The sequence below is a fragment of the Pogoniulus pusillus genome, chromosome 31, assembly GCF_015220805.1.
Source record: "Pogoniulus pusillus isolate bPogPus1 chromosome 31, bPogPus1.pri, whole genome shotgun sequence".
NCBI lineage: Eukaryota > Metazoa > Chordata > Aves > Piciformes > Lybiidae > Pogoniulus > Pogoniulus pusillus.
Window position 1 is genome coordinate 14,930,995 of NC_087294.1, and position 70,103 is coordinate 15,001,097.

General features: G+C 49.4%; 1 protein-coding gene across 1 annotated transcript; it reads left to right on the forward strand.

Annotated features, from left to right (window-relative positions):
* Positions 1-7,122: 7,122 nt before the first annotated feature.
* On the forward strand, positions 7,123-33,239 carry TBX18 (T-box transcription factor 18). Its single transcript, XM_064169192.1, has 8 exons — positions 7,123-7,411; positions 8,279-8,462; positions 10,076-10,177; positions 13,053-13,224; positions 22,032-22,199; positions 23,223-23,287; positions 28,870-28,964; positions 32,099-33,239. The coding sequence occupies exons 1-8, from the start codon at positions 7,123-7,125 to the stop codon at positions 32,821-32,823; spliced, it is 1,800 nt and encodes a 599-aa protein (XP_064025262.1). The 3' UTR covers positions 32,824-33,239.
* The last annotated feature ends 36,864 nt before the right edge of the window (positions 33,240-70,103 follow it).

Here is a 70,103-nt window from a genome sequence, read left to right on the forward strand (position 1 = left end):
TTCCCGCCGCTGGGAACGGGCTCTGTTTGCGAGCCTCGGCGGCGGCCGGTCGGGACCGGGGGCGGCGCGGTGAACCTCCCGCCCCGGCCAGCCCCGCCGCTCCTCTGGGCCCCTCGCCACAGCCTTTCCAGCAAAGCCTTGCACCGCCTCGAACACTATCGGGGTCGCGTTTCGGGGGGAATCTGCGAGGCGTGGAACAGGAGGCCCGATCCTGCAATTAGACTCGATTAAAGTCCGGAGGAAGTCTTAACTAAGCAGAGAGCGTAAGGTCAGCTTCTAAAGCAGGCTCCTGGGTTGTTTTGTGGCCATAAAGTCCTTAAGTAACCTTGCCTTCAAGAGTGTGTGCGGGGGAGGGGGGGGTGTGAAATAGAAAAGGGGGGGGGGAAAGGCCTTCTTTGACATGGTTCAGTAATAAAACAATCGAAAAAATTAAACCTCTCCCACTCGGTCGCTCCAAGAAGAGAGTCTGCAATTAGCGTGCAAAATCCCCCAGTGAATTGATGACCTAATTTGTGAGGTATAAATTCACTGTCGTTGCTTTCTTCTCTCTCTCTTTTTTTTTTTTTTCCTTTTTATGTTTTTCTGGTTTTGCTTTTGTTTGTTTGTTTTTTTTTGTTTTCATTCTTTTTTGCCACGGCCCTCCACGGAAATGTCTTCGTCCCTTTGTTCCTAATCATGGCATAAAGCAGGACTGCGACACTTTGCTGCGCAGTATTGGGAGAACGGAAAATATTTGCCTGGGTACCCTGGGCTTTGTAAATAACTGCTTTGCCAATAGATGGCACAGTGTCCTTTCCATCGTGAGGAAGCTTCGCTTCCCCGTGTTGTTTACCTTACTTGTTTGTTTTGCTCAAGTTTGGTTTTGTTTTTACTTTCTTTCTTTCTTTTTTTTTTCTTTCTTGTTTCTTTTTTTTTATTTTTTTTTTCTTTCTTTCTTTTTTTTTTTTTTCCCTCTTCACATAAATGTCTCTTCGCATTTCCTTCCCCGGAGTACAGAAAACATAGGTATCTTTAAAAAAAGGTATATTGCAAAAATTAAAATTACAGATGTAATACATACTGTGAAACCTATAAAAACGCGTTTACAATGGTTACTTAAAAAAGAAATTTATAACTTTCATATGAACCTTACTCGTGCAATATGCGACTGCCATATGTTTCCTAGTTCCATAATTCAGTTTTTCCTGGACAGCTGGAGCAGGTAGTACTTCTTAAAGTGCATTTCATGTAATATGAGAACTAGTCCTGAGTGAAGACCGAGGGTTACCATAAAAAGGCACAAGGCTGGCTTTAAAAAATGAGGATTTTTAACTACACATCATTCCTTACAATGATACGCTACGGATAATCCCGCGTTGTGACAAAACGGAGGCTACACCGCACCTTTTTTTTACTGCTGAAACCCCAGCCCCGCAAACAGAAATCGTTTAAATTAGCGACTCCATCCTAAACTACAATGATTTAAGGCTACCTCATTTCATTTCATTTCATTTCATGCGTGTTTTCAGATTCTTTTTTTCCTTCCCCTCAGACAATAGTGGAAATATTTATAGCAAAGCAATAAAAAAACATAAAGGCAAAGCCAGAAGTTTCTTCGACCCTCATTTAGCGTTTGCAAACGCTTATTTCGTGACCGGAGCAATGAAAAGGCCGTTTTAAGAAATAATTTGTCTGAAACGAACAGTACCGAGTAAGTGGGAATGTCGTATTAAAGACTGGAGATTTCCTTCGAAATTCCTCATACTCGTGGCTACGCAATTCCAAATTTAAGGTAGTAAGTTAAACGCTTGTAAAATGCCATCACCAGCATATATATACTTTTTAACACGAGCGCCTTTTAACTGTGTTTTCGGACCTCTAATGCGACTCTCAGGGCTTTCATCCTCCTGGAAAATCTCTCTGCTGGCCGCGCGTTTATTTCCGTGCGCTGATCTTATTTATACTCCGCAGCAGGGGAGGAAATGTTCTGGGGAGTTTTGGGGGGATTTTTTGTTTTCTCTCTCGCAGTTTCCAAACGAGAGCTGAGGCTGCGAGGGGGACGCCGGCTGGTAAAAGCGGCCGGTCCGAGGGATCCGGTGGGGTGTACCGGGGAAGGCCGGCAGCCGCCGCGCCGGGAGTTAACGCGAGGCTGCCAGCCGAGAGGGTGCCTCGGCGACGGGCATAGCGGGCCGGCCCGGACCCGTTCCCGCACTCCTTGCGCAAAGCGCCGCGGTGCTGAAGCGGGAACAAATCGTGCCTCGCCACACCGATAAGCCCTGATGGAATTCCACTCGCGGCGGCTGTCTGAGGGCCACCGTCGCGCCTCTGTGGCCGCTCTCCTGAAAGATCTGGCTTGGTTTCGGGGAGACCGGAGGAGGCTCTCTGAGGTTCAGGTTAATTCTGAGTCACCGTAGGCGGCAAATGCCTGTGAGCTGTGAGGCCGCGGGAGAGCCCTTGGCCGGTCCGGCCACATTCCCATTGCTCGGCACCCGAGCTAAGACCACCAAGGGGATGATGCACGCACCCTGGGCTTGGAGGTTGGGGCAGGATCAGTTTCGCCGTCCCCTTGCTTTGGGAGCCGCCACTGGACTTGGAGCCTGAGGAGTTCCAAGCGCTGGGGGGAAGCTGACCGCGCTCAGCCCGGCCGCGGAGCTAAGTCCGTCGGGAGGGCGCACGGTGTGCCCGGGACAGGCCCGGGGTGAATACCGGCGGCTGAGTCCAGAGTCGCCGGGGCTCCGCGGGCCTGAGCCCGTTGTGGGGTGAGCTGAGGCCACCCGCGCACATCTGTGAGTCGTGTCAGTTACTTGTCCGCGAAGGCGACGCACATAAGCGGGGGACAAAGCCCGGGCTGCTATCATCGGGAACCGAAGCAGCGCCCCGCTGCCGCCCGGGACTTTGGTCCCGCCGGCTTCTGGTGCAACCTTCTCCGCAAGGCGGTAGCCCCGTGGGAAGTGGCGAGAGTAGGCTGGCCGGAGGGTCCCCGGCACAGCGGGATGGGCAGACTGTAATACACCGTCGCGGCCAGGGGGGCTGAGGTGGCTTTCCTGCCTCTTTTAGATTTAAGCCACGCTTAACCTTCTCTCAAGCATGTTTTGAAGGTGACCTGTATCTCGGGAAGAGTCGCTGCAAGCTTGCCGTGCACCCTGTCAGAGGAAAGCTGGAAGTGCTAACTCGGCACCGACACTCGCAGTCCTCCCTCTCAGCCGCAACCGCGGAGAGCAAGGAAGAGAGAGAGAGAGAGGCGAAGGTGCACTTAGAATGCACAACCCCCGGAGTTCATATGCGATTTCTTCACCGGCGTCTGAAGTTTTTCTCCAGTTGATAACGTTTGACTGACTACTCCCCCGTCAGCTGCCTGTTTTAAACGCGTCTCCTTAGCGATCAAGCTCACGGAGGGGGGAAAGTGGATAACGGTATAAATACGTTTTTCTTAATGTCCGTTCCTCTGGTGCCCTGCTGGGAAGTTAGAAGAAAATAGTAGCTTTGAAGAGAAGGGGACACTGAGGCTGTTTTACTCTGTAATGGTATCCCGGCTTTAATATTCGAAAAGACTTGAAGTAATCAGAGGGTGAATAGTAAAGCAAGACCATAACCACCCCTGAAACGTCACTCCAGATTTTAAAAGGTAGCGTAGGAAATTATCTTTCTGGCAGAAAGCAGTGTGGGATTTGGTTTTGGTTTGGTTTGGGTGTTTTTGTTTGGTTGTTTGGTTTTGGTTTTCTTTCCTTTATTTTTTTCCCCCCTCCCCTCTTTTTAATTCCAGGAAGTCTTTTCTACGTCAAATAAGCAGCACTTCACCCAACTGCCTAAAGCCCTGGATTGCATTTTAAAGTCTGGAAATAAAAGTAACTCTAAAATGAAGTGGTTTGAATACATATATTATTCCATTAGCGCATATATATTTTTTTTTCTCTTTCATTGTCCCATTAGAAAGAAAGAAAGAAAGAAAGAAAGAAAGAAAGAAAGAAAGAAAGAAAGAAAGAAAGAAAGAAAGAAAGAAAGGAAGAAAGAAAGGAAGAAGAAAAGAAATAAAGGAAAAATGAGAATAATAAATAATAACACACATACATGATTCGCAGGTTGCTCAGTAAATTTAAAGCCATCCTGTTATTTTTAAAGGTCGAGAAATGAAACTATCAACCTACGGTAATTTGGCAAGGAAAAAAAAAAACAACCAACAACCAACCAAAAAAAGCCCCAACACCAATAACAACAACAACAAAAGCCCTCCCCGAATCCCCACAAAACCCAACTAAAAAACAAGGAGAAGCGCCCGCCCTCCACGAGGAAAAAAAAAAAAAGAGATAAATTAATCCAGACGATTTGTAGGACGGGGAGGTTGTGCGCACCCCACGCAGCGGTGCGGAGAAGGGGTCAGTTTCCTTCACGGTCAAGCGCGGCGCTTGGCTCTAGGGCAAGGGAAAAGAACAAGGACTTCGCAGGACCAGCAACCCACTGCCCAGAGGTTTCTTCGGGTCCACCACGGCACCCTCGCCGCCTCGGCCCCGACCCGGCCTGTGCAGAGAGGGACTCCCCTCAGCCGCCGAGCGGCAGCGAGCCCGGCGGAGGCCAATTTGCTCCCCCTCTGCAGGTCTCGGCGGCCGTTTGGGGCCGACCTCGCTCTCCCCTTCCGCGCTGAGTCCCGCCAGAAGCGCAGCCTCGGCCTAAAGCCTCCCGCGCCCCGCGCCGCCCTCACGGCGGCCCCGCCGCCACCGAGCGCACCCGCCTCCTCCCGCGCTCCTCCACGCCCCACCCTGGGCCGCTGCGGCGGGGGTCGATACCTGCTCCCGCGGGCCTCGCCGGGGCCGTCGCACCGGCAGCGGTGGCGAGGGTGGCCGGGCGGACGCGGGCGGCGGGAGCGCGGAGCGGGACCTAGAAAGGTGCCGTCGGAGATGGGCGGGCGAGGAGGATGCCGGATAGCCCTCGGACAGAGAGCATCAATTTCCTTCCTTCTTTCCTCTCCCAATCGATCTCATCCTCACAGCGATGGCGTTTAAACTCTTGCAAGATCCTTTAGCTTAGCACGTTTCGATCACTCCCGCACATCTGATTTCCTTCAGATTCAATCACGGCTGGAACAGGCAGAGCAGACAGACTTTAGACCATGGAACACTTAATATGTCCCAGATTTAATGTAAAGATAAACTAACTCCACAGCACTGTTCGCTGGTGACAGGCATGAAGCATTTTCTGCTCTCCTATCGATTCAGAACGACAGCCACTGCCGAGGATTTTTTTTTTCTTAGTGATGATTTTTTTTTAACTCTCAGACAAGTTTTCGTCTCTTCCAACGTGGAGATGATCAGCGACCCTGCTGCGGGTTTGCTTATTTAATTTTCACATTTTTACTTCATTCAATAGTCTCCCTGTCACATACCTGTATTTCTCCTTCTGAAAAGCACTTCTGCGATTTTAATAACCTTAGATAATTTATCTCTAGAGTATCTTTGTTGATCATCCTCTTTCTCGGACTAAGTAGCAATTGAAATTAGGGATAAATAATCATTTTAAGGGTAGGTAAATTGCAGTAGTCTAAACGGCTACGTCTCCTAAATGGCAGCTATTTCCTCTTTAGATTGCCACCAGAAATCTCAGCTGTGCCACTCGACGTCCCGAACAGGACCTCCAGGGCGTACGAACCACGCCACGAATTCCTCTCTGTCCACTGCTAAACAGCGAAGCGAAGCTGAGATCCTATTCCCCGAAAGCGTGAAATTTCATAGACTCATTTAGGCTGGAAAAGCCTTTCCTCGTGATTTGTTTTTACAGAAACAAAAGGATTTCAGAGCATGTCACGTCATTTAGTTCGCCGGAGGGGGGGGGGGGAAAGAAAGGATATAAAATCTTCGAAACTTTGAACAAAAGGGGAAAAAAAAGGGGGGGGGGGGGGGGGAATAACAAAAATCTCAAATGCTTAGACATGCAAAAAAAAAAAAATCTGGCTCCAAATCTCCAAATCTTTAATAGTTTTACTTACTGGAAAGATACGAAAGGGTTTTTTCTCCTAACTATTCTATGCACCTGAATATGATTATTATTAAAGTCTCTGCGGCTGGACGCATCGATGTTCGTACACGGCTCCTTTTAATTCTCTTTTATTGCAGCTTCAGCGCCTAATGGGTTGGGTTCAAAGGGGGCTTCGGCTGCTGAGCTGAAACCCCTCAGCAGCCAGCGTTTCAATAACAACGCGATCAATCTCAGAGTCAAGCAGCTGAATAATACTAATAATTACTAAGCCCTAACAGCAAGAAAGGGCACAACGTCTTTTTGTTTTTAATGTCCGAACGGTTTTCCCGAGAGAAACCCAGTGACCCGGGAGGCCCCCCTCCTTCCTTTCCCTTTGCTTTTCGGAGGGAGTTGGGGCTCCCGTCCAGACCGGTTCCCGCCGAGGGCGATGTGAAGGGGGGTGTAGGATCTCATTAACGTTTATAGCGGGGTGCATCTGCCGCAGGCTGGGGTGCACGGGGCTGTTTCGGCCTGGGCGCGGCGGGGTTGGGGGCGGGACGGCAGGCTGTCCCCACCTCCCCTTCTCTCCCGTCCAGGGCGGCGGGGGCCCCTTGGTTAGGGCAGCGGGGCCGGGACTGCGGGGCCGGGGCCGGGGCGACGCTGATTGGGCTGCGGGCGGCCAGGCTGTGGCAGCCCCCGCCCCGCAGCTCCGCCCTGCCCCCGTCGTCGCAGTGACACTAATGAGCGAGTTCTTCCCACCGGTCTCCTGCCTGGAAGTGCTGACAGATCAAGGCAACAAATTTCAATTACAAGCCCTAATTTGTGTCCGCAGAGCGTTTGTTACCCATGTCAGTCCTGCCTGGCCCATCAGACGGGGCAGAACGTGGAGGAGGAAGAGGAGGAGGGAGAGAGGAGAGCCTCTGCAGAAAGGAACAGATTTTTTTTTTCCTCTTCTAAAAAAATCAACTCCCCCCCCAAAAAAAAAATCCAAACCAAACCCAAACAACAACAGCAACAACAACAAAAAAAAAACCCTTGGCTGATAATTCGGATTTAAAAAGAAAGGCGAGGAAAAGCCCCAACCCCTTGCCTGCGCGGTTGGGAGGACGGGAGGGCAGCCGGCGCGGCTGGCCGGACGCGAGTGCCGGTGCCGGCGGCCTCGGCGCGTCTGGATGCGCGGGCTGTAGGGGGGCGGGCATGGCCGACAAACGGCGGTCGTCGCCCGGTACCACCATGAGCCTGAAGGCTCACGCCTTCTCCGTGGAGGCACTTATCGGAGCCGAGAAGCAGCAGCAACAGCAACAGCAGCAGCAGCCGCCGCCGCTGCCACGGCAGCCCAAACGGCGGAAGCTGGGCGGCGAGGACGAGGCGGCGGAGGACGAAGGGGGCAGCGGCTGCTGTGCCAAGAGCTCCGCTACTGCCGCCGCTGCCGCCGGCCGGACCTGCGGCGATATGGAGCTGGGCTGCGCCGCCCGCGGCCCCGCCGGTGAGTGCCGCCCCGCGACCTGCCGCTGCCCGCAGCCGTCGTTCGTCGGGACTGCCGGGCAGAAGGCCCGCTCCTCCGGCCGGGCTCTGGCTTCCACCTCCTGCAGCCCGCACTCGTTTCCTCGTTATTCCTTCTGCCTTTCTATACTGCATGGATAATCTTCCCCAACGTCTCCTCCGGTGCTGCCGTTCTAAAACTTGGCGGCGCTTGCTTGGCCCCGGTCGGCGGCGCGGAGCAGAGCGACGGCCGGCCAGGGTTGTCCGTGCTGCAGGGGCGGTGGAGCAACAGCTGGAGGCTTGTTTCCGAGGAGGCGGGAAGAGCGCCTGGAACGATAGATACGTCTGTGTGCGCTGCTAGCAATGTATATGCAACAGCGTGTGTGTATATACGAACCACACACATATACACACATGGCTGTGTGCGCGTCCCTAACTTACTGGGGATGGACGGGACTGCGCTCAGACGCTGCGGGGGCAGAAGGCCGCGGCCGGCGCCGATCGCGCTAAACGCCACGAACGAAACGCGCCACCGGCCTCGCACCACGGACCCGCAAGCCCTACGCTTGGGCAGGGTCCGAGTGCGCCGCAGGCTTGCTCTGGCCCGGGCCAGCTCGGCGCAGCGCTGGCGGCGGCCGGTCCCCGCGATCCACGTCGGGGAGGCCCTCTCGCCGCTTGGCACTCGGCTCTCCCCAAGGCCCGGCGCGCAAGGCCGCGGCCGGGCCCGCGTTCGCGTCCGCGGCAGCCCGTCACTTTTGCCGGGCTGAAGCGATGTGCAGTCGGCGGAGCCTGGCTCGGGCAGTGGGAGGCCCCCCGGCTTGGAGGGTCCCGCGTTCCCTCTTGCTTCCTCAGCTCTCTGCTCTCTCCGCAGGCGGCTGCGAGGAAGGCTTCCTGGCGGGCTCCCCGCCCGCCTCCCCCGGCGGCTCCCCTAAGGGTTCCAGGCCCGGCTCACCGCTGCCCACGCCGCAGGCGCCGCGAGTGGACCTGCAGGGAGCCGAGCTCTGGAAGCGCTTCCACGAGATCGGCACCGAGATGATCATCACTAAGGCGGGAAGGTAACGGGCACCCGGCGGGTTGTCCCGGGGCGATGGGGCACATCAAAGCGGGTAAAGCCGGGGGGTGTGGAGGGGGGAGCCCCCCAGATTTACGAGGCAGGTAGATGGCGATAATGTTAGCTGGGCACAGGGGCGTGCGGCGTTTCGGCTTTCCTGTTCATTAGGCTGGGAGCGCCGCGTCCTTCGGAGGGGGAAAACTTTTTTCCTCCTCGCCAGTGGATACACATGGTGAAAACCTGGCTAGTATAAAAGTATCCGAGCTTATTAGAAATTACAAAAACATATTTTATTGAATCCATATGCTCCCCCTCGGCGTTTTCAGAGAGGCGCTATTAATGATTGAAACGCAGTCTTCAGCCGGCACAAAGCAACATTTGTCTTTAAAAGAGAGTCCAGTCGGGGAATTTTGTTTTATCTTACAGGTGCACCGAAATAACAGTGAAAAGTAGTTAACCGCAGGCAGCTTCGCCCTCCTGCTTGTTCAGAAATAGCAGAGATAGGGGGTTTATTGCCAATAACGACTTTTAATTGATTTTCTTAACTACATATACACATAACAGCGGCAAACGCTGAATAAACTGGAGTGGCTTTCAGGTTTATAAACCGCAGGAAAGTACCATGCATCACCTTGCAGTTAGCTCCTCGCTAGGACGTTTGTCTTTTCGGCTTCAAGGATGGACTTTCTGGACAGAAAAGCATGCCAGGCATGAGCTAAGAAGCGCAATTTTGATGTTAATCCGCCCCAAACTGGTTAATTACACCCATTTTTCTCTGCAGAACCCTCTAAATCGTGAACTTTTTTTTTTGGGGGGGGGGAGGTGTTGTTCTTTTTGTTTCTTTGTTGGATTTTGTTTTGGGTTTGGGTTTTGTTTTGCGTTTGGTTCTTTCTTTCTTTCTTTTTTTCTTTCTTTCTTTCTCTTTTTTTTTTTTTTTTTTGTTCTTTTTAGAAATTACCTCCTAAATTTGTTTCTGCTTTCAATAAGGAGGTTTTACTATACCTTTCAAAGGCAGAGTAGCTCTTGCACTTCACCTTGAGTAAGTTGCAGACAGGAAGTCCTGTCTCAATAAATACCATATTGTTGGGTTGCAGCATGGCACTTGGGCTTTTATAGCGGCATCCTTGCCGCGTTAGAACTGTATCACTGCGCTTTCCAGTTTGCTGCTACAAAAACGATACACCACTCGCCTGCTGTCAGCTGAAACTTCGGCGGTGATTTGCATTTCTGGAAGGCTTGGGCTCGGAGCTGGTGTTTTCAGCTATAATATTTCCAGTTAATATCTCAAACGGGCTTTAAATGCTGTGTACTGCTAAAGTCAAGTCCCCAGACCAAATGATTTACTGTCTAACAATAAAGTTGAAATGATGTGGTAATGGCTGCGCTCCCAAAGCGTATCTCAAAACATACGAAGCATTGTTCAAGTAAATGCACTTTAGAAATCTGTTTTGACATATCGAATGGGCCATTTCGTGTCTGTGTAACTGTAATCGTCCGAAAGGACTCTGCAGGCTAAAAGGAAGAAGCAGGAAAATCCCACGAACCAGTTACTTTTCCTAAACAACCCTTCCCGAGTCTGTTTCATATTAAACATGACCTCTCTCTTTCCATGTTCAGGCGGATGTTTCCCGCAATGAGAGTGAAGATCTCAGGTTTAGACCCACATCAGCAGTATTATATTGCTATGGATATTGTGCCAGTGGATAACAAAAGATACAGGTATGGTGACTTCTAAAGGCAAAAAAAAACCCCATAGGATGGGAGCCATAGGGAGCTTGGTTATTACAGCAAGAAAGCATTAACACTACATAAATTAGCAGAAGGTTGTGTTTAACTCTCCTTCAGATTCATATTTTCATCTCAGTGCATTAAAAAAATCAGGAATTGTGCCGAGTGCACAATTTCTGTTGCAGCTCTTCACATGTTTGCCTCCTTTTGTAAGTATGCTGGGGGCAGACGCTCAGGTTTTGGCTTTCAGAGAGCGCGGTCAGGAAACGCTACCCTCGTTGTGCCAGTGGGAATTATTTCCTATTAACAACTAAGAAAATGCACTTCTTTCTGGTGCTAAATGGCATTAATGGTAATTAGCAACATCAATAGACTTTAATGGCACATCAGCTTTCTTGGTGATGCTTCAGACTGGTGCCATAATTTAATTTAAGAGCTGATTATCTCTCACCTATTTGGTTGCTTAGATTCACAAAGGGTAACGTTTCTGATTGTTGTTTTGAAAAGAACTTATGGCATTACTGTCTGGAGAAGGAGGAACAAAAGCAGTTGTTCTCTGAACGTTTAAGAGTAGGAATTAGATGCTGCGACTCAAGGCTGTTTTGAGGGCAGTCCTGCTTTGGTGGAGTCAGTTGAAGCCACTGGTCCTGCAGAAATGTTTGCAGGATTGGGCCCACAGCAATTAGTGCTTTCAGTTGTAGGTGGTTGTTGGTCTCGCTTTACAGATGCGATCTCGTGGTCTGTGGTAGCCAGGAGCCTAGCCAAGAAGTTCAGTGGAGGCAGGATCAGGTCCTTCCCAATTGCTGGTTTGCTTGTTTCAACCCTGTGCTTAGTATGATGTAGGGAAAACCACTGCAGACCTGATTGTAGAACCAGGAATATTCCAGGCTGAGGCTAAAAACTGGTTTGTAGGAATGCTGCCTTGTTTCCATGCTGCTTTGTTTCCTAAGCAAGCACTGCCCTGTGTTTATGATGTGTCCTTACCTCACTGACTGCAGTTTTATCCTTTTCTCATACGATTTCTAAGACATTTCTTAGGACCATTTTAGATTTTGTGGTGTTCAGTAAGGTGCAGGTACCAGTGCTGAGGATGTCCAGTGAGTTAGGGGAGGCTCTCCTGACTGCACCACTGAGAAAAAAAAAAAAGCTTTGTTTTTGTCTTTGGCCCAGAGCAGCACAGCTCAAGCGAAAGCCCTTTTCATGCTCTGTGTGTGTGCGTTTGCTTTGCAATCATTCTTAGAAGGTCTGAGCAATTCCTTATTTGACAGAAAAAGCCAGATGTGTATTCCAAGCTGAATACAAATAATAACCTTGAAAATTAAAACCCAGTGATGTTGAATACGAGTTGTTTAAACTTTAATTCCAATTAAAATAAATAGGGACATTACTGAGCAGCACTGCCTGCCCAGTGTGGTGTGTGGTGCCCAGATAGCTGAAGTAACTTAACCAAAGTTCTATGAAGGGCATTATTTCCTTAGCTGGCTTAGTTGTACTGTGTACCTAGCACCATGCCTTTACCTTCCCACTAAATACTACTGTTTCCCATATTTTCTTTGATTCCTCTTTTATTCTTTGCTGGGCAATCTGTGACTTCATTTGATTTTATTGGTGGAAGTCATTTTGCCTTTGGTCGTTTGTGTGGCTTTACAAACTGTCTTGCAGACCTCTAGGTTTGAAAGCAGTTCGGATATGGAGTTTGGTCTTCAGCTGTCACAACAGATAGCAAAACTAAATGGAAGTGAGGAAAATACTGGCTCGGTCTAGATCCCTAAGCAAAAAAAAAAAAAGAGACCTTTCTGTGAATATTTGAAAACTCAAGCTGTTGCTCAGAGTATTTCATCTCTTTGTGATTGCATTTACTTTTGTGTGAAAAAGACTCACTTAGTCCAAACCAGCAAACACAAAATAGGTGAAAAATGTTACAACACTTGGCTGTATGATCTGGAGTTGAGAATTTGATCTCAAGGAGACAATTTGCATCCCCTTTCTAGATCTTAGTTTTACAGCTTGATTATGGATTGTATGGAGCAATGCAGCCATTGGATCGTTCTGTTTTCATTTTCAGTTTGCCTATTTCTAATAAGGGACTGAATTGTGCAAACAAATGATGTGATAAAGCCTTTCCTCTTTAAATTGTAAAATAGAGCTCACTTACTGGGATTTTACTGGAGTTGGAGGGGGGGAAAATCTTTAATGTTTCAATTAATGCTTTTTCTAAACTGCCCTGTGAAGTGTCTGCCTTCAAAATAAGTTTTCTACCAAAGTGGGCACTGTTTTTATTAGAAACCTACTTTATCAGCATTGGCCTACTCAATTAAGTAGGGTCTGTGTTTTTTCATTTTCAAGCCTTTCTGCAGTGCTGCTCAAGAGAATGAATATGGTCTTGCAGCAAGAGCAAGGGCATGGTTTGATGTAGCTTTATTATTTTCCCCAATCATAATGTTCTTTCTCTTCAGCAACTTTATTAGACTTAAGTCTAAGTCTTAAGGCTTCCAAATATGGAGTTCCTACTCAGTTTGATAAATGAAGATCTAAGTTCTTCCCTCTTTGCTGAGCAGAGCTGTGGCCATCAATGAACTGACACCAGCTTAAAGCTCAGTGTGGAGCCTGGTGTGAGGGCTGTCACTGATAGGAAGACCAAGGTCAGGGCAGAGAGTGGTTTTTAACTTTACTTTCGCAGATACCACAACCGTGAAACAACCTCCCCTCAACCCCCCCCCCCCCCCGACTTCAATTTATTGTCCTTTCATGTTTTGTTAATTGTCGAGGTCTTGCCGTGTGTCTGGTCCTTGATCTATCAATACTGAATGGGTCTGATATAAATTGAGGGGCTGTGGTTGTTAAGTACTTGTTTGCTTTTTTGTAGGTATGTTTATCACAGCTCCAAGTGGATGGTGGCTGGAAATGCCGACTCCCCCGTGCCGCCTCGCGTTTATATTCACCCCGACTCACCTGCCTCCGGGGAGACGTGGATGAGACAAGTGATCAGCTTTGACAAGCTGAAGCTTACCAATAACGAGCTGGACGACCAAGGGCATGTGAGTACTTTGCTCTTCTGCAGTATTATACATAGGCACATTGCTCAGCCCTGAAAGACTCCTGATGTACAGTTTCGGGGCGCCAGAAATAGGCTTGACTTTTCAAAGCTGTTTTGGAACTTTTACCGTCCACATCCAGAAATCTGCTTACTTTCTACTCTGATAATTAACTGCTTATTAGAGCCTGCTGTTTTACTCCTGCCTGAAGAACAGAGCTCCATCTGCAAAGCAAGACTTTACAAGGCTAAATTGCCTAATACGAAGGGGCAGAATTGCTCTGCTGTTTTCCCACCGAGTGTGTTACTCCCAACTTCTGCTCCCATCAAAAAGGAGGCTGAAATTCACAAGCGGCCAGGAGAAACATTAATAGTGTGTAATAACTTCATGTGAATAAAAATACACTTAACTATTTTCTTAACCTAAACATTTGTGTGAAATCCCAGGAGGTGTTAATAATTGCAGTCAAAAGCGAACAACATGGGAGCTGGGTTCGCTCTGATAATGATTTATTGCATACCTTATGAAGCAAGACCCTTTCACAGCTGAGGCTCATTACTCCTGCAAAAGCTGGCGAAGACGTATGCAGTATGAGTGCTCTGTTTGCAAGTTCTAAATTGTTTAGTTATGACATTATCTAATGTGACAAAATGTGTTATGTTAATATTTCCTTTTCTCTTCAAAACTGTTGAAACGTGACAGATGGAAGCCAGTGTCTTTCCAGTGGTCCCTAAAAGAGTTTTTGCTCGACACCTTAGTAAATAATTAAAAGGGGGGAGTATGGGGGGGTGGGGTGTGGAATTTGGTTTAGGCAGGGCTGAAGCCTTTTCATTTTGCAGAACCCTTGTAATGAATGGCAAATGTTGGCTTCCTTTCAGAAGGAACATGGAGTTCCAAAGGGTAGAGTTTTAGACTGTTGGAGGCAGGTTTTGAGACAGGATATGGATTCCATTGTCCTTAATGTAGCCTCATTCAATAATCAAGATGATTTCTCCTCCGTGGAAGGGGGTTAAAGAAAATGTACCTGGCACAGGGTGCAAAAATACTTCTTTGCATTGTTTCAGTGTTGTTGATGCTCTGTGATAATAAGTTAGGTATTGTGTCAATATGTAGTCCAATTCTTAGCATGAGATATTCCCCCCACCCCGCTACCGTTTATGTTTGCGAAGGAGATTAAGGTGAGACTGTGGTCAAATTGTGCAGGAGCTACAGATTTTATGCTGCAGAGGCAGGAATACAGGAGGTTGGCTGGACTGTGCTAGGGGATGTGGTAACAAGGGTGAAAAGCCTCCCCTTGGTGTCACCCTGTTTATAATTCTACTTCACTCTTTCCTGAAAGGAAGATGGAGGTAGTCACATCTCTTAAGTTAGCGCTGCCTTCCTTTAGGCTTGTAAGAAATGTGTTGTGTGTGGCTTCTTTCCAGAGTCAGAGTTGTGGGGTCTCTTTTGACAGGGTCTGTAGGCATTAAGGTTAGCACAAGCAGTTAGCTCCTTTAGTTCCCCCAGCATTTGTGTATTTGCAGCTCTCCTGGAGTGGGAGCTGTTTTCTGAGTTCTGTGTCTGTTGTAAAGGCTTTACAAAGCAATGTGCATGCGAATGGCAAATGCTCACTTTTCCAGCAGGGAAGAGGTTGGCTGCTTTTTGTACTGGCTCATTGCAAAGGAGGGATGACAGTGGTGCCGTGTTCCACCCCGTGCGCTCGCAGCCATCGACTGCCCCTCTGATCCAATCCCGGCCACGCAGAGAATTGTGCTGCTGCTGCGTTTTTCCATCCCAGCTCTTAGCTTTGCTTTCATTCTGAAGCAAAACCTGTGCAGTGTACACAGCAGGCCATTATTCAGAATGTGAGGGGATATAAATTTTCTGCTCTTTTAGTTAAAGTTGTTTTGATTTGGAAGCTTAGCGAAGCGAAGCCCAAGCGGAGTGATTTGAGACACATTGAACTGATTCAGACCTACGGCGGTGCCCCTCCTCCCGCCCTCTCCTTCCTTCCCCCCCCCCCAAAATGGAAATTGAAGTATTAAAATAAAAGGACAAAAGAAGGAGGACTGTAAAATAATTTCACATTTCTCAAATCTGGGAAATTGCAAACATGTCACTCATAATTACCAGCAAAGGCAGAAGCAGAAAGCAGAAAAGTGTCTCTTCCAAGGGGTACATATTTTCTTTTAAAGCTATGGTAGTGTGGAATGCTGTATTGAAGAGGAAAAAAAAAAGCCATGTAGCCTCTGAATGCCTCCAGCAATAATGGAAAACGAATAATCATATTTTGTGATGAATATAAACCCCAATTGTTCCTCCTAAGCAGGAAGGAACCGTTTTTCTCCAGAGCCTACCGAGGGAGGGATGGGGAATTACAACAACTAGGGGTCAAGGCTGTACTGTCCCTCAAATATTTGATTTTATATCAAGTGTTGTGACTCTCCCACCTCCATATGGGAGTATAATTTAGATTATTAGAGAGTTAGTGGTTTTATTTCCTCCTCCTTAAGCAGAACGACTCAGAGAAGTTTCAGTGAGGTCTCTAAACTCCACTATGGTTCCTGCCAGTAGTTCAAGCGATGTCAGGCTTTAGCTGTTGTTCCTTGGGTCTGTTTTCCATGCTGTCTGGTCACAGGGCTCTAATCCTCGTTGAGATTCTTTCCTTGTTCTTCCCATACTCCACAGCAGCATCAGGTTTTGCAGAGGTTTTGTGCTTAAAATCCCAAGGCAGAGTTTTGATCTTGCAGGTGTTGAGGTAGGAAGCTCGTGTGAGATCAGTCCAGAGCCCTTGGTAGGATCCTTGCATGAGATCAGTCCAGAGCCCTTTTACCTATTGACTTTCAGAGTCAGTGAGAGAAGTGACCCACGGGACTGGGGACAGTATCTGCAAACAGCTGCTAAGGTAGTATTCCTCTGCAGTATTTATGTTGTGGTGGTAGCCAGCTGCTCTTGCATTGCCTTGGCATGAGATTAGCTTCTCGTGAAAGGAGATCAGCCATCTCTAGGACAACTTGCTTTGCTGCTTGAACACTTTCTGGGCTCCACGCTGTCTGCTGCTATTTTCATCAGTATTTTGAGTGGGAGTCTGTGACAACATAGTCTTACAGTGCTGTTCTGCAGAGACTTTTGAAGTCCATCTGCACGTAGGGCGCTCTTGATGCGTGGGTTCCGTTTGCAGGCTATAGCAGAACCTACGAGGCTGTGATTTCCTTGTGTGTTTTTCATCTCAAAAAAATGAGTCCCAGGGTGAATTCCCAGCTTTGGAAAGATTGCCTGCTTACAGTGGCACCTGTAAGATAACAAACACGCTGTGGCATTTATCTTTTCCATCTGAGACATGAAGGCAAGGAAAAGTAAACCTGCGTTTTGCAGCTGACACTGAGAAGTGTGTGGTCTGGGCACTCGTTAATGCTTCTCATCCCTCTCTCATCTGTGGAGTGAGTGCTGCATTGTCAAAGTAGTCTTTTCCCTCTGGCAAGCCAGAGCTGGCTGATTTTTCTGTTTTGATGCATTTTTTCAATCTGACTTTTCAGTAGAGGGGAAAAGTCAATATTTTTTAATGCTGTTTTCCATCCTTTTCAGCTGAGCAGTTTTTGATGCAGAGGAACATCTTTTAACTTGCAGTGAAAATGAGGCTGTTAGCCTGTTAATTGCTCCTTGGTGGTTGATGTGTTGGGTTTGGTTTTTTGGTTTGGTTTTTTCTCTTGGGTTTGGCTTGGGTTGTTTTTTTTTTCCCCCATTTGAAAATGGGGTGAGGCTGGAAGCACAGACAGATTGCTACTCTGCCCAGAGCTGGCTCCAAGTAGCAGGATCTGCTTACAGGCAGTGGGCAGTCACAATGAGGAGCTGGGAAACATCAGCATTTGCACTTATAGGGGTTTTTTTGTCTTTGTGAAGAGGGAATCTGTGCTCACTTCCCTGTCTGCAGAAATGCCAGGCTTTGGAGGAAGGATAAAGGAGGATTTGTGGTGGAAACAGCATCAAGGTGAGGATTGTGCCATTGATGGGGATGTGACTGGGCTGACTCTGTGCTGCCGAGCTGACAGAGGATTGGCATCTCCCCTGGGAAAGAGCCAGGCTCTTGCTTGTGCTGCCTGTCACATTTGTGTCATGGTGATACCCAGGCTCAGGATTAGTGCTGAGGTCTCATCACTGCAGCATCCCTAAAAAAGGTAGGGCCAGGAAGGTACTCAGAGGGCTGCAGCAGCTCTGCTATGAAGACAGGCTACAAGAGTAGCCTGGAAAAGAGAAGGCTTCCAGGAGACCTTGGAGTGGCCTTCCAGGATCTGAAGTGGGCTACAGGAGGGCTGAGGTGGGACTATTGACAAGGTCTTGTCATGCCAAGATGAGGAGGAATGGGTTTGAAGTGGCAGAGGGGAGATTGAAAGTGGATGTTAGGAAGAAGTTGTTTGCAGTGAGGGAGGTGAGACATTGGCACAGGTTGCCCAGAGAGGTTGTGGAGCACAAAAGCTTCTGCAGATAGCCTGTTAGATCCTATTTGTGCTGTTAAATGTGCAAGCACTGTGAAAAGTAAAGCTGGAAAACCTCCTTTTCCTTAGCTTTTGCTTCACAGCAGCTTTAAGTGACGCTTGGTGGAGCTAAAAGGTTTTCAGTGGTTGTGGCGTGTCCCTCTTATGCCCTGTCTTTGTTGTGTTGCTCTTTGGTTCACCAGGGCTCTGCAGTTATGTATGACTTACTTAGGTTCAGAGTTGTGATCATTAGGAAAGAGCATGCTACAAAATAAAGAAGAAAACATTTATGGTTATGGCTGAGCAGGTCTACAGCTACCTGAAGGGACATTGTGCAGAGGCTGCTGCTGGGCTATTCTCTCAGGGAATTTGAGACAGAACAAGAGGAAATAATCCCAAGATGAGACTGGGGAGGTTTAGATTGGACATTAGGAAAACGTTTTTCAGTGAAAGAGTGGTCAGGGACTGGAATGAGCTGCCCAGGGAGTTGGTGGAATCACCCAGTCTGGGTGTGTTTAAAGGGTGGTTAAGATGTGGTGCTTGGGACTATGGTTTAAGGTGAATCTTGTAGAGCAGGGTTCTAAGTTGGGCTTGGTGATCCTGAGGGGCTCTGCCAACCTACATGTGTCTGTGATTCTGTGATTTCAGTGGTGTCTCAGTGCAGGGAATTTCAGCAGAGCACAGAGTCAAGCCAGGCTGCGCTTAAGAGCTGACAAAAGAGCCAGTTTAGCTGTAATAGCTATGGTTTAGGTTGGAAGGGATCTCAAAGCTCAGCCACTTCCAATCCCCTGCATAGGCAAGGACACCTCCCGCTAGAACAGGTTGCTCAAGGCCTCTTCCATCCTGGTCCTGAACATCTCCAGGGGGGTTGTGGAGCAATGAAGCATGGGATGGGTGCTCCACAACCTCCCTGGGCAACCTGTGCCAGTGTCTCACCACCCTCACTGCAAAGAACTTCTTCTGAACATCCACTTTCAAATCTCTTCTCTGCCCATTTAAACCCATTCCTCCTCATCCTGTCATGACAAGACCTTGTCAGTAGTCCCTCCCCAGCCTTCCTGTAGCCCCCTTCTGACACTGGAAGGCCGTTTCAAGGTCTCCTGGAAGCCTTCTCTTCTCCAGGCTGCAGGACCCCAGCTCACACAGCTCAGAGGGCTGCAGTAGCTCTGCTATAAGTCGAGAGAGGCAAATGAAGGCTTTGCGCCTTTAAGCATCACAATATACTGTGGCAAATATCGCATCCTTGCATTCAGCAGAGGTCAGAGCTGTTAACATTAAGGAATGAAGTGATCCTTGTGTCCAGCTCTGGACCCCTCGATCTAAGAAGGATGTCCAGGTGCTTAAACATGTCCAGAGAAGGGCACCAAGGCTGGTATGGGGGCTGGAGCGAGCTCGGTGCTCAGTGCTCGATGACACTAAAGCAAATGGCAAGGCACAGAATATAAGCGGGTTTGGACAGTGGAGCAGAGCTTTCCTCGAGGGTTTTTGTTTTCTGTTGCACCAGTCCTTCCCCTGGTGTCACTGGGTGTTCACAGAAAAACAGGGTCAGGAATGTGCTGTCCTGCCTGCCTTCTCGGCACGCGCGTCTTTGCCAAGGGAGAGCTGCAAGGAGTGTTGGAAAAGAGAATACACATTTGCAAGATAAAAATCTTGCTCTCTGCAAGCTTTCAGAAACTGGGAAAAGGCTTCATATGAGAACATCACAGAGCACTCCCAGAGCAAATTAATTGGAGCCTGTGATGTCACTGTCAAAACCCTTAGTTCCATGCTAATAAAACCCCTGATTAGCCAGAAAACTTGGCTGATCCATAGCAAAGGTCGTGTCAGCTGGCCAGGACCAAGTGCTCTAAGCTAGCCAAGCCCTGCTTTAGCCAAATGAATGTCATGTCCTCTGTGTCACTTGGATGAATGAACTTCCATGGTGTCTGGCATGGGGGCTTCGTCGAGTGCCTGAGCACATTGCACATTCTGAGGCTACTCAAGGAGCAGGAAATTAAAAAGCTTCCCCTGAACGTTGATTAGAGGTTCCAGAGGCCAATAGCCATAGGACTATTTATTTCTCCACTTACTAATTTCTTAGCCCTTCCAACAATAATAGTTGAGCTTCCAATTGGTCTTTTTTCTTTTACCTCCTTGAAATCTCCTATTTTAGTAGTGGTTAGCTGGAGTGGAGTAAAAGAGAGGAGGGGGGGGGAAATATCCATGCTTTAAATATCCTCTACAATTTCCAAGCAGTAGCAAGAGATATTTTGGTGTTTAATTTATGCACTGTGAGTTCATCTACTCATTATTTGTAGTTGAGTCCTAACTGAGGTTTTCTATGCTGGGAGAGGTTTGTGCATTGGTAGTTGTTGTCTGCGTTACATATCTAAGGTCATGAATGATGGATATTATTTTTCTCTTTATTTGTAATTTATTTCTCATTATTTGTTATTTATTCCTTATTATTTGTTATTTATTCCTAATTGAGGTTTTTAACCCTGGGAGAAGTTTGTTACTTATTCCTAACAGAGGTTTTCTATGCAGGGAGAGGTTTGTGTGTTGATAGTCATTGTCTGCGTTACACATCTAAGGTTATTAATGGTGATAGAATTTGGGAATTTTGGTATTATTTTACTCTTTATTTGTTATTTATTCCTCATCATTTGTTATCTATTCCTAATTGAGGTTTTTAATGCTGGGAAAAGTTTGTTATTTACTCCTAACTGAGCTTTTCTGTGCGGGGAGAGGTTTGTGTATTGGTAATCGTTGTCTGCGCTACACATCTAAGGTTATGAATGCTGATAGAATTTGGGATTTTTGGTATTATTTTACTCTTTATTCGTTATTTATTCCTCATTATTTGTTATTTATTCCTAATCGAGGGTTTTAATCCTGGGAAAAGTTTGTTATTTATTCCTAACTGAGGTTTTCTATGCAGGGAGTGGTTTGTGTATTGATAGTCGTTTCTGCGCTACACATCTAAGGTTATTAATGCTGATAGAATTTGGGATTTTTGGTATTATTTTGCTCTTTATTTGTAATTTATTCCTAATTATTTGTTATTTATTCCTAATTCATGTTTTCAATCCTGGAAGAAGTTCAGTATTTATTCCTTACTGAGGTTTTCTGCGCGGGGAGAGGTTCATGTATTGATATTTGTCGTCTGTGTTACACATCTAAGATTATGAATGCTGATAGAATTTGGGATTTTCAGTATTATTTTACTCTTTATTTGCATTTTATTCTTCATTATTTGTAATTAATTCCTAACTGAGATTTTCAGTGCTGGGAGAGGTTTGGTATTTATTCCTTTCTGAGGTTTTCTGTGCAGGGAGGTTCGTGTACTGATATTTGTTGTCTGCGCTACAGATCTAAGGTTATTAACTCTTGCAGGATTTGGGATTTTCAGAATTATTTTACTCTTTATTTGTGTTTTATTCTTCATTATTTGTAATTAATTCTTAACTGAGATTTTCAGTGCTGGGAGAGGTTTGTTACTTACCCCTAACAGAGGTTTTCTATGCAGGGAGAGGTCCATGTATTGATAGTCGTTGTCTGCGCCACACATGTAAGGTTATGAATGCTGATAGAATTTGGGATTTTTGGTATTATTTTACTCTTTCTTTGTAATTTATTCTTCATTATTTGTAATTAATTCCTAACTGAGGTTTTCAGTGCTGGGAGAGGTTTGGTATTTATTCCTAACTGAGGTTTTCTGTGCTGGGAGAGGTTCATGTATTGATATTCGTGGTCTGCATTACAAATATAAGTTTATTAACGCCTATAGAATTGGGGATTTTTGGTATCGTTTTACTCTTTCACTTTAGGCCTCTTTGGCATGTGAGAGTCTCTGCTTGTGTTCAAAACAAGATATGTTTCCAGTCTTCAGGAGAAAAAAAAACCTAATTTCCCCAAGCATATCCTGAAGGTTCCAAAAACAAAAGGCAAAATGCTGCTGCTATTAATCCTCTTAGATCAAATCCAGGCTCCAGTGGAAAGAAAATATCAAAACTTTCTCATTCCAGTGGGACCAGGACTTCACTCCTGATTTCTTTTCTTTTTTTCTTTTCTTTTAATTTTGGGGTTTGGTTGTTTTGTTGGGTTTTTTTTTCTGAGCTGGTCTGAATTGAGCAAGTCTCTGAATTTGGAGCTCCTGAGTCGTAACATTTTAAACGCTTCGAATTGGCACTAACATAAAATGCGGAGGGATTAACCTACTGTAATAAGAACCTTCAGAGGTTAAAGAAAACATTGGGTTTCCAGTAAGTGGCATGGTAAACACATACCATGATCTGTTCCAAAAAGCTATTAGGCCTGAACCAGCAGGGTGTCCTTTCTAATAAATGTTATCTTCTTTCTCCTTTCTTCCCTGTGTAGATTATCCTGCACTCTATGCATAAGTATCAGCCTCGCGTCCACGTCATCCGCAAGGACTGTGGAGAAGATCTGTCTCCTGTCAAGCCTATCCCTGCAGGAGAAGGGGTGAAAGCTTTCTCCTTTCCAGAGACAGTTTTCACTACTGTCACAGCATATCAAAATCAACAGGTAACTTGGGTTTTCTGCTTGGCATGTGAAAGGCTTTTCTGAGTAGACCAGGGAAGTAAGAGGTAGAAAAACAGAGACATTTGGTTTATAGAATCATAGAATGGTTTAGGTTGGAAGAGACCTCAAAGGTCATCTAGTTCCATAGGCAGGGACACCTCTCACTAGAACAGGTTGCTCAAGGCCTCATCCAGCCTGGTCTTGAACACCTCCAGGGAGATTGTGGAGCTGTCTCTTGGCTCCTGCTTTTGCTTTTGGCTTGAGAAGGTCCTAGAGAATAAATCTGCTGAGGAGAGAGTGAGGGAGCTGGGGATGGGTAGTGTGAAACAAAGGAGGCTGAGGGCAGAGCTCATTGCTGGCTGCAGCTACCTGAAGGGACACTGTGCAGAGGCTGCTGCTGGGCTCTGCTCACAAGAAATTGGAGACAGAACAAGAGGGAATGGCCTCAAGCTGAGGCTGGGGAGGGTTAGGTTGGACATTAGGAGTTGGGCTCTTCTCCCAGGCAAGCAGCAACAGAACAAGGGGACGCAGTCTCAAGCTGTGCCAGGGCAGGTTCAAGATGGATGTTAGGAGGAAATTTTTGGCAGAGAGAGTGATTGGCATTGGAATGGGCTGCCCAGGGAGGTTGTGGAGTGGCCGTGCCTGGAGGTGTTGAAGCCAAGCCTGGCTGGGGCACTTAGTGCTATGGTCTGGTTGATTGGGCAGGGCTGGTTGCTAGGTTGGGCTGGGTGATCTTGGAGATCTCTTCCAACCTGCTTGATTCTATGATTCTATTCTATGTGTTCTCTGGAGCCTTTCCAGGCCTGTCTGAATGTGTTCCTGTGTGACCTGAGCTAGACTGGATTGTCCTGCTCTGGCAGGGGGGTTGGACTCAATGATCTCTTTGGGTCCCGTCCAGCCCATAATATCCTGCGATCCTGTGATCCATTCTATGGTACAGTGAACCCTTAAGCTACACCAGGTGTTAACTTTGTGCACTGCTGAGGTGAATGTGCTGGTAATTAACATCTTGACTCACTTTCACAGATAACTCGTCTGAAGATCGATAGGAATCCATTTGCCAAAGGGTTTAGAGATTCGGGACGTAACAGGTAGGTGTTGAGGAAGACTCTGGGCTGGTGACTGCTGGGTCATGAGGGCTGGCCAAGGGGGGAGTACCTGTTGGATAGCTTATTGGAAAATGTCAGTAAGAGAAATTGGGACTTTCCCAAAAGTTCAGGGCAGAATGTAGATAAATCCACAGAATCACAGAATTAAGCAGGTTGGAAAAGACCTCTGAGATCATCCAGTCCAACCTATCACCTAACACCTTCTCATTAACTAACCCATGGCACTAAGTGCCTCATGGCAGCCTTCTCTTAAACACCTCCAGGGATAGGGACTCCACTCCCATTCCAATGCCAATCACTCTCTCTGCCAACAACTTCCTCCTAACATCCAGCCTGAACCTGCCCCAGCACAGCTTGAGGCTGTGTCTTCTTGTTTTGTCCCTGGGTGCCTGGCAGAAGAGCCCAACCCAGGGACTCCTGCCAGGGCAGGAGTTCTATGTCCACTTCTGGCTGTGTCTTTAGCCTAAGAAGTTCCATGTCCACTTCCTAAGTGAATTCCTTTCATACTGGGCTATAGATGACCTCCATATGAGCCCAGTTTCCACCTATTCTGTTATAGTTATTAATTTCCTCTCCTCTTAATCCACAAAACTTTCATAATAGCAATGAGGAATCTGAGCAGGGCAAAGTGGAGACTTGAGTCTAGTCCTTGCTGCCAGTACTGCTGAGGCATTTTGTCCAAAACCTGTTTAGTACAAAATACTTAAGACTGTTACAAATTGTATATGAAATGAAACCATTTCAGCTAAAAGAAAACCCACCCAGCATTTAATTGTGGTGCCTATTATACATTAGTTCCAGTGACTGCATTGAATTTGGTGCCTACAGCTGTTCTATTTACGACCTAGCCTTGCAGAGGAGGAAGCAGATGGTGTGCTGGTAGGAATGCTCAGAGAGCATCTTTTGGTAACTGCTTTGTTGAGCTTCTCCCTTAGTAGTGGCTACAGCATTAAAGCCTACTTTGTGCTGTCACCAGAGTTACACAGATGTTGAGGCTGGACAGCAAATGAGAATAGTTTCTAGATGAACATTTATAGAAGGGGTGGGGTAGTTGTAAAGTTTGATTGGAATTCACTCTTAAGCACTCCACATTTGCTGCTCTCTTTAAGGTTTTTGTCTTCTAGCAAGAATCAGTTACACAGCATCACAGAGTTGGCAGGGCTGGAAGGGACCACAAGGATCATCCAGTTTCAACCCCCCTGCCATGGGCAGGGACAACCTCACACTACATCAGATTGCCCACAGCCACATCCAGCCTGGCCTTAAAAATATCAAGGGATGAGGCTTCCACCACCTCCCTGGGCAACCTGTGCCAGTGCCTCACCACCCTCATGTTGAAGAATTTCTTCCTAATGTCTCATCTAAATATGCCTTCCTCTAGCTTGGATCCATTCTCCCCAGTCCTGTCACTACCCAACACCCTAAAAAGTCCCTCCCCAGCTTTCTTGTAGCCCCTTTCAGATACTGGAAGGCCACAAGAAGGTCTCCTGGGAGCCTTCTCTTCTCCAAAATGAATGATCCCAACTCTCTTAGCCTGTCCTGATAGCAGGGAAGCTCCAGCCCTCTGATCATCCTTGTGGCCCTTCTCTGGACCTTGTTCTGTCCTGGGGCCTGGAAGGGATCCTCCAAACCACTGTTGTAAGTTAGAGTTTTGCCCTCCTTTGTAACCTTGTTTTAAATTAAGTGAACGCTCCCTCCCTGGAGGTGTTCAGGGCCAGGTTGGATGAGGCCTTGAGTGACCTGTTCTAGTGAGAGGTGTCCCTGCCTATGGCAGGGCGTTGGAAGTGGCTGAGCTCTGAGCTCCCTTCCAACATAAACCATTCTATGATTCCAGATAGATTCAGTGACAGGAGAAGCAAAATCTGCTGTGTGTACTCGAGGAAGAAGAGAGTTGCCTTACGTCCTCTGCTTGCCAGCTCTGCATAGGTGTTTGATGCTATAGCATCAAATTCATCTTATAGCACAGCCATAAGATGAAGCACTGAGAAGCCTCCTAAGCAGTGTGAAGCTCTGCCTCCTGAAATTTCTCAGCTGAGGTGGAGTTAGAATTTCTTCCACAATGTTATATGAAACAAGAGAAGATGCCCTTGAAAACAGAGAGGGTCAAGTCACGTTTGAACTGGATTTAACCTGGTGAAGCAGTCCAAGTACTACCCAAGCACAACATAGTTGAAATGAGAGTATTGCATGTGCAGCTGTGCAGATCCACATGCAGGACTGAGGATATCCAGGGAGGGGTTTTTATTTTGTGGGGGTGGGTGTTCAACTACCAAGAACAAATTTGGTTCAGGCTTCAGTGTTGCTGCGTTCTTTGTCATGCTGAGTAAGTGACATTTCTTCTCACACTGCCAAAATGTTGGGGACCTTTGGCTGGAGCCATGTGCCAAGTTCAAGAAGTTCAAAGTGAGGCTTTAAGGAATCTTGAGTGCTATCAAGGAGGAGAGTTGCCTGTTCATGAAGTTCAGAGTGAGGCTTTGAGGAGTCTTGAGTACTCTTCTGAGTCTTGAGTACTCTTCTGAGTCTTGAGTACTCTTCTGAGTCTTGAGAGTGTTTTGGAAGGGTCTCAGGGACATCACAAATCAGAGTGATTGCCACTGGAATGGGCTATCCAGGAAGGTGGTGGAGTTGCCATCCCTGGAGGTGGTCAAGACAATTCCTCATGACTTTGAGAAGTTCTGAAACTTGTATAGCAAGGCAAAATCTAACAGGGTGACAGAATCATACAAGGGGACAGTTTGGGAGAGACCACCATGGCGATAGGGAGGATGGAATAGATCAACATCCCTGGAGGTGTTGAAGCCAAGCCTGGCTGGAGCACTTAGTGCCATGGTCTGGTTGATTGGCCAGGGCTGGGTGCTAGGTTGGACTGGATGAGCTTGGAGGTCTCTTCCAACCTGCTGGATTCTGTGAATCTCTGACAATACTCAGAATCTCTATTGCCAGAAGGCAGAGGCTTCATTTGGTTTCTGCCATAATGCACCTCAGAGGCATCCTTTTGCTGTTAATTTTGGTTGCTGGGCCCCCAAGGGTCTGTTAAGTGTCAGGCACACACCAAGCACGAGGCTTGAAGCAGCAGCTCAAGATTTGGAATTGTTGAGGAACATTTTCTTCTAAATTGCTGCTTCCCTCAGTTGCTTATTGACTTACTCTGTTGCTAAATAATGAGATCCAGTGCTAAGACACTGTAATCTTTGTTGTTCCAGCCAGTGCATTTAGCACTCAGGCATTTCAGCCTGCAACAAAAATAAACCCCCACCCCTCTGCTACTCTTCTGTGCAGCTTTCCAATACTGTTCTAATTATTGCAGCTATTTTATTCTGCACTGCTGCATGTAAGAATTCTGTTTAATTAAAAGGAGTCTCTTTCAGGTCATTCCTGTTCAGTCTCCACCCCCCCTCAGGCTACTTTGCAGAAATCAGAAGCTTCACCTTTTTTAAAAGCATTCCCTCTGCATTTGCAGAAGTGCAACAGAATTTATGTGCTGAGAATAGTTTCATTCTTTGGTCAGGCCTTCAGTTTGACCCTATAAACTTTTACTCAGGAGAGGAACAGAATTTCTCCCTTTAAATACTCCAGGAAAGGAAAAAAAAAACAACACCCCCCAACCTAACTGGTTCTGTTAAATAAACTTGGCCATTTGATAGGGTAAATGAGGGTGGTGATAAAATGTGGAAATGGCTGGAAGGCATCTTGTGTAAATTATCACCTTGGCTGCACTCCTCCAGGAGGTGGCTTTTATCTCCACTTTTAACTATAACTGAGAATTCACCATTCCTGCAGAAAATGAAGGGCTGTCTTTTTCAGACCAGCCTCAGCTAATGAATGCTTTCTAAACGTTTCCTGATCCTGCTGGCAGTGCAAGAGGGAAGAAACAGTGGCACAGGAACGTGCTGGTAGCTTCAAATTGGCCTCTTTGCATAATTTGAGTTTATAGAACGCTGCTGCTTAAAGCCTTGTGTTTGGTTGTGTGCCTGATGTTGACACTTAACAGACCTTTGGGGCCCAGCTGCCAAAATTAAACAGCAAAATGGTACCTCTGAGGTGCATTATGAACCCTTGACTTCAGGAAATGGAGATTCTGAGTATTGTCATAGAATCAGAGAATCAAGCAGGTTGGAAGATACCCTTAAGCTCATCCAGTCCAACCTAGCACCCAGCCCTATCATAGCATCAATCAGGTAGGAAGAGTCCTCCAAGCTCATCCAGCCCAACCTAGCACCCAGCCCTGTCATAGAATCACATTATCAAGCAGGTTGGAAGAGAGATCCAAGCTCATCCAGCCCAACCTAGCACCCAGCCTTGTCCAGTCAACCAGACCATGGTACTAAGTGCCTCATCCAGGCTTTTCTTGCCACTGTTATCTGTTTTGTTGCAATAACAGAAGACTTTTGAGTTGCTCAACACATTATGGGCGAGGCATAAAATCGCTTTACACCTTTTGGTAGCAGCAGAGCTGCACAGCTAAGCCTTGGCTCGTGCTGTGAGGGTGATTGGCAATGCTTGAGTGTCCTGTGTTGATGGAGGTAGGCAGTAGATCAACTTTATTCTAGGCAAAAATAGAGGATCATCCCTCTGGCAGTTGGAGAATTTGCTCTTTAGGAAGAAGTTCTTTACAGTGAGGGTGGTGAGACACTGGCACAGGTTGCCCAGGGAGGTTGGGGAGCACAGAAGCACAGAATGGGATCTGTGATCCCATTCTGTGCTTCTGTGCTCCCCAACCTCCCTGGAGATGTTCAAGGCTGCTCTAGTGGGAGGTGTCCTTGCCTATGGCAGGGGGCTGGAGCTGGCTGATCCTTGAGGTCCCTTCCAACCTAAACCATTCTATGATTAAATGTCCTATCAGGAGATCATTTAATGTCATTTTAGCCACATCTCTCATATTACCTTCCTCAAAAGAATTGAAAAAGAAACCCATGGCCACCAAAATGCTCAGAGAGCTGCAGCATCTCTATGAGGACAGGCTACAAGAGTTGGGGCTCTTCAGCCTGGAGAAGAGAAGGCTTTGAGGAGACCTTAGAGTGTCCTTCCAGGATCTGAAGGGGCCCTAAAGGAAGGCAGAAGAGGGACTATTGACAACGTCTTGTCATGACAGGACAAGGGGCAATGGGTTCAAAATTGAAGAGGGGAGATTTAAGCTGGATATTAGGAAGAAGTTCTGTACAGTGAGGGTGATGAAGCACTGGAATAGGTTGTCCAGGGAGGTTGTGGCTGCTGCCTCCCTGGAGGTGTTCAAGGCCAGGTTGGATGAGGCCTTGAGCAACCTTTTCTAGTGGGAGGTGTCCCTGCCTATGGCAGGGGGGTTGGAACTGGCTGAGCTTTGAGGTCCCTTCCAACCTAAACCATTCTGTAACTTAGAGAGTTGGAGATTTCTTTGTGAACTGACTGTGCAGTGACTACAGATCACAGTGGTCTCCTGGGTAAGGATGTAAGACCCTTTTCTAAGAGGCAAAATGAACTCCAAAACAACAAACACCAACATTATGGTTTCAGAGGTGAAGCCATCCAGGGACATGTAACAAAACCCAGCTTTCTTTCATGGCACAATGATCCTTTTGTTCCAATAGAATGGGTCTGGAAGCTCTGGTAGAGTCTTATGCCTTCTGGAGACCTTCCCTGAGGACACTTACCTTTGAAGATATACCTGGGATACCCAAACAAGGTAATGCTCCTCTTTCTGTTCCTTCACAACAAAAAAATGCATGAAGATAGAGCCTGGTCCCTCATGCTGCACAAAACTCTAGGGGTGTCACTTGTAGTTGATCTGCACAAGAGTAAGGAGGCTCTGCAGAGGGACTTGGATAGATTGGATCCATTGGCCAATGTTAATGGGATGAGCTTCAACGAGGCCAAGTGCCAGGTCCTGCATTTAGAGCACTACAACTCAAAGCAGCATCACAGGCTTGGGCAGTGTGGCTGGAAAGCTGCCTGGCAGACAGGGAGCTGGGGCCTGTAATGGACAAGCAGCTGAATAGCAGCCAGCAGCGTGCCCAGGTGGCCAAGAAAGCAAATGGCATCCTGGCTGGGATCAGAAATGCTGTGGCCAGCAGCAGGGAGGGGATTGTCCCCTTGGACTCCACGCTGCTGAGGCCACACCTTGAGTACTTTGTTCAGCTTTGAGCACCTAAATGCAAGAGAGCTGTGGAGGTGCTGGAGCCAGTGCAGAGGAGGGCAAGGAAGCTGTGAAGGGCCTGGAGAGTAAATACAATGAGGAGAGACTGAAGGAGCTGGAGGTGGTTAGTGTGAAACAGAGGAGGCTGAGGCCTATCTACAGCTGCCTGAAAGGAGGTTGTGGAGAGGCTGCTGCTGGGCTCTGCCCACAGGGAATTGGAGACAGAACAAGGGGGAATGGCCTCAAGCTGAGGCTGAGCAGGTGTAGACTGGACATGAGGAAACATTTTTTCAGAGAAAGAGTGGTCAGGGACTGGAATGAGCTGCTCAGAGAGGTGGTGGAGTCACCAACCTTGGAGGTGCTTAAAGTTGGTTTGGATGTGGTGCTTAGAGTTATGGTTTAAGGTGAACTTTGTAGAGTAGGGTTCTGGGTTGGATTTGGTGATCCTGAGAGGCTTCCTGTAGTGGAAAGTCAACCAACCCCAGTGCAGGCCAGTACCTCCCAGTTAAAAAGCTCATGGTACCTTACCCATTGTGGCAACAAAAAAGTTGTAAAGATAATCAGGCCACATATGGAGAAGAATGGCAGTTTTTAAGGTTGGAAAAACCTATTCCTCAGCATTATGCTCTGGCTAAATACACAGTGTGGAGATCACTCATGGATAAGTGTGGCCAGCAGGGCCAGGGAGGTGATTCTCTTCCTCTACTCTGCTCTGCTCAGACCCCACCTGGAGTCCTGCATCCAGTTCTGGAGCCCCTGGGACAAGAGGGCTGTGGGGATGCTGGAGAGTGTCCAGAGCAGGGCCAGGAGGATGCTCAGAGGCTGTTGAGCATGAGAGTGGTGAGAGGCTGGAATGGGTTGCTCAGGGAGGTGGTTGAGGCCCCATGGCTGGAGGTGTTTAGGCCAGGCTGGCTGAGGCTGTGTGCAGCCTGCTCTAGGGTAGGGTGTCCCTGGGCATGGCAGGGGGCTTGGAACTGGCTGCTCCTTGTGGGGGACCTTCCAACCCTGCCTGATTCTATGATAACTTCCATTGTACACAGCTAAGTTCCAGTGTAGGAATTCGGGGGGGAAAAAAGGAATGAAAGGAGAAAAATCCTCTTAAGTAATGAATAAATAATAGAAAGTTTAATTGTTTTTCTTCCTTAGAAAACCTTCCTGATCCTTAAAGACCTAAAAATAGAGCATTCAGCACTGGTAGTGGTTAAGGAAACTCTTCTGATCTCAGTCTGCAAACAGTTTGCTGCAAACCTAACCCTCCACCTGCCCACTAAAAAACACCAGCCAGCAGCCATGCACAGTCCTCACTTTCCACTCCTCTGAGCTTTTGTTCTCAGGTTTGTTTTTGAGCTGAAGCTGGAAATGTTTTGTCCCCAGATCGTGAATCTTCCTGAAGCTGGAAATGTTTTGTTCCAAAATTGTGAACCTTCCTGAAGCTGTTAGGCTGTGAGAGCCTCTCTGATTTGAGCTAAGGAGCTGCTGGCTCCTCAGCTGGTGCTCTAACAGTGTCAGTCGGTGCTTGGAGCTCACTCGTGGCAAAAGCAGAGAACACAAAATTTGTCACTTTGAAGAGGGTTTCCAGTGAGGTGGTGCTTAGTTTGCTGTGTCTTAGCTGCCATGCAATTTCCTCCCAGTATCAAATAAAGAGTAGTTAGCCTTTGGGGCAGGAGCTCTGTAGTGAGTGATGGTTGCAAATGTACATGTTAGATTTGGGTCACTTCATTAAAAGCATGCATGTGCCATAGACATCTCCTCCTCCACCCTCTCCCAGGAGTTCTTTATTTAGAATCATAGAATAAAATGGTTTAGGTTGGAAGGGTGACAAGGCTGGGGAGGGGCCTGGGGCACAGCCCTGTGAGGAGAGGCTGAGGGAGCTGGGGGGGTGCAGCCTGTAGCAGAGGAGGCTCAGGGCAGAGCTCATTGCTGTCTACAACTACTTGAAGGGAGGGTTTGGCCAGGTGAGGTTGGGCTCTTCTCCCAGGCAAGCAGCAACAGAAGAAGGGGACACAGCCTCAAGCTGTGCCAGGGGAGGTCTAGGCTGGATGTTAGGAGGAAGTTGTTGGCAGAGAGAGTGATTTGCATTGGAATGGGCTGCCCAGGGAGGTGGTGGAGTGGCTGTGCCTGGAGGTGTTGCAGCCAAGCCTGGCTGAGGCCATGGTCTGGTTGATTGTGCAGGGCTGGGTGCTAGGTTGGGCTGGATGAGCTTGGAGCTCTCTTCCAATCTGGTTGATTCTATGATTCTGTGACCTCAAAGATCATCTACTTCCAACATCCTGCCACAGGCAGGGACACCTCACACTAGAGCAGGCTTCCCACAGCCTCATCCAGCCTGGCCTTAAACCCCTCAGAGATGAGGCTTCCACCACCTCCCTGGGCAACCCCTGCCAGGCTCTCACCACCCTCATGCTGAACAGCTTCTTCCTAACCTCCAGGCTGAATCTATCCATTTTCAGCTTTGTTCCATTCCCCCCAAGTCCTGTCACTACCTGACACCCTCAAAAGTCCCTTCCCAGCTTTCTTGTAGGCCCCCTTAAGATGCTGAAAGGCCACAATAAAGTCACCTTGGGGTCATCTTCTATTTAGGGTCCCATTTACCGTCCCAGGTTACTAGGAAAGGCAGAGGCCTGGATCTGTCACTAAGGGAACCTTTCCCAGCCTCCTTCTCACACTGTGCTATTCTTTTCCAGGAAATGCAGGCTCCTCTACTTTACTGCAGGGCTCTGGCAGTGGAGTGCCATCTACCCACCCTCACCTTTTGCCGGGTTCCCCCTGCTCCTCTCCAGCCTTCCACCTCAGTCCCAACCCCAGCCAGCTCTGTAGCCTCGCTCCGGCTGACTACACAGCTTGTGCCCGCTCAGGCTTGACCCTGAACAGATACAGCACTTCTTTGGCTGAAACCTACAACAGGCTGACAAACCAGAGCAGCGAGACCTTTGCCCCTCCCAGGACTCCCTCCTACGTTGGTGTGTCGAGTGGCACAGCCGTGAACGTGCCCATGAGTGGCAGTGAGGGGGATGCCTTCAGCTGCCCGCAGACTGGCCTGTCCATGCAGCTCTCCGGCATGTCCCCGCAGCTCCAGTACATCATGCAGTCCCCGTCCAGCAACGCCTTCACCACCAACCAACCCCACCAAGGCTCCTACAACACCTTCAGACTGCACAGTCCCTGTGCTCTCTATGGATATAACTTTTCCACCTCCCCCAAACTGGCTGCCAGCCCTGAGAAAATCGTTTCTTCCCAAGGAAGTTTCTTGGGGTCCTCGCCCAGCGGAACCATGACGGATCGGCAGATGTTGCCCCCCGTGGAAGGAGTGCACTTACTTAGCAGTGGGGGGCAGCAGAATTTCTTTGACTCCAGGACCCTAGGAAGCTTAACACTCTCCTCTTCTCAAGTGTCTGCACATATGGTTTGATGAAGCCTTGAAGTAAAAGTACAGTGTGTTTGGTGTCTCCCATGTATTTCTTTGGGAATCCGAGAGGACACTGGATGTAGCTTGTAAAGCCTCTGTGTGTGTGTGTGTGTATATAATATGAGAGGAAGTTCCACTGCCTTTTTGCCTTGCTTGTGGCCAGATTGTTCTCCTATTTTTGAGTTACACAGCCTGCTTTCCTTTGCTGGTATAATACACTTAGTTGTATAACACGTCGAGACATATGCAACAAATTAAGTAAGACTTCCTCCCCTTTCCCCCCCCCCCTCTCCCCTCCTCTGTTCTAACCCCTTGAAAGAATGAAATGACACTTGGAGTATTAAACAACACAAACAAGCCCCCTTTACATTTCCTATAGGACTGGGAGTTACTTTAAAATGTTCATACAGTGATAAACTGAGGCACCAAAGGCATTTTGGAGGTTGGGTTTTCTTTGGGGGTTATTTTCTTTCTGCTCTAAAAGGACTTTCGAGTATTAAGCATCCAGCCTGGGAGAGAAGTTTAGCTAATGGCTTATTTACAAAGCCAGCTCAAAGCTTAGCTTGCCTTCTCCTGGAGATGTGCTGCTTTTGGCTTTTATCAAGGGCACAAAACTCTCCCTAGGACTCTTATTGTAGTGTGAGTGGAGATTTATGGTTAGGCATGGAAAGGAAAACCCAGTGAAAATGATGGTGCTAGGAGTAAGTGAAATCAGCAGCAGGAGCAGCAGAGTTCCTTGGGGCAGGAGGAACTTTGGGCTGCTTCCTTTCATTTCATTCTTTTTTCTGTTAAAAGAAAGGGCTTGAAGCATTGTTTTTGTTTTACTTCATAAATATTGCCTATAAGACATTTACTGGACAGTAGGATATTATAATGTATCTTTGGTTTTGGTTTTGTTGGTTTGGGTTTGGTTTTTTTTAGTGATTCCTCTTTTTTTTATTATTATTATTTAAAGGAAAATGCAGGTTTGATTGAGGGGAGGAAAAAAAAAGTAAAGTCAAGCAGGATGAGGAAAATCCAGGACTGATTTTGAACCATTTTACTCTGTTAGGTTTTGAGGTTGGTTGGGGTTTTTTTGTTGTTTTGGTTTTAGGTTTTTGCTGTTGTTGTTCTTTCTTTTAATAAGGGCAAGAAGTTCTCCATCCTGCTGGTGAGGGGCCTGGAGCAGAGCCCTGTGAGGAGAGGCTGAGGGAGCTGGGGGGGTGCAGCCTGCAGCAGAGGAGGCTCAGGGCAGAGCTCAGTGCTGTCTGCAGCTCCCTGCAGGGAGGCTGTAGCCAGGTGAGGTTGGGCTCTGCTGCCAGGCACCCAGCAATAGAGCAAGGGGACACAGCCTCAAGCTGTGCCAGGGCAGGTCTAGGCTGGATGTGAGGAGGAAGTTCCTGGCAGAGAGAGTGATTGGCATTGGAATGGGCTGCCCTGGGAGGTGGTGGAGTTGCTGTGGCAGGAGGTGTTGAAGCCAAGCCTGGCTGGGGCACTTAGTGCCATGGTCTGGTTGGTTGGGCAGGGCTGGGTGCTAGGTTGGGCTGAGTGAGCTTGGAGCTCTCAGCAGCTCCTTTCTTCAGTGGGATGGAGATAAGTGCATGCAGAAATGCACATCTTGCTGTCTCCTCCTGTTGTTTGGGAACAGAAAGGAAAGCACAGGAGGCTTTAATGGAGCAGGCTTTATTTCTGTGAGATGTGTATTTGTTTCTGTCCAAGAAGACAAGTAGGAAATTCTCATTCAAAGCTGGGAAAGCCAAGAGGATGCAATTGAGTATCTACAGGTTTGCTTCTTTGCTGTCTGAAGCTTTCCAGGTGGTCTTAGAATCATGGAATAGTCTTGGGCAGTTCACTACTCAGCCCTCTCTATATCTGAGGCTTGTTCTTCTGTACAATGTGATCACTTCTCTGCCTCGCAGCAGGCTGAGGGTGGAGATTGTCTTTACACCTATTGGGCTGTGGACTGGACATTACAGAGGGTAGCAAAGAGCATTTGTCTGCCAGCAGCTTTGGCATTGCAGTGACCTCTTAGCAACGACTAAAAAACACTACTCAAAACACTCCCCCAAACCCTCACACTTAAGAGGTGAGCTGGTTCTGAGAGCTGTAGAAAGTGGGCAGATTTTCAGTTCCATCAGTTCACAGGCTCACAGCATGTCAGGGGGTGGAAGGGACCCAAGGAGCTCATCCAGTCCAACCCCCCTGCCAGAGCAGGACAATACTATCTAACAGATCACAGAAGAACACATCCAGACAGGCCTTGAAAGTCTCCAAGAAGGAGACCCCAGAACCATTCTGGGGAGCCTATTCCAGTGCTCTGTGAAGCACTGTTGTCAGAGTCCATGGGTTTGAATTAACAAGGAGCCTGATGTGTAGCAATCCCTGCTTGAGCCCCAACTCGGGAATGATGCGGATGGGTAAATCTTTAGGTGGGAGGAAAGGTACAGGTTGTCTGAGCTTGAGCAATGATAATGATCCATGGCATCTTAGCTGCAAATGAGGAAGAGCTAAATCATGCTTGGCCTTACAAGGGGAGGAAGAAGAAGACCCCCAACCCCAGGGGTGTTGCAGAAATCTGTTTGGCTTGCCGTGGGAAACGTGGTCAAGGCCTCACAGATCAGTGTGATCAAGGCAGTGCCACATGGACTCCAGATGATTCAGTGTGAATTATGCCAGAGACCTTTACTGATCATTTTGGCTCTCAATATATTCCCTCAGGGCATAAAGGACAGCCCACTCCATCAGCATAAACCACACCTTGCTTTCCTCATTAACGAGGACTCCGTTATCTGTCCCTTCTGGGACAAGTTAGCCAGCAGCTGGTGGGAACCAAGGTCAGCATCCACCTGTTATCCTTCCTCACTCTGCATTCCCACACAAGGGTTGTGCCATGGATTTTCAGGGAGGTGCCTCTGGCAAGGGCATGTGCCTATCACCTGGGAATTCTTTAGAACTGGTCTCTTCTGTTTCCTCAGCCTTTTCTTGTCATATAACCACACAATATTGCTTGAGACATTGGTTCCTTATAAACTATGAGTAACCTTGTAAATACTGAACTGGTGTGGCACTGTGGGAGAAAAAAAAGGCTTGTGTTTTTGTGTATCACTGCAGTGAATGCTGTTAGCTGCATTATCCTCTTATCATTAGATATATGCCTGTATCTTACAAAAATGCCACAGGAAAACAAAAGTCATCTATTAAAGTGTGTATTCAAACACTTTTTGCTACATTTGGACTCTCAAGAGGCTTGGGCCTTTTTTTTTTTTCTTTCTTCATTCATAGAATCATCACTGAATGGTTTAGGTTGCCCTAACCTCCACAGCCTCCCTGGGCTGGTGCCTAAATAGCACTTGTAAGAATGCAGCTCACAATCTGCTCCTGACCAGGCTTCTCCAGAGCCACAAACAGAGAGACACTTGGCATGGCAACATTTCTGGACACCTCCCACTAGAACAGGTCACTCAAGACCTCATCCAACCTGGTCCTGAACATCTCCAGGGAGGCTAAGGGGCCTGGGGCTGTTTGGTCTGGTGAAGAGAAGACTTAGAGGGGATCTGAGCAATGTTTACTGATATCTGAGGGCTGGGGGTCAAGAGGGAGGGGAAAAAATCTTCCTAGTTGTGCCCTGGCGTAGAACAAGGGGCAAGGGATGGAAACTGCAGCACAGGAAGTTCCAGCTCAACATGAGCAAGAACTTCTTGAGTGTAAGGGTCCCAGAGCCCTGGCACAGGCTGCCCAGAGAGGCTGTGGAGTCTCCTTCTGTGGAGCCTTTCCAGCCCTGTCTGGATGTGTTCCTGTGTGACCTGTGCTGGATTCTCTGCTCCTGCTCTGGCAGAGGGCTTGGACTCAGTGATCTCTTCGAGTCCTTTCCAACCCCTAACATCCTGTCATCTTCTGAACCCTGTGGCTTCCTGCAGGGCTATCACAGGTAGCTGTGTGGAAGGAGAGAGGGCTGCTCTAGTTGCAAATGGGATGGAAGCTGGGGCTGGAGGTACCCTCTGAGGGCTTATCTATGATGAGTTGTTGCTGAGAAATAAACTAAAAGATGACTTTACAGCACCTCAGCTCCACAGGTGGGCACTCTTAACATGCAGTTAAAAGGGGAAGGTGCTCCATGTGGAGAGAGTGCAGAGGAGGGCAGAGGAGCTGGGGAAAGGCCTGGAGAGTAAATCTGATGAGGAGAGAATGAGGGAGCTGGGGCTGGGCAGTGTGGAACAGAGGAGGCTGAGGGCAGAGCTCATTGCTGGCTGCAGCTACCTGAAGGGACACTGTGCAGAGGCTGCTGCTGGGCTCTGCTCACAGGGAACTGGAGCCAGAACAAGGGGGAATGGCCTCAAGCTGAGCCTGGGGAGGGTTAGATTGGACATTAGGAAGAAGTTTTTCCTGGAGAGAGTGGCCAGGACCTGGAATGAGCTGCCCAGGGAGGTGGTGGAGTCCCCCAGCCTGGATGTGTTTCAGGGTGGTTTGGATGTGGTGCTTGGGGCTATGGTTTAGGGTGAACCTTCGAGAGTAAGGTTCTGGGTTGGCAAGTGGGGTCTTGGAACTAGATGATTTCTGAGGTCCTTTCTAACCTAAACCATTCTGTGATTCTGTGGTTCTATGATTCTATATTCTATGATTCTGTGATTCTCTGATTCTCCGATTCTATGGTTCTGTGGTTCTCTGATCCTGTGGTTCTCTGATTCTGTGATTCTCTGACTCTGTGATTCTATATTCCCTGATTCTCTGATTCTATGACTTGGTGCTCCTGAGGAGCTTTTCCAACTAGATCTATGACTGTGAAAACAAAGGAGCAAACATCCCTGCAGGGGCAACACTCCCCTGTGGACAGGATGAGGCTGTGAGGCTGAGAGCCTGCAGTTTGCCTCTCTGGTTTGCTCTGCAGGCAGACCTTAAGCCTTCAGCCAGGCTGCTAGAAGAGAAAACAACAACCCACAAAAGCCTGCGAGGCCACCACTGGTTGTCACCATGGCCCAGGCAGCCTCACCAACTGCAGCCACAGAGCCACCCACGGTAAGGGCTGGGCAGTTCCTCTGACCTGCTAATAGTTGGCAGCCTGCTCGATGACAGTTGTGAGGATCTGATGCACAGCAGTGTCCTTTGCAGCAGCTTCATCTTTGTCATCGAATCCCCCCAGCAGCCGTGATTAATAGCCAGCCTCCAGCCTGCTCTGGCAACTCGTGTGTTTGGCAGCTAGGAACTTTGATCTATGGTTTGGCTTTAAAGGAGCCTTCATGGCACAAAACCTGCCCTGTGATCCTTCCATCTGACGCAGCCACACACACAAAGGCTGCGTGGGGAAATGCGATGCTGCTGGTACAAGCTGGGTGCTTGCTGCGCTGTTTCAGGGGCTTCAGTAACGCAGGATAGTAGCTAAGCTCCCCCCAGGCAGTCACATCGCCCAGAAAGAACAGGGAAGAGATTTCCTAAGGTCAAATGCCCTTAGAAACTTTCTTTGTGGGTTATTTCTGTGCCCTTGAACCTGCTCAGGGCTCAGATGGTTTAACCTGAGCTAAAGTTACAGAATTATAGAACCATAGAATCAAGCAGGCTGGAAGAGAGCTCCAAGCTCAGCCAGCCCAACCTAGCACCCAGCCCTGGCCAACCAACCACACCATGGCACTAAGTGCCCCAGCCAGGCTTGGCTTCAACATCTCCAGGCACAGCCACTCCACCACCTCCCTGGGCAGCCCATTCCAATGCCAATCACTCTCTCTGCCAGGAACTTCCTAACAACATCCAGCCTAGATCTCCCCTGGCACAGCTTGAGGCTGTGTCCTCTTGTTCTGTTGCTGGTTGCCTGGCAGCAGACCCCAACCCCACCTGGCTACAGCCTCCCTTCAGGCAGCTGCAGGCAGCAATGAGCTCTGCCCTGAGCCTCCTCTGCTGCAGGCTGCACACCCCCAGCTCCCTCAGCCTCTCCTCACAGGGCTGTGCTCCAGGCCCCTCCCCAGCCTTGCTGCCCTTCTCCAACACCTTCCAGCACCTCAACATCTCTCTTCAATTCAGGAGCCCAGAACTGGACACAGCACTCAAGGTGTGGCCTGAGCAGTGCTGAGCACAGGGGCAGAAGAACCTACCTTGTCCTGCTGCCCACACTGCTCCTGAGCCAGCCCAGGATGCCATTGGCTCTGCTGCCCACCTGGGCACACTGCTGCCTCATGAAGCTTCCTGCAATCCCTGGATTTTCTCCTAGCTGGGCCAAAGTGTTGTCTGAGTGCCACAGAGCAGTGGTGTAAACCACCATCTCGATGTTCCTGCTGCTGCCAGCCCCACCAGCAGTTATCCTTGCCCATGGGCATCTCTGCCCTGTTTTCTGTGCAGCTTTCAGCCAGCTGCCTACTGCCTACTGCAGGACTGCTGTCGCTGGCAGGTTAAGCCCCACTGCCCATGGTTTCTGAGGCAGTTGGAAAGCAGACAGAAGTGCCAAGCATAATAATTCTCCCAAGTTGTCTCCCAGATTCCCAGAGTCTTCACATAAAAGTTGAGCAGCTGAAGCAACATGAGCTGATCCCTGGGAGAATCCACAGCTGAGCGCCCTGAAGCACAGGGAATCGCTGCCCATCACCACCCTCTGGACTTGATCAGCAAGGAGGGAAACAGAGCTGCTAAATGCCATTCCAGCTCCTCATGCCAGGTTCTCCAGTCTTGGTATTAGGCCCCTTGTGATGAGCTGTGTCCAAGGAGACCACAAGGCAGGGCAGAATTAGCAGGGACATTTGTCATGTGTCCATCGTCAGCACAGAGCCTGGGGTTGGAGTCCAGAAATGGCCTTGACCTTAGCTGCTCCTGACTCAGCTGGGAACAAAGTTACTTGAGCTGCCAGCTTCTCTTTAGTGGCTCTCCTGTGAGAAGCAAAACTTGCTCAGGTATCCTGGGATCCTTCTTGGCTGGGATCAGAAATGTTGTGGCCAGCAGCAGCAGGGAGGGGATTGTGCCCTTGGACTCAGCTCTGCTGAGGTCACACCTTGAGTGTTGTGCTCAGCTTTGGGCACCTCAATGCAAGAGAGCTGTGGAGGTGCTGGAGCCAGTGCAGAGGAGGGCAAGGAAGCTGTGAAGGGCCTGGAGAGTAAATCTGCTGAGGAGAGAATGAGGGAGCTGGGGCTGGGCAGTGTGGAACAGAGGAGGCTGAGGGCAGAGCTCATTGCTGGCTGCAGCTACCTGAAGGGACACTGTGCAGAGGCTGCTGCTGGGCTCTGCTCACAGGGAACTGGAGGCAGAACAAGGGGGAATGGCCTCAAGCTGAGCCTGGGGAGGGTTAGATTGGACATTAGGAAGAATTCTTTTGATGGAGAGAGTGGTCAGGGAGTGGAATGAGCTGCCCAGGGAGGTGGTGGAGTCCCCCAGCCTGGCTGTGTTTCAGGGTGGTTTGGATGTGGTGCTTGGGGCTATGGTTGAAGGTGAATCTTGTAGAGCAGGGTTCTGGGTTGGACTTGGTGATCCTTAGGGGCTTTGCCAACCTGCATGGTGCTGTGATTCTCTGATCTGCACAAGCAGGGCTTTGAGTGACAGTCCCTGGCTGGGGCAAGTGGAGGTGTCCCATTGGCCTCAACTGGCCACAGAGGCTGGTGGGTGGATACAGGCTCAGGGTGCATTTGTACACAGCCAGAATGCACATACCCAGAGTCAGAATGCATTTATACAGGGTCAGAATGCAGTTATACAGGGTTGGAATGCATTTGTAGGCTCACAATGCATTTATACCGGGCCAGGAGGCATTTATGCACGGTCAGGGTGCATTTATAGTCTGAAAATGCATTTATACAGGGTCAGGATGCATTTTTGCAGGGCTAGAATGCATTTATAGGCTCAAAATGCATTTATACAGGGTCAAGATGCATTTATACAGGGCCAGGATGCATTTATGCACAATCAGGGTGCATTTATAGGCTCAAAATGCATTTATACAGGGTCAGAATGCATTTATAGACTCAAAATGCATTTATAGAGAATCAAGATGCATTTATACAGAGTCAAAATGGATTTATACAGGATCAGACTGCATTTATACAGGGTCAGAATGGATTTACACAGGCTCAGAATGCATCTGTACAGGGTCAGAATTCATTTATGCAGTCAAAATGCATTTGCACAGAGACAGAGTGCATTTATCCAGAGCCAGAATGCACTTAAGCAGGGTCAGAATGCACTCATGCAGGGTCAGAAGGCATTTCATACACAACTAGAACCAACTCATGCCAAGAGAGCTTACAAAACCTCATAAGAACTTCATAGCAGATCAAGGGCTGCCTCTTGTCCTGGTGGAAATCAGTGGGAATTTCACTCCTGACTTCAAAGGAAGTTGAAAGGAGCCATGAGGGGCTGATTTTCACTGTTACAGCTGTGCTTCTGCACACCAAATTTGCATCTGGAGGGGCTGTGCTTTAGTTGCTTTTTGTTGCTGTGGTCGTTTGCTGCTGATCTCTAGGCACAAGAGCTGCTAGCCTGTGGGTGTAGGCTTGCAGGAGCAAACTGCTTCATTCTGTTGTGCAGAGTTATCTGTACTCTACACAGACACTGAGTCACTGAATCACAGAATTAACCAGGTTGGAAAAGACCTCTAGGATCATAGAGTCCAACCTATCACCTAACCCTTCTAATTAATTAAACCTCATCCTGTGGAAGAAGAAAAAGGATGAACTCAGCTACCTCAGCTGAGTGGCACCATTCTACCAGCAGATCAAAATCAGGTTGCACAGGGAGGTGGTTGAGGCCACACAGGAATGCAGCCAGGAGGGGTTGGAAAGTCTGCAGAGAAGGAGACTCCACAACCTCTCTGGGCAGCCTGCTCCAGGCCTCTGCCACCCTCACTCCAAACAAGTTTCTCCTCCTCTTGAGCTGAAACCTTCTCTGCTCCACTTTGCATCCATTGCTCCTTGGCTTCTTGCTGTGCAGCACCCAACAGAGCTTGGCCCCCTCCCCTCAGCTGTTTGCACACATTGCTCAGATCCCCTCTCAGCCTTCTCTGCTCCAGACCCAACAGCCCCAGGGCTCTCAGGCTCTCTGCACAGGGGAGATGCTCAAGTCCCTCAGTCAGGCTCTGCTGGGTGATGCCCAGGGAGGTGGTGGAGTGGCTGTGGCTGGAGGTGTTGAAGCCAAGCCTGGCTGGGGCACTTAGTGCCATTGGTCTGGTTGACTGGACAGGGCTGTGTGCTAGGTTGGGCTGGATGAGCTTGGAGGTCTCTTCCAACCTGCTTGATTCTATGACTCTATGGTTCTGTGTTTGGGCAGTCCCATGAAGCAACAGCAGCTGGTTGCTGATGTGAACAGCTTCTGATTTCTGAGCCCACTGACCTTTCTTTGCTCTCCATCAAAAGTCTATCTTCAAGATCTCACACTCTGAAGCTAACCTGGTCAACCTTCCAGAACAGGTTTACTGTATTTCTTGAGGTCAAAAAAGCTTTGCTGCAGCTGCAGCTCAGCCAAATCATCAGGACCTGTTGCAAGAGTTACTAGGCAGAGCTCTGAGTTGTGTCAGGTGTAGGTTCAAACCAGATGTGACAGGGATCCTGTCTGCTGTTGAAAGCTGGGTTAGGTGCTCCACACTTCCTGGGAGCTTAGCTTTGGGCAGTGTATGCTGAGGAGAAGAGATTTAAAAGGCAGACAGTAAAAAAAAGTGACACTGGAAACTGAGTTCTAATTCATCCAATAAGCAGAAGCATCCTAAACCATGGCTGTGGTTGTGACACTGGAAACTGAGTTCTAATACATCCAACAAGCAGAAGCATCCTAAAGCATGGCTGTGGTTGTGACACTGGAAACTGAGTTCTAATACATCCAGCAAGCAGAAGCATCCTAAAGCATGGCTGTGGTTGTGACACTGGAAACTGAGTTCTAATACATCCAACAAGCAGAAGCATCCTAAAGCATGGCTGTGGTTGTGACACTGGAAACTGAGTTCTAATACATCCAACAAGCAGAAGCATCCTAAACCATGGCTGTGGTTGTGACACTGGAAACTGAGTTCTAATACATCCAACAAGCAGAAGCATCCTAAAGCATGGCTGTGGTTGTGACACTGGAAACTGAGTTCTAATACATCCAGCAAGCAGAAGCATCCTAAACCATGGCTGTGGCTGTGGCCAGTGTTGATTCTTTTATGCTTTCTGTAAGGCTTGCTTTATGTTCAGGATTAGCTTTTGACATAGTGGAGTGATAAGGGCTGTGGAAGGGACACAGCCATGAGATAAAGGCACAGAGAAGCTATTGGAGGTGTTTTCACTGAAGCAAGCAGCTCCCAAACCCAGGAAAGGCACTGACACAGCAGCCCCAAGTGGAGATTCACATGGGCTGCCCAGGGAGGTGGTGGTGTGGTTGTCCCTGGAGGTGTTCAGGAAAAGCCTGGATGGGACACTTAGTCTGGTTGACTGGATAGGGCTGGGTGCTAGTTTGGGCTGGATGAGCTTGGAGGTCTCTTCCAACCTGCTTGGTTCTATGATTCAATGACAGGGCTGGGTGCTAGGTTGGACTGGAGGAGCTTGGAGCTCTCTTCCAACCTGCTTGATTCTATGATTCCAACCTGCCTGATTCTATGATTCTGTGATTCTAAAACGCTCTAGTGTCTGAGCACACCCTTGAAAGACATCTCCCCTGCCACAACTAACAGGCATTTCTCTCACACTGCTGTCCCAGACTTCTTTGTAAAGCCATTCAGGCCACTTGCTGCACACTGAGAGTCCAGCACTGCACCTGGGGTGTGTGTGTGGGGTTATTCCTTAAACATGAGCAGAAAGGAGGGAGTGTGTGGAAACACCTCCCTGGGTCCTGCTTGCTCCTCAGACCCCTCAAATCTACTCTGCATATGCAAACCAAAGCCACCAGGCACAGCTCTCTTCAATCAGCAAAACGCCAACACATGCGCTGGAGTAGCGGAGCCTGGACGGAGCCTGCTTCTTTTCCCACACCTCTGTAAAATCAAAGCTAGGAGCCCTGTAGGAGCTCTTTTAAACCATCCTGGCTGCCTTGCTGCAGACCATATGTTGTTTCCACCAGCCAGGGCTGCAAACTCCAGTAATTGCATGACTTGCATTCTGTCACTGGTAGGTTGTGCTCCGCTGCCTTCAGCTGGCACGCTTTGGTAGCTGTTGCAGATGCCACAGCTCACTGCTTTGATGTCTGCACATGAAACAACAACAACAACCAACAGAAAAGAAAAGAGCAGAGGAGGAGGGGAGGGAACAACAAAAAATAATGAATTTAAAAAATACAACCTCCCCCCCCCAAAAAACCTCATCCCAGCTTTCAAAAGCTTTGCCTGACTTTCTGTTGTGAGAGAGTCGATGTTTGGCCACATCTGTCATGGTCCCTGCCACTGCAGCTTCCTTCCTCTGCTCAGGCTGATGTCTTTTATGTGGATGCTGGAGCAGCTGTGGGGGATTCAAGCTTCCAGTGAGGTGCAGCAGAGTGGTAAGGGCAGGTAGAATCAGAGAATCAGCCAGGTTGGAAGAGACCTCCAAGCTCATCCACTCCAACCTAGCACCCAGCTCTGGCCAACCAACCAGACCATGGCACTAAGTGCCCCAGCCAGGCTTGGCTTCAACACCTCCAGCAACAGAGACTCCACCACCTCCCTGGGCAGCCCATTCCAATGCCAATCACTAAATGCAATATTCCCTCAAGCTTAGGCTGCAAGGGTGCTGCCTTGCTCCTGCTGAACAGAGAGAACATGGATATTGCAGTAGAGTCATGGAATCATGGAATGGGCTGGGTCAGAAGGGACCTGCAAAGATCATCCAGTCCAAACCCTCTGCACTCAGCAGGGATTTCCTCAACTAGAGCAGGTTCCCCACAGCCACATCCAGCCTCACCTTCAATATCTCCAGGCATGGGCACACAACCACCTCTCTGAGCAACCTCTTGCAGTGTTCCAGCAGCCTCCTGCTGCACAACCTGCTCCTAACATCCAGTCTCAATCTGCTCTGCTCTAGTTTGAAGCCATTGCCCTCGTCCTGTTCCTGCAGCCCTTTGCAACCAGTCTCTCTGCAGCCTTCTTGCAGCCCCTTCTGGCACTGGCAGGCTGCTGTTAGGTCTGCAGGCTGCACACCCTCAGCCCCCTCAGCCTGCCTTTGTAATATCTGTCTAGGAGCAAACTGCCATTCTCTGCAATAGCCTATCCTTGTGGAAGAGGCTCCAGGATCATCCTTGAGTAGCCTACATGTGCTCTAAACCACCTCCCAGCACTGCATTTACTCCTTCTTTACTGCTCTGAACAAGGTGCTGTGGTTTGGGTCACTGGGCTGCAACTAATCTCCTTTTGTCTCTGCCCATGGCAGTAGGTTTGGAACTAGATGATCTTCCACTTCCCTTCCAATTCAAAACGTTCTGTGAGCCCTGGAGCAGGCTGCCAGGAGAGGTTGTGGAGTCTTCCCCTCTGCAGACTTTCCAAACCCTCCTGGCTGCATTCCTGTATGGATTACCCTGGGTGATGCTGCTTTGGCAGGAGGGGTTGGACTGGATGATCTCTGGAGGTCCCTTCCAGCCTCTAAGGTTCTGTGATTATATGGAGGCTCAGGGCAATGAATCCTTGCTCTGCCCAGCCTCTCCTCAGGACTGGGCTTATCTATCCTCTAGTTATCACTAGAGGACTGAAGCTTTTCCTGTTCTCTTTCTTTGCTCATGTTCCTAGGTACAGTCTGTCTGATCTCCCTCAGCTGCTATAGGACAGGACTCAGAGAGTGAAGTGTTTCCTAGGTGGATTTGCTGCCAGCTCTTTCTAGTAAGCTTTTGAAGCTGCATAGTGACAACGAGGGCACAGTGCTAGGGGTGATAAGATGAACCTTTGTCTGCTAAAGTGCTTGAACAGCAAATGCACCTTTGCTGTGGCAGCCTCCCCTAGCCCCCCAGAGAATCTGCAGTGTGAGCTCATTCTGCATTTCTTCATTTAAAAAAGCTGAAGTGATGGCAGCTCCTCCCTGGCATGCTGCAGGCAGAGTTCCTCACATAGTGCTCATGCCCAGGGAGGTGCCACAGCTGCCTGCAGTGCCCTGGACATGCTGAGCCTTGGCTCTGCCATTCAGGCTTTCCCTGGAATAATTCACAATGGCTCACAGGATGTTAGGGGTTGGAAGGGACCTCCATAGGTCACCGAATCCAACCCCCTGCCAGAGCAGGGGCAGAGAATCCAGCACAGGGCACACAGGAACACATCCAGACAGGGAAAGGCTCCAGAGAAGGAGACTCCACAGCCTCTCTGGGCAGCCTGTGCCAGGGCTCTGGGACCCTTACACTCAAGATAGTTCTTGCTCATGTTGAGCTGGAGCTTCCTGTGCTGCAGTTTCCATCCCTTGCCCCTTGTCCTGTGGCAGGGCACAAGTGAGCAGAGGCTGTCCCTGTCCCTCCCTTCCTGCCCCCCAGCCCTCAGCTCTTGATAGACATTGCTCAGATCCCCTCTCAGCCTTCTCCTCTGCAGCCTAAGCAGCCCCAGGGCTCTCAGCCTCTCCTCCTCAGGCACTGCTCCAGTCCCTGCAGCATCCTTGCAGCCCTGCACTGTCCTTCTTGAACTGGGGAGCCCAGAACTGGATGCAATATTCCAGGTGGGGCCTTACTAGTGCAGAGTAGAGGGGGAGGAGAACCTCCCTGGATCTGCTGGACACACTCTGCTTAATCACAGAAGGTCAGGGGCTGGAAGGGACCTTGAAAGATCATCTTGTCCAACTTCATCTAATCCAGCTAGATCTGGCAGCTCTTTATTACTTTAAGTACTGACTTCAGCTTCCTTATTACTTTCCAGTATGTTTCTCTTTCCTTAAGAACATCCTGAGCAGGTCACTCATCTGCTTCAGCTGAGGTGGTGCTGCTGAGGTGGCTTTGGGGTGTTTTTTTCTCCCCTCCCCCCTCTATACTGTTGGTCTCTTTTATAGAACATGAGAGAAGGGTCAGGGCCAAGCATCATTAAAATGCCAGCACAAGCACAGCTTTTCTCCACATGTTCTTCAGCTCTCCTTGCTCTCAGCTTTGCTGTTCCCATGCCCCAGGTGTTAAGACCAAGCCATGCTAAAAGGATTTCACATTTAAAAGAGTATATCTGATGTGGCACATTATTAGCTGGCAGCAAGGCTGTGTTCTCCTTGGGAAGTAAAGTGGAGAACTTCTGCACAGCTCTGCACTGATCCCTGAGGTTATCAGCCATGAGCAGTGCAGCAATTTCTGTTCCAGCCCATTCATGGACAGCAAGTTCTGCATGGGCCAGCAATGTGGCCTGGTGGCCAAGAGAGGCAATGGCAGCCTGGGGGGCATCAGGAAAAGTGTGGCCAGCAGGGCCACTTTTGGGCTCCTCTGTTCAGAGAGACAGGGACCTGCTGGAGAGAGCCAGGAGCATGAGTGGGGCACTTGAGCATCTCCCCTATGCAGAGAGCCTGAGAGCCCTGGGGCTGTTGAGTCTGGAGCAGAGAAGGCTGAGAGGGGATCTGAGCAATGTGTGCAAACAGCTGAGGGGTGGGGGCCAAGGGGAGGGGGCCAAGCTCTGTTGGGTGCTGCACAGCAAGAAGCCAAGGAGCAATGGATGCAAAGTGGAGCAGAGAAGGTTTCAGCTCAGGAGGAGGAGAAACTTGTTTGGAGTGAGGGTGGCAGAGGCCTGGAGCAGGCTGCCCAGAGAGGTTGTGGAGTCTCCTTCTCTGCAGACTTTCCAACCCCTCCTGGCTGCATTCCTGTGTGGCCTACCCTGGGTGATGCTGCCTTGGCAGGGAGGTTGGAGTGGATGAGCTCTGGAGGTCCCTTCCAGCCTCTCATGTTCTGTGAGCATCCACACAGTCTCTCCTACATATATGTTGTGTTTCCATGTGTGATTTGTGGCACAGAGGTTTGTGCAGGCACACAGAAACCCAGCAACTGAGAAGGAAAAATACTCCAGCATCAGACTTTCAAGGGTTTATTATTAAGTTAGAACAGAGCAGAAGGTTCACAATGAAACTTAAAGCTTTGCTGGCTATAAGATTTCATTGCTAACACAAAACTCAGTCCAATGCTTCCCTCAGGGCAGGAGTGAGTTATTTTTAGCAGGAGGGGTGGACTTGTAGTTAAAATACAAGTGAGAGTAAGCTTTGGTTGTCATCAGGAAAGCTTCACATTCCTAAGTAGCTCCTCAAAACCAAACCAAACCAGAAAAAAATAAAAAGAAAGAGAAAGAAAAAGAAAAAGAGGAAGAAGAAGAAAAAGAGAGAGAGAAGGGGAAAGAGAAAAATAGAAATAAAAAGAAAAAGGAAAAGGAAATGAAAAAGAAAAAAAAAGAAAGAATTAAAAAAGAAGAAAAAGATGAAAAAGAAGTGAAGGGGAAAGGGAAGGGAAGGGAAGGGAAGGGAAGGGAAGGGAAGGGAAGGGAAGGGAAGGGAAGGGAAGGGAAGGGAAGGGAAGGGAAGGGAAGGGAAGGGAAGGGAAGGGAAGGGAAGGGAAGGGAAGGGAAGGGAAGGGAAGGGAAGGGAAGGGAAGGGAAGGGAAGGGAAGGGAAGGGAAGGGAAGGGAAGGGAAGGGAAGGGAAGGGAAGGGAAGGGAAGGGAAGGGAAGGGAAGGGAAGGGAAGGGAAGGGAAGGGAAGGGAAGGGAAGGGAAGGGAAGGGAAGGGAAGGGAAGGGAAGGGAAGGGAAGGAAGTGGAGTTCTCTTAGGCAAGAGTGACAGCTTGCTAAGTTCAGCACAGTAGCTTTGGGCTTGCCTTGATCTGCTGTGTGTATGGGAGGTTTCTTCTTGATGCTCTTTGTTCCCCTGCACAGCATCACTGTTTTACTGCACTCACACTGCAGGGCAGAGGTGAGCATCAAGCTGCTCCTCCGTGTGCCAGCCAGGAGCCTGTGTTCAGATGCAGATGTTGTGAGGTCAGGTTCTGCATCCTCCCTCCTTTCCCGTGTGAGTGCATTCGTGCCAAGGAGAAGGCTGTCAGAGGAGGGCTGCAAGCAGTTCCTGGAAACAGCTCTGCAGTGTGAGGAGTCATCTCCCCAGGCTGGAGGCAGGAATGTTTCCTACTTCAGTCAGCCACAGAGCCTGAGGTGTGAGCGGAGGGGAAAAGGGTTTGCGAGGGCAGCCGCAGCACACAGCTGGCAGGAGCAGCTCGCAGGAGCAGCTCTCAGGAGCAGCACACACTTAGAGCAGGGTTTGCTGGAGGGAGCAGCTCCAAACAGCAAATCAGTTCCTGAGTTCTGTTTGCAAGTGGCATGCACCCTCTGGAGCTCTGGACAGGTAAAGGAGGTGAAAATAAAGTCAGCCTTAGAAAGACAAGAGGCAGAAAGAGGGGGAGGAGGTGGCTTGGCCCTTCTTAACTGCTTAACATCCCCCACCAATTAATAGGTTGCTATTAAAAAGCAGTCTCTTGAGCTGACAGAACTCCATCAGTTACAGAACTCCATCACAGTTGATGACTCCACTGGTAGGTCTCATAGGTGAGGAAAGCTGAGAAGGGAGCACATTCCAGTATCTCTGTCATGTAATAAGGTTACTGAAGGAGTTGGGGTGATGGTGGAGGAGCAGCTGGACACAAGCAGGCAGTGTGAGCTTGCAGCACAGAAGGCAAATCCCAGCCTGGGCTGCAGCCAAAGCAGCTCTGCCAGCAGAGCCAGAGAGGGGATTGTGCCACTGTCCTCTGCTCTGCTCAGACCTTACTTGCAGTGCTGCATCCAGCTCTGGAGCCCTCAGCACAGGAAGGACCTGGAGCTGATGGAGCAGGGCCAGAGGAGGGACACCAAAACGCTCAGGGGCTTGGAGCAGCTCTGCTGCAGAGACAGGCTGAGGGAGCTGGGGGTGTGCAGCCTGCAGAAGAGGAGGCTCTGGGCAGAGCTAACAGCAGCCTGCCAGTGCCTGAAGGGGCTGCAAGAAGGCTGCAGAGAGACTGTTTGCAAAGGGCTGCAGGGACAGGACGAGGGCAATGACTTCAAACTAGAGCAGAGCAGATTGAGATTGGATGTCAGAACAGGTTGTGCAGCAGGAGGCTGCTGGAACAGTGCAAGAGGTTGCCCAGGGAGGTGGTTGTGTGCCCATGCCTGGAGATATTGTAGGTGAGGCTGGAGAGGACTGTGGGCAACTTGCTCTAGTTGAGGATGTCCCTGCTGGGTTGGACTGGATGAGCTTTGGGGGTCCCTTCTAAGCCAAACCATTCTATGACTCTATGAAAATGCTCATTGTGGGGAGTTGTTTCTTGCATTTCTGATGCTATGACTCAAGTCACAGGATCACAGGATTAAAGGATATTAGGGCTTGGAAGGGACCCAAAGTCTGTGATGTTTTCCTCCTAAATATATATATATACACATTCCCCACAGAAATTCTACACCTGCCATCAGCTCCCTCCTCTGCATGCTGGGGAAAAGAATATCCCTTGAGAAGAGAGACATTTTAAAGCCCTTTTAGGGAAGGACCATTTTGCCCAGCACTGCACTCAGAGTTTCTTCATCTGAGCAGATGTTTAAACAAAGTCGTTAGGACCACAGCATCTGCAGCTGCTGGGACTTGCCCCTGTTCCAAGGCAGCATCATGGAAAGCTGCCACAAGGAATTATTCCTCCAGGAAAATGAAGCACAGGTTTGGAGGTGACAAGCCCTACCCCTGAGGAGAAAGAAGGAACCCCTGGAGGAGTTCTTTGCTTTGGCACAGAGCTTTACCCCAGCTAGGAGCATTTCCCCCCTGCGGGTCTCCTGCAGTTGTTCCAGCGGGTGGGAATCGTGGTGAACATTTGGGAGAAGCCATTTTTAACTGCCAAATCTGCAGTCTCTGACAGTTTTGCATCCAAGCAGAACTGATGAAAATCCAAATATTTGTGGATTTTGCTTCGGATGCAGGGGGGGGAGAAAAATCCTTTTGCATAGCTTCAATGCTGAAGTGAAGGCCCAGGGGAGTGTTGATTACAACTCCTGATATTCATTCCCTCATTTCAGGCATCAAGCTGAATATTTCCTGATAGCTCTCTGAGTAGATCATGCAGGTCAAAAACGTTCCAGCCCAGCACATGTTTTGTGCCTTTGCAAAGCTGACTTCAGTGAAGGGTTTTTTCTCTGCTGGGTGTGTGCAGTGGTGTAAGGCTTAGCTTAGGGATTGTGTGTCTAAGTGTGAAGAAGGGATGGGGACTTTTCAGAGGTGCTGAATAGAAGTGGGGGGGGAAATAGGTAAAACAAGTAAATAATTGGCTGTTGGAGTGCAGTAATTTCTGTTCCAGCCCATTCATGGGCAGCAAGTTCTGCATGGGCCAGCAATGTGGCCTGGTGGGCAACAGAGCCAATGCAGCCTGGGGGGCATCAGGAAAAGTGTGGCCAGCAGGGCTAGGGAGGTTCTGCTCCACCTCTGCTCTGTCCTAGGGAGATCACAGCTGCAATACTGTGTCCAGTTTTGGGCTCCTCTGTTCAGGAGAGACAGGGACCTGCTGGAGAGAGTCCAGCAGAGAGCCAGGAGCATGAGTGGGGCACTTGAGCATCTCCCCTATGCAGAGAGCCTGAGAGCCCTGGGGCTGTTGAGTCTGGAGCAGAGAAGGCTGAGAGGGGATCTGAGCAATGTGTGCAAACAGCTGAGGGGTGGGGGCCAAGGGGAGGGGGCCAAGCTCTGTTGGGTGCTGCACAGCAAGAAGCCAAGGAGCAATGGATGCAAAGTGGAGCAGAGAAGGTTTCAGCTCAGGAGGAGGAGAAACTTGTTTGGAGTGAGGGTGGCAGAGCCCTGGAGCAGGCTGCCCAGAGAGGTTGTGGAGTCTCCTTCTCTGCAGACTTTCCAACCCCTCCTGGCTGCATCCCTGTGTGGCCTACCCTGGGTGATGCTGCCTTGGCAGGGAGGTTGGAGTGGATGAGCTCTGGAGGTCCCTTCCAGCCTCTCATGTTCTGTGATTCTGTGGATGCAAAAAGAGTAACAAAGACAAATCTGTGAATCCATTCACTTGCTGATGGGGTGAAAATTCAGTTTGATGAACACCAACACCTCTCTCTCTTTCTTCTTTGCTCCAGTGCTCTGCAACTCTGCTTTGCATAGCCCTTACCAAACCTTCTGAGCCTCACTGTGCTTCCAAACCTCCTGAGCTAGGGTGGTGGTTGTGACTTTGGGGGTAATTTTAACCCTGCTGCAGTGTGTTTTGTGGCCAAAATAACAAGCAGCAAAGATGATTACTTGCCAGGGGGCCTCCTTCAGCCAACCAAACCACACACTTCTTGGCCTGGGGTCAGCCGTGCTGTCAGTTGGCTTATACCAGATCAAACTTGGAGGGGGGGAAGCAACAGAAAAAGTCACAACTTAAAGCAAGAGCCAAGCTTCTGACACCATCTGAATGAGCAGAAATGATGCTGGCAAGGCTGGGTGGGTATCAGTGTCCGCTGTGAGCTCAGCAGGCAGGGCAGAGCTGGCTGCTGGAAGAAGAACGATGTGTTGGAATCTCGATCTCAAGGCAGCATCTCTGCGTTTCGTTTCATCTCTTTGCTGATTGCAAACCTTCGTATCAGTTCTTTGGAGCACACAGATCGGGAAGGTCCTGCTGGCTTGGCCTGGAAAATCCAGCAAGCTTTCAGCAAGGTTCCCTGCTCGATGGCTGCGAGAGGAACGAAGCTGCCGCGGGATGAGAACCAAGGCTCTGGCGCGATTAAAGAGAGGAGTAAGAGATAGGGCAGGAAGGTGAGGAATTAAAGGTGGGGGAAGCCAGGGGTGAGACCCTGCAGGATCTGTGCTCTGGCCTGTGCTGTTCAACATGTTCCTAAGTGATACGGGGGAAAAAAAGGAGTGACTAATGAGGTGGCAAGGTACACTGATGATAATGAGTTATTTAGGCTGGTAACTGACAAGGGCCACTTCGTGGTCAAAGGAGGACCTGACAAGTTTAAGTACCTGAGTAAATTAAAGGTATTTGACATAGGGAAATGTAAAACAATGGATTCAAGAGGAAAAACAAAAGCTGCCCACTCTTACCCCTTCAGTGGTGTGCCCCAAGGGCTGCTGCCAGTGTCTTTCTTGCATGACATCTTTGCGTCTTCCATGCAGACACCATCTCAGTGTGGACAAGCAGTGAGGAAAACAAATGAGGTGTCAGGAGCTGCTAGGAAGGAGAAGGCAAAAAACACCTCTGATTATGCCACCATACAGCCTGGGGGTGGTGGTGTATGGAACAGGTCTGGCATCTGTAGGAGAGGTAAAGTGGAAAACTGCACAGCTCTTCATTAGCAGTGTCCCTGCACAGCTCTTCATTAGCAGTGTCCCTGCACAGCCCTGCACTAGCAGTGTCCCTGCACAGCCCTGCACTAGCGGTGTCCCTGCACAGCTCTGCACTAGCAGTGTCCCTGCACAGCTCTGCACTAGCGGTGTCCCTGCACAGCCCTGCACTAGCAGTGTCCCTGCACAGCCCTGCACTAGCAGTGTCCCTGCACAGCCCTGCACTAGCGGTGTCCCTGCACAGCTCTGCACTAGCAGTGTCCCTGCACAGCTCTTCACGAGCAGTGTCCCTGCACAGCTCTGCACTAGCGGTGTCCCTGCACAGCTCTGCACTAGCAGTGTCCCTGCACAGCTCTTCACGAGCAGTGTCCCTGCACAGCCCTGCACTAGCGGTGTCCCTGCACAGCTCTGCACTAGCAGTGTCCCTGCACAGCTCTGCATTAGCAGTGTCCCTGCACAGCTCTGCATTAGCAGTGTCCCTGCACAGCCCTGCACTAGCAGTGTCCCTGCACAGCCCTGCACTAGCAGTGTCCCTGCACAGCTCTGCACTAGCGGTGTCCCTGCACAGCTCTGCACTAGCGGTGTCCCTGCACAGCCCTGCACTAGCAGTGTCCCTGCACAGCCCTGCACTAGCAGTGTCCCTGCACAGCTCTGCACTAGTGGTGTCCCCCAGTGATTAGTGCTGGACTCTGATCCCATTCTGTGCTCCTGTGCTCCACAACCTCCCTGGGAAACCTGTGCCAGGCTCTCACCACCCTCACTGCAAACAACAGCCACTTTCAATCTCCCTCTGACATTTTAAACCCATTCCTCCTCATCCTGCCATGACAAGACCTTCTCAGCAGTCCCTCCCCAGCTCTCCTGGGGTCCCCTTCAGATCCTGCAAGGTCACTCCAAGCTCTCCTGGAAGCCTTCTCCTCTCCAGGCTGCACAGCCCCAACTCTCTCAGCCTGTGCTCAGAGCAGAGCTGCTGCAGCCCTCTCAGCATCTTGGTGGCCTCCTCTGCACTGGCTCCAACACTTCCATGTGCTGCTTGTGCTGGGGGCTGCAGACCTGCCCCCAGGGCTGCAGGTGGGTTCTGAGGAGAGCAGAGCCAAGGGGCAGAATCCCCTCCCTTGCCCTGTGCCCACACTGCTCTTGCTGCACCCAGCACAGGGTTGTGTCTGGGCTGCACTCACACTGCAGGATCATGTTGAGCTTTTCATCACCCCAGACCCCCAGGGCCTGTTCCTCAGGGCTGCTCTCAGCCATTCCCCACCCAGCCTGGAGCTGTGCTTGGGGTTGCTCTGACCCACTAAGAGGCACAGCTCAGAAGGGGGTTGTAACACAGGCTTCCTACCGGCAGAGCTATGTGCTGGCTTCAGCAGAGCACAGTGGCATTTGCTGAGGGCTGTGTGAGCAGCTGCTGTGAGCTGTGACTGCTCTCTGGGCAGGTGAGTGGCAGTGAGTGCAGGCAGTGCACTTAGCTGCTGGGTGCCAGTCCCTGTGATCCAAATGCCCGACTGAGGTCAGGGAGCCAATGGATCCCCATCTCTCCTCTATCCTGCTCCCTGGGCTTGTTCTTCCCCAGGTGCCAGACTTGCCCTTGTTGAATGTCATTCCATGTCTCCCTGCCCACCCCTGCAGCCTGTCCCAGCCTGTCTGAATGGCAGCACAGCCTCCTGCTGTGGCAGCCACTGCACCCAGCTTGATGTCACCAGCAAACTTGCTGGCAGTGCCCTCTGTGCCCTCACCCAGGTCATTGATGAATACATTGAACAGTCCCTGCAAAATCTGTGAAGTGCTGTTGAGGTGACTGAGTCTGGGTCAGATGTGGAGATTCCACACATCATAGAATCTCAGAGAGGTTTAGGTTGGAAGGGACCTCAAGGATCAGCCACTTCCAACCCCCTGCCATAGGCAGGGACACCTCCCATTAGAACAGGTCACTCAAGGGCTCATCCAACCTGGCTTGAACACCTCCAGGGAGGGAGCAGCCACAACCAAGATCACAAGCAGTGCCTCAATCTCAGAGTCTCAGAGCATGACCTACAGAAACACCCTCAGACACATTCAGAACAAGGCTCTGAGCACAGACTGGAAGCACACAAGAAGCTGCACTCTTGCTGGGAAGGGAGTCAGTGATTCCTCCTGGCTGTTCTGGTGCCAGCTCTGCAACAGCTGACGTCTCTAGGAGTTGGAAGCTTGCTGTTGACATCTATTGATGAAGAGGGAGAAAAGCAGCTCAGGCTGGGCTGAAAGCACCACGCAGCAGAGGCATGGATGGGGCTAGAAGCCCTCTGTGAGCATCCGCTGGTGAGCAAAGGAAAGGACCAAACCTGCCCAAACATCTTGGGTAATATTTTCCTTTATAGATTCTAGTTCCCTATTTTTTGGAGCAGAGGTTTGAAATAGGAGCTGAGTCTAGCTGATAGGCAGCCCTGATCGTAGAATCAGAGAATCAACCAGGCTGGAAGAGAGCTCCAAGATCACTCAGCCCAGCCTAGCACCCAGCCCTGGCCAACCAACCAGACCATGGCACTAAGTGCCCCAGCCAAGCTTGGCTTCAGCACCTCCATGGATGTTGATCTACTCCATTCTCCCCACCTCCATGGTGGGGAGGATGAAGTAAATGACCACTGAAGTTCCTTCCAAACTGTCCCCTTCTGTGATTCTGTCACCCTGTTAGGTTTTGCCTTGCTGTACAAGTTTTAGAACTTCTCAAAGCCATGAGGAATTGTCCCCTCTGAGAGGCAGGCATAGCCTTTAGAGGTGCTCTGATGAGGTGCTGCATTGCAGTGTGGGCTGAACTTGAGCTAGAAAGGGACCTGGGGGCTGTAATGGACAGGAGCTGAATAGCAGCCAGCAGTGTGCCCAGGTGGCCAAGAAGGCCAATGGCATCCTGGCTGGGATCAGAAATGCTGTGGCCAGCAGCAGCAGGGAGGGGATTGTGCCCTTGGACTCAGCTCTGCTGAGGCCACACCTGGAGTGCTGTGTGCAGTTTTGGGCACCTCAATGCAAGAGAGATGTGGAGGTGCTGGAGGCAGTGCAGAGGAGGGCAAGGAAGCTGTGAAGGGTCTGGGGAATAAATCTGCTGAGGAAAGACTGAGTGAGCTGAGGCTGGTTAGTGTGGAACAGAGGAGGCTGAGGGCAGAGCTCATTGCTGCCTGCAGCTACCTGAAGGGACACTGTGGAGAGGCTGCTGCTGGGCTCTGCTCACAGGGAACTGGAGGCAGAACAAGGGGGAATGGCCTCAAGCTGAGCCTGGGGAGGGTTAGATTGGACATTAGGAAGAAGTTTTTCCTGGAGAGAGTGGTCAGGGCCTGGAATGAGCTGCCCAGGGAGGTGGTGGAGTCCCCCAGCCTGGATGTGTTTAAAGGTGGTTTGGATGTGGTGCTTGGGGCTGTGGTTTAAGGTGAATCTTGTAGGGTAGGGTTCTAGGTTGGACTTGGTGCTCCTGAGAGGCTTTCCTAGCCTGGATGTACCTGTGATTCTGTGACAACCTCCTTATGTCCTCCTGATCCCCTCTGTGAGCAGCAGCTGCTTCATGTCAAAAAGAAGCACACTGTCTGCATAGTATCCTCTCTCTCTCTCCAAAGTTATAACTCTCCAAAGTTGTAACTAGACACTGAAATAGAACAAAACTCCCTGGGCCACCTCTGCTGTTGGGTGCAGCACTGGCATCCAGATGTCCTGTCTTTAATCCACGAGCAGAAGAAGACAACCACCCTCTAGAAAGCTTGGCAGCCTGCTTCACATTACTGCAAGCTCTGAGAAGAGGAGGCTAAACCCTTGGTGAGCTCCAGATGCACACTGGATGGAAGTGCTGCCTCTCCAGAGGAGCAGCCTGCATGTATATGTACTGGATGGAGCAGGCCCACTGACAGGATTTGCATGCTAATATCCTAGCATGGATGTGCTCTTTTCAAGTGGCACACATCAGAGCTCAGATTGTTTTCCTTTGAGTCCCTACCACAACACCACTGACTGTGGGAGGTAGATGAGGTTTTGAAGAGAACCTTGGAATACAGCACTGTTGAGTTTCACAACTTCTTCAACTCATTAATCATCAAACCACAGAGTCACAGAATGTCAGAGGCTGGAAGGGACCTCCAAAGCTCAGCCAGGCCAAGCCCCCTGCCACAGCAGCAGATCCCAGAGCAGATCACACAGGAACACATCCAGGCAGCTCTGGGATAGCTCCAGAGAGGGAGACTCCACAGCCCCCCTGGGCAGCCTCTTCCAGGCTTCTGTCACCCTCATAGGGAAAAAAATCCTCCTCATGTTTAAATGAAACTTCCTCTGCCTCAGCTCCCACCCAGTGCCCCTTGTGCTGGCACTGGCATCACCCAGCAGAGCCTGGCTCCATCTCCTGCCATTCACCTGCATGTCTTTACAACCAACCTTGAGGCGACCTCTCAGGTTCCTTCTCTCCAAGCAGGAGAACCCCAGCTCCCTTGGATCATCTTTTGATGATCCTTCCAACCCCTAACTTTGTGTGATTCTGTGCTTCTATGATTCTGTGCTTCTGTGATTCTATGACTCTGTGATTCTATGTCTCTGTGATTCTCTGATTCTCTGATTCTGTGATTCTGTGATTCTCTGATTCTCTGATTCTGTGCTTCTGTGATTCTATGATTCTCTGATTCTGTGCTTCTGTGATTCTGTGACTCTGTGATTCTATGTCTCTGTGATTCTATGACTCTGTGCTTCTATGATTCTGTGATTCTATGACTCTGTGCTTCTATGGTTCTGTGATTCTATGACTCTGTGCTTCTATGATTCTGTGATTCTATGACTCTGTGTTTCTATGATTCTGTAATTCTATGACTCTGTGCTTCTATGGTTCTATGATTCTCTGATTCTGTGCTTCTATGATTCTATGACTCTGTGATTCTGTGCTTCAGTCCTATCACTCCCTGACAGCCTAAAACGTCCCTCCCCAGCTTTCTTGTAGCCCCCTTCAGATGCTGAAAGGTCACAATAAGGTCACCTGGGAGCCTTGCACTCAATGCCTCTGTCCATGGCACCGACAACTTCCTCCCAACATCCAGCCTAGAGCTGCCCTGGCACAGCTTGAGGCTGTGTCCCCTTGTTGCTGTTGCCTGGCAGCAGAGCCCAACCCCACCTGGCTACAGCCTCTGTCTCCAGTGCTGCTTTCCTGTTCTCTGGAGCATGGCAGGAGTCACTTGGGCAGGAGGTGGCTGCCCTGTGTACCACCCAGCATGCCCCTGCAGCCTGCTTGGCAACCACAGCAGATCATTGCTCTTTTTTTCCAGCCCTGACTTAGAATAACATCTTTGCCTTGCCCCAGGCCTACAATGTGCTGGGTACACTCTAAAAATAGGACCCCACGGGGCCCTGCCCCAAGCAACTCAAGATCTAAGATGCCAACTGCTAGATTAAGGGGAAGGGAAGAGGGCTAAGCCTTGCAGAAAGCAGTATCAGCTCCTTTGGTGTGTTAGCCAACCACTGTTGCCTGGGGCTTTCCTGCTGGGAGGCAATGTTGGGTGTGAGAGAGCTCCAGCCTGACCCCAGCCACTTCAGCAGCACCCACACTCGTGTGGCATGCCATGGTCACAGCCACTGGAGCTTGTGAAAGCTCCTCAGAGAGTGGTGCATGAGTCTGCTGTGTTCCTCTGGCTGAAGTAGTTTAACTTTTCTTTCTTCAAAGCCTTTTGAGTGGAACAAATCCCTCCCAAGCCCACCAAAACCTATAGAGATGACATCCCAAGGCAAAGCCAGGGCTGGAATGGATCACACAATGCAAAGAGAGGGAAAAATGCAAATAAGATTCCAACTGAAATACTTCTCCAGGAATAGTCTACCCAGATGTAAAGGTTAGAAAAAGCCAAACCCAAAGCAGTGCTTCTCAGCACTAATCTCATTTCCCAGCTATTTATCTCTGTCCAGCAATAACATTGGTTTAAAATACTAATACCAACACTAATATTTACCATCCCCTGAGTGCCAGCAATCAAACCCTCTGGGCTATGCATTTGCAGTTCCTAAGTAAGATAAAAATCACTTTCCAAGCTTTTCTGTGCCTAGCCTTGGGTCTCCAAGGGATCTGCACTCTCCAGACCTTTGAGAGCTGTGTCTGGGGTGTTCCAAATCCTGCTGCTTACCTTGTTGTTTCTATCAGATGCTGCTACTGATCACCACTGTTTAAACAGGTTGTTAGCATGGAGCAGGAGGAAAAGACAGGCTGGATGTGGTCAGGAGTAAGTATGCACCTTGGAGAACATCCATCATGCCTGGGGTTTTTTTTTGCCCTTGTGAAAATGTGAGTTAGTTTCCCTGTGAAGCATGGCTGGGCTTTGCTGCCCAGACTCAGGAGGCTCAAGAGCTGAATACAAGAAACAATCTGCTGAGCAGAGAGTGAGGGAGCTGGGGCTGGGCAGTGTGGAACAGAGGAGGCTGAGGGCAGAGCTCATTGCTGGCTGCAGCTACCTGAAGGGACACTGTGCAGAGGCTGCTGCTGGGCTCTGCTCACAGGGAACTGGAGGCAGAACAAGGGGGAATGGCCTCAAGCTGAGCCTGGGGAGGGTTAGAGTGGACAAAGTTTTTCCTGGAGAGAGTGGTCAGGACCTGGAATGAGCTGCCCAGGGAGGTGGTGGAGTCACCAAACCAGCCTCTAAGGTTCTCTGATTCTGTGCAAGTCCCTTCCAGCCTCTAAGGCTCTGTGATCCTGTGACAGAGTCTTTGCAAACCATGCTGAGCATGGTGACAGAGGAACATGAACAATCAGATTCATCTAAAGCAGAGGACAGAGGCTTGGCTACCAAACCATGCTGGATGACCACCACAGCACCACAGTGCAGAGAGTTCTGCATGTATGTGTTTCACTGGGGGTGCAGCCCCATGTCTCCCCCCAGGCTCTGTGCTGTGCACCACCAGATCCCGTGGCACAGCTCGGGCTGCAGCCACGAAGCACTTCATTCAGCAGCTAAGTGAGCTGTTATCTGGCAGTCATTACATCTGTGATTTACAAGGCACATACAGATCTTCATTACCAGTGTCAAAGACCACCAATATAAAACACAGCAAATGGGGTTTTTATCTTTCAGCACACAGCAAGAGGGGATGCAAGAGCCATGCTCTGCAGGCTGGGTGTCATCAATCTCACCCAAGACATTATCTCCAGAACAGAGGACTAAGCTGAGGGCTGCTTTACACCACCTCATACCTCCACATGCATTTTACAGTCTGCTCCCCTGGCAGCTTGCAAGTTCTCTGTGGCCTCTACAACAAGTTCATCACCAGCACGAATGGGTTGCTGATGCAAAGTGGAGCTGTTATGTCAGAGGAGGCTGCTGACAAGGTAAGGAGCAAACATTTAACAAACCACCCTAAAAACCAAAGCCCATTTCCATGTTGTGCTTTCAATCAGCTTCAGCAGTCTCTAGGGATGAGAAAAGCATGCACAGGCAAGGAGCACTGGATGAATAGAGCAGAATAGGATAGGATAGGATAGGATAGGATAGGATAGGATAGGATAGGATAGGATAGGATAGGATAGAACAGGCATGGGTAGAATAGAATAGAATGGAACAGGATTGGATAGAATAGAATAGAATAGAATAGAATAGAATAGAATAGAATAGAATAGAATAGAATGGGATGGGATAGGATAGGATAGGATAGAACAGGATAAGATAGGATAGAATAGAATAGAACAGGAATGGATAGGATAGGATAGGATAGGATAGGATAGGATAGGATAGGATAGAACAGAATATGATAGGATAGAACAGGAACGGATAGAATAGGATAGAATAGAATGGATAGAATAGAATAAAATAGAACAGAACAAGACAGGACAGGAAAGGATAGGATAGGATAGGATAGGATAGGATAGGATAGGATAGGATAGGATAGGATAGGATAGGATAGAATAGAACAGAACAGGATAGATTAAAATAGAATAGAATAGGGTAGAACAAACCAGGATATAATAGAATAGAACCAAGCAGGTTGGAAGAGAACTCCAAGCTCAGCCAGCCCAACCTAGCACCCAGCCCTGCCCAACCAACCAGACCATGGCACTAAGTGCCCCAGCCAGGCTTGGCTTCAACACCTCCAGGCACAGCCACTCCACCACCTCCCTGGGAGAGGAGAGGAGAGGAGAGGAGAGGAGAGGAGAGGAGAGGAGAGGAGAGGAGAGGAGAGGAGAGGAGAGGAGAGGAGAGGAGAGGAGAGGAGAGGAGAGGAGAGAGGAGAGGAGAGGAGAGGAGAGGAGAGGAGAGGAGAGGAGAGGAGAGGAGAGGAGAGAAAAGAGAAGAGAAGAGAGGAAAAGAGAAGAGAAGAGAAGAGAGGAGAAGAGAAGAGAAGAGAAGAGAGGAGAAGAGAAGAGAGGAGAGGAGAGGAGAGGAGAGGAGAGGAGAGGAGAGGAGAGGAGAGGAGAGGAGAGGAGAGGAGAGGAGAGGAGAGGAGAGGAGAGGAGAGGAGAGGAGAGGAGAGGAGAGGAGAGGAGAGGAGAGGAGAGGAGAGGAGAGGAGAGGAGAGGAGAGGAGAGGAGAGGAGAGGAGAGGAGAGGAGAGGAGAGGAGAGGAGAGGAGAGGAGAGGAGAGGAGAGGAGAGGAGAGGAGAGGAGAGGAGAGGAGAGGAGAGGAGAGGAGAGGAGAGGAGAGGAGAGGAGAGGAGAGGAGAGGAGAGGAGAGGAGAGGAGAGGAGAGGAGAGGAGAGGAGAGGAGAGGAGAGGAGAGGAGAGGAGAGGAGAGGAGAGGAGAGGAGAGGAGAGGAGAGGAGAGGAGAGGAGAGGAGAGGAGAGGAGAGGAGAGGAGAGGAGAGGAGAGGAGAGGAGAGGAGAGGAGAGGAGAGGAGAGGAGAGGAGAGGAGAGGAGAGGAGAGGAGAGGAGAGGAGAAGAGAAGAGAAGAGAAGAGAAGAGAAGAGAAGAGAAGAGAAGAGAAGAGAAGAGAAGAGAAGAGAAGAGAAGAGAAGAGAGAAGAGAAGAGAAGAGAAGAGAAGAGAAGAGAAGAGAAGAGAAGAGAAGAGAAGAGAAGAGAAGAGAAGAGAAGAGAAGAGAAGAGAAGAGAAGAGAAGAGAAGAGAAGAGAAGAGAAGAGAAGAGAAGAGAAGAGAAGAGAAGAGAAGAGAAGAGAAGAGAAGAGAAGAGAAGAGAAGAGGAGATACCTCCCAGCATAGACAAGGAGCTATAAGGAATGGGAAGTCAAACACCAAACAGAGAACATAGCAGTGCCTCTGTATCTTCCCCATTGTGCAGTTGTTTTGTAAAGAGGAAGAATCTCAGAGCAGGAAAATAAATCAGAACCTGTTTGGCTTTGCCTCTGGAGCAGATGTGGATAGCCTCAAAGCAAAGAATTTCTAGGACTGCCTTTCAGAAGGTGCAAAGTTTCTTACTCCTATTCAGGACATGCTCATTAGTGTGAGAATTTGAACCAGCAAATATTCCCCTTCAGTCTCAGAGTGCATGAACAACCAAGAGACTTGCAGGCCTGCTGGGCACCCTCAGTGGGAAGTGAGAGCTGAGTCACTTCAGGCACTTAGGTGGGCTCCAATCTGGCAAGCACTCAGGATGTAAGGATTAGGGCTGTGTAAACAGATGGACAGTTGTAGCTATTATTGAATCATTTTCCATAGTGTCACAGATGTTAGGGGCTGGAAGGGACCTCTGGAGATCTTCCAGTCCAAACCTCCTGCCAGAGCAGGAGCAGAATCCAGTGCAGATCACACAGGAACACATCCAGACAGGGCTGGACAGGCTCCAGAGAGGGAGACTCCACAATCACCCCGGGCAGCCTCTTCCAGGCTTCTGTCACCCTCACAGGAAAAGCATCTTCCTCATGTTTCCATGCAACTTCTTCTGCTTCAATTCCTACCCAGTGCCCCTTGTGCTGGCATTGGGTGTCACCCAGCAGAGCCTGGCTCCAGCCTCCTGCCACTCACCTGCACCTTGATAAACATTGTTAAGGTCACCTCACAGTCTCCTTCCCAAGCAGCACAGCTCCAGCTACTTCAGGCTCTCCTTGTAAGAGAGATGTTCCATTCCCTTCATCATCTTTGTGGCTCTCTCTCTCTCTTGAGAGACTCTTTCTGGAGTCTCTCAAGAAATTCTCCTTCTCCTCAAATCTACACTGCTGAGGCTGCATCTGCAATACTGTGTCCAGTTCTGGGACCCTCACTTCAAGAAAGACCTCAGGGAACTGCTTGAAAGAGTCCAGCGCAGAGCCACAAAGATGCTGAAGGCAGTGGAAGATCTTCCTTAGGAGCAGAGCCTGAAGGAGCTGGGGCTGTGCTGCTGGCAGAGGAGGAGCCTGAGGGGGGACCTCATGGATGGCTATAAAGATGTGCAGGTGAGTGGCAGGAGGCTGGAGCCAGGCTCTGCTGGGTGATGCCACTGCCAGCACAAGGGGCACTGGGTGGGAGTTGAGGCAGAGGAAGTTCCATGGAAACATGAAGAAAATGTTGTCCCTGTGAGGGTGACAGAAGCCTGGCAGAGGCTGCCCAGGGGGGCTGTGGAGTCTCCCTCTCTGGAGCTATTCCAGAGCTGCCTGGATGTGTTCTGTGTGCTCTGCTCTGGGTGCTGCTGCTCTGGCAGGGGGGTTGGACTGGCTGAGCTTTGGAGGTCCCTTCCAGCCCCTGGCACTCTGTGATTGTGTGAAATGTTCTACCAGAATCACCTCAGAAACAAATGGGTTGAAGTTGGGAATGGGTTTTGGTTTAGGTGCTTGTGTCTGGCTCAGACTGTTTGAATGTGCAGCGTCAGAGGAGGAAATTAATGTGTCCTTGTGATCCCAGTGCTGTGTATTTATAACTGGGGTTAAAGGTGGCATCATAAACCTTCAGAAAATCCTTGTGTACAGAAAAAACAATGAGGGGGAGGAAGCCTGCTGACCTCTCATTCACATCAGCCCTACAATCAAAGGTTGGTGTCTGTAATATTCACAGGCTGAAAGTTTCCCTGTGTGGTGAATGCAGGGCAAGAAATGCATCCCTCCTGTCTTGGAGATGAGGAGTTTGGCTGTCAAAATCCCTTTAAAACGTGGGGATTGGAGTTTTAGTGCTATTGTCAATAGACCTTTCTGCTAATGCTATGGAAGGAGAAAGGGAAGGAGAAAATAGAATGGTTTGGGTTGGAAGGGACCTTAAAGATCATCTAGTTCCAATGCCCATGTTCAAGCAAAACTTAGTGGTGTTCACACTCTCAGCCTTCTGCTGAGAGTCCATAGTTTTGAAGGGGATTTTTCCCCCCTCATCAAATCATCCCATGCAGGTAAGGGGAAAAGGACGAAATACTTTCCCCTGCCTTTCAAGGAGGAAAGAGGTTGTGCCAATGCTGATCTCACTCTGAGAGAGTGATTGGCATTGGAATGGGCTGCCCAGGGAGGTGGTGGAGTCGTGTCCCTGGAGGTGCTCAAGCCAAGCCTGTCTGGGGCACTTAGTGCCATGGTCTGGTTGATTGGCCAGGGCTGGGTGCTAGGTTGGACTGGATGAGCTTGGAGCTCTCTTCCATCCTGGTTGATTCTGTCACTCTATTCTATGATTCTATGATGCCCTGGCATAGTGAGAAGTCAAATTCTCCACTCATTATGCACTTACTCCATGCCTTCAGCAGCAGTAGCAAAGAAGTTTGTTTTCTTTCTCTGGTCCTGTGGCTGTGTGGGCCTCTTCTGCTGCTCCCCAGGAGTGACCTGCCTCACTCTTCCCCCATAGCTCCTTCCCTTTCTCCCATTTATTATTACTTTTTTCACCCCCAAAGTGAACAAGTCTGGAAATAATTAAGAAATCACTCAGCTCTCCAGCTCTGTATAATTCAATTCACTGCTTGGTGTGTGAAACATCAGAGCTCAAGGCAGTGTTTAGCTGTTATAAAAATGCTTTCTTGTAGGGGGAAAAAAAAAAACCACTCTTCCTGGTTGCTTTTGGCCCAGGGCTGGTTACTTCACCCATTAAAACCACAGCTGATTGCAAGGGACATCTCCTTTTGTGCTGCTGCTCTTCTAGAGCAGAGGATGCTTCACTTCTGGCAGCACAGATGGCACAAATGAAACACAAGGGAGCACTTTTTCCACTGCCTTCCCTATCAGCCAGTTCTGGTTTAAGAAGGGAGGCAGATAATAGCCTCCCTGTGTGAACATGGGTCAGGAAGAGTCTTCCCTGGGTTTGAAGGAAAAGATGTGGGGGGGTTATATCAGTCACAGAATTGATGTTAGGGCTGGAAGGGACCTCCAAGGTTCATCCAGTCCAACCCCCCTGTGAGAGCAGCATCACCTAGAGCAGGTCACACAGGAACACACAGGCAGATCTTGAAGATCTCCAGAGAGGGAGACTCCACAACCCCCTTGGGCAGCCTCTGCCAGACTTCTGTCACACTCACTAGGAAAAAATTCCTCCTCATGCTTCCATGGAGCTTCCTCTGCCTCAACTCCCACTCACTGCCCCTTGTGCTGGCACTGGCATCACCCAGCAGAGTCTGGCTCCAGCCTCCTGCCACTCACCTGCACATCTTTATGAGCATCCATGAGGTCCCCCCTCAGGCTCCTCCTCTGCCAGCAGCACAGCTCCAGCTCCCTTAGGCTCTGCTCCTAAGGAAGATCTTCCACTGCCTCCAGCATCTTTGTGTCTCTGTGCTGGACTCTTTCAAGCAGTTCCCTGAGGTCCTTCTTGAAGTGAAGGTCCCAGAACTGGACACAACACTCCAGGAAACAAGTGAATTTGAGTACAGAAGTCATTCACTTATGGCTTCATGAGACATATGAGGTGAGGCTCTTCCAAGTGGTCTGTGTGTGCCCCCAAGCTTCTTTCCACTCAGTGTAACATCGACCCCACCCCTCACTCATGTCCCATAGCAGTGCTGCAACTGGATCACCTGGATGCACTCTTTGGGTGCCTGCCATCCTGTGAGCCTGTGAAGCATATAAACAGTGCAGGGTCTGCCAAACTCTGCAGCTGATGCCTGCCTGTGTCCTAGGAAGAGAGCTTTCTGCATGCCTGTCTGTGTTCTCAAGCATACAGCTTTCAGAGCACGGTGCAAGCACGACACCAACCACCTCCAGACTTCCAGCCCACCCTTCCATCACCACTGCAGTTTTTCTGGGGTGCTGAGTTATAGCCAGCATCCTAGCAAGGGTCATTAGTGGCCAGACAAGCCTGTGTTTCCATCACCTGCCTATCAATCACATTCCTGAAGGCCAGAGTTCAATTAATTGATGACACCCTTGAGGCAGCCTCAGCAGTTAACAAGTCAGTGAGACTTGGTAGAAAAACAAGCAGTGAGTTGAAAAGAAACCACACCAACCAAACCTCCCATAACTCTCAGTTGCTGTTTCACCTCCCTCTGGTTTGTCTTTGCCTTGCTGCCCCATGCTTACAGAGACCATGCTTGTTGTTTTATCCTGCACACATCATGGACTGGGAAGGGGAAAGCAAGGCATAGCTCATAATGCAGATGGCTGCCCTGCCAAGGGTGGATTTGTGAGCTGAAAGACAGAGCAGAGCTTGTTGCTGTCCTAAGAGCTAATTTTGTTCTTTTCTTTCTTTCTTTAGCTGCTTTAAACCATCTCATCACACTTGCAAAGCTGCCATGAGGTGCCCATTCTGCAGGGTCTTCACTTAGAATCAATTTGCCTGACCTTCTGTTGTGAGTCAATGTTTGGCCACATCTGTCATGGTCCCTGCCACTGCAGCTTCCTTCCTCTGCTCAGGCTGATGTGTTTGTTGTGGATGCTGGAGCAGCTGTGGGGGATTCAAGCTTCCAGTGAGGAGCAGCAGAGTGGTAAGGGCAGGTAGAATCAGAGAATCAGCCAGGTTGGAAGAGACCTCCAAGCTCATCCAGCCCAACCTAGCACCCAGCTCTGGCCAATCAACAAAGGTAACTGCCTTCCCTCAGGCTCAGGCTGCAAGGGTGCTGCCTTGCCCCTGCTGATGTAGGGTAGGGGAACAGAGGGAACATTGATATTACAGTAGAATCATGGAATCATGGAATGGGCTGGGTTGGAAGAGACCTTCAAAGCTCATCCAGTCCAGCCCAAATCAGCAGGGACATCCTCAGCTAGAGCAAGTTGCCCACAGTCCTCTCCAGCCTCACCTACAATATCTCCAGGCATGGGCACACAGCCACCTCCCTGGGCAACCTCTCGCAGTGTTCCAGCAGCCTCCTGCTGCACAACCTGCTCCTAACATCCAATCTCAATCTGCTCTGCTCCAGCTTGCAGCCATTGCCCTCGTCCTGTCCCTGCAGCCCTTTGCAAACAGTCTCTCTGCAGCCTTCTTGCAGCCCCTTCAGGCACTGGCAGGCTGCTGTTAGCTCTGCCCAGAGCCTCCTCTTCTGCAGGCTGCACACCCCCAGCTCCCTCAGCCTGTGTCTGCAGCAGAGCTGCTCCAAGCCCCTGAGCATTTTGATGTCCCTCCTCTGGCCCTGCTCCATCAGTAAAACTCCTGCTTCTTCAAATTAATGACAGAGATACTCTGGCCTGAAATACAAGGAGATTTTTTTGCCCTGGCTTTCTTAGGGTCACACATTTTTATGAGGCAGAAGATGCACCAGATGTGGGAGTTTGCTTCTGATTCAGAACAATATCTCTGGGTGGAATCCAGATCCAAGCTGGGAAAGGGCAGCATTTGCTTTCCCTGACAGCTTTGAGTCTGTGCCATATGCTACTTCTACCTGTGCAAGGCAGGCTTAGGCAGTGGAGCCTCTGACAGCACAGCAAGGAAAGTCATGAATTAATACTCTTCTCTTCTCTTCTCTTCTCTTCTCTTCTCTTCTCTTCTCTTCTCTTCTCTTCTCTTCTCTTCTCTTCTTCCTTCCCTTCCCTTTTCTTCTTTCTTTCTTTCTTTCTTTCTTTCTTTCTTTCTTTCTTTCTTTCTTTCTTTCTTTCTTTCTTTCTTTCTTTCTTTCTTTCTTTCTTTCTTTCTTTCTTTCTTTCTTTTTCTTTCTTTCTTTCTTTCTTTCTTTCTTTCTTCTTTCCCTTCCTTCCTTTCTTTCTTTCTTCTTTCCCTTCCTTCCTTCCTTCCTTCCTTCCTTCCTTCCTTCCTTCCTTCCTTCCTTCCTTCCTTCCTTCCTTCCTTCCATCCTTTCTGTCCTTTCCTACCTTTCCATCCTTCCTTTCCTTCTCTCCTCTTATTCTTACTTTCCTTCTTTCTTTCCTTCCTTCTTTCTCTCCCAGGCTGCCTGATAAGGAGGCTCAAACACAGCTGCTGCTCTTTTATCTTGTACCCATTTGCTGGGCACTAGAAGCAGCTAGAAGGGAGATGCTCTCCTGTAGCATGGAGCTATCTCCAAGCTGCCTCTCAACCTCGACCCCAGCACATTGTCCAAGATGAGCTGTGCAGCACTCACTGCCACTTCTTGAGGTTAAACACTCAGCAACTGGTGAAAGGCCTTTTTCAGGCAGGGGCCACAACTCTGACCTTTCTCATGGGCAGAGAGGCTTTTAGGACCAAGCTGCTGCTCCTCCTATCTGGGCTGAAGCTTGCTGCAAGCTGCCTGGCACTGGAGAACCTGCCCAATGCAGCTGATGACAGCAGTCACCAAAGCTAACCTGACTTTGCAGAGCCCCCCATTAATTCACTGGAGATCTGTATCAGGCTGGACTATAACATGTTCTAATGTGACTTTGCAGAGCTCTTCATTGTGTTACTGTAGACCTACAGCAGGCTGGATTATAACATTTTCATTCTGAAACAGTGATCTGGCATTGAGTGCACCCTCAGTAGGTTTGCAGGTGACACAAGGTTGGGAGGCAGTGTTCAGGGAATCACAGAATTAACCATGTTGGAAAAGACCTTTGAGATCATCCAGTCCAACCTAGCACCTAACACCTTCTCAATAACTAACCCAGGGCACCTCATCCAAACTCCTCTTAAACACCTCCAGGGATGGGAACTCCACCACCTCCCTGGGCAGCCCACTCCAATGCCAATCACTCTCTGACAACTTCCTCCTAACATCCAGCCTAGACCTGCCCTGGCACAACTTGAGGCTCTGTCCTCTTGTTTTGGCTGCCTGGCAGCAGAGCCCAACCCCACCTGGCTACAGCCTCCCTGCAGGCAGCTGCAGGCAGCAATGAGCTCTGCCCTGAGCCTCCTCTGCTGCAGGCTGCACACCCCCAGCTCCCTCAGCCTCTCCTCACAGGGCTGTGCTCCAGGCCCCTCCCCAGCCTTGCTGCCCTTCTCCAAACACCTTCCAGCACCTCAACATCTTTCTTAAACTGAGTGGCCCAGAACTGGACACAGCACTCAAGAGGTGGCCTGAGCAGTGCTGAGCCCAGGGGCAGAATAACCTCCCTTGTCCTGCTGCCCACACTGCTCCTGAGCCAGCCCAGGATGCCATTGGCCTTCTTGGCCACCTGGGCACACTGCTGCCTCATGTTTAGCTGCCAAACAACACCCCCAGGTCTCTCTCTGCCTGGCTGCTCTCAGCCACTCTGTCCCCTGCCTGTAACACTGCTTGGGGTTGTGGCCAAAGTCTAGAACCTGAAATGAGCTACAAGAAAGCTGGGGAGGGACTTTCCAGGCTGTCAGTACTGATGGGACTGGGGGGCATGGAACACAGCTGGAAATGGGGAGATTGAGATTGGATGTTAGGAAGAAGTTGTTCAGCATGAGGGTGGTGAGAGCCTGGCAGGGGTTGCCCAGGGAGGTGGTGGAAGCCTCATCCCTGGAGGTGTTTCAGGCCAGGCTGGCTGAGGCTGTGGGCAGCCTGCTCTAGTGTGAGGTGTCCCTGGGCATGGCAGGGGGCTTGGAACTGGCTGCTCCTTGTGGTCCCTTCCAACCCTGACTGATTCTATGATTCTAAGATGACAACTTAGATGACCTGAGCTGGATTGGATGGTCCTGCTCTGGCAGGGGGGGTTGGACTGGATGGTCTCTTTGAGTCCCTTCCAACCCCTGCCATCCTGTAAGCCTGTGATCCTTCACCCTCCTTAGAATCATAGAATCAACCTGATTGGAAAAGACCTCTAAGATGATCCAGTCCAACCTAGCACCCAGCCCTGTCCAATCAACCATATCCTTGTACTGTTTTCTTTCTCTCCACTCCCAGGTCCAGCCAAACACTTTGTAAACTCTGCTCTGCAAGCCAGGGAAGTTGTTTCACCCAGAAGCAAACCCTCTGCTGACCAAACGGTGTTGTCAGTGATAGTTGCAGAAGCATTTCCCTTGGCTTGCCTCAGCCTGATGAGTGATGCTGCTCTCTCCATTCTGCCAGCAGAACAGCACTGAAAGGAGGAAAAAGCTGCCAAAAAAAAGGAAAAAGAAGAGTGCTCTCT

Bases quoted from the DNA above. Each gene is read 5' to 3' on its own strand.
- TBX18 (XM_064169192.1), top strand. From the start codon at position 7,123: ATGGCCGACAAACGGCGGTCGTCGCCCGGTACCACCATGAGCCTGAAG. The intron at 10,178-13,052 runs GTATGGTGACTT...GCTTTTTTGTAG, and splicing joins GTGGATAACAAAAGATACAG to GTATGTTTATCACAGCTCCA. The intron at 22,200-23,222 runs GTAACTTGGGTT...TCACTTTCACAG, and splicing joins CAGCATATCAAAATCAACAG to ATAACTCGTCTGAAGATCGA.